The 72,089-nt window shown below is 43.7% G+C and overlaps 1 protein-coding gene across 1 annotated transcript; it reads right to left on the reverse strand.

The window, feature by feature from the left end:
• Positions 1-22,818: 22,818 nt before the first annotated feature.
• LOC8052416 (hemicentin-2) lies at positions 22,819-50,024 on the reverse strand. The gene is made up of 9 exons (XM_040222549.2): positions 49,890-50,024; positions 49,213-49,387; positions 47,034-47,144; positions 33,655-33,858; positions 30,692-30,988; positions 29,907-30,191; positions 26,165-26,452; positions 23,816-23,944; positions 22,819-22,976 (listed from the first exon to the last, which is right to left on the reverse strand). Exons 1-9 carry the CDS (start codon positions 50,022-50,024, stop codon positions 22,819-22,821), a joined length of 1,782 nt encoding a protein of 593 aa, XP_040078483.2.
• Positions 50,025-72,089: the final 22,065 nt, after the last annotated feature.

Below are 72,089 nucleotides of genomic sequence, written 5' to 3' on the forward strand. Positions count from 1 at the left end.
TAAGTTGCGTGGAGTCACTGTGCAACGTGACTTGCCATGACAGTGCCACGTCACAACGTGTCAGATGACGCCAGGCGACAAGTGACGTGATGCGCGGCGTGACGTCAAAGTCGTGACGAGCGGCGTGACGTTAATATGCAATGTTTTGGCGGAGCGCCCAAAAATGGCCCGCGTCGGTACGGAGCGAAGTCGCCGGCCCGAAACCCGCGAAATGTCCCACCAACTGCTATCGCAGTAAAATTGAAACCGGAACAAAAATTTCAGCACCTCTGTTGGGCTAATGCAGCGCACGGTCAGCATACTGGACAGGCATTTCTTTTATCGTAGGCAAATATATTTTTAGACGCTTACAGCTTCGCTTATGTACGTAGCCCCAATCTTTTCTTATAAAAACATTTTTCGCTTTACGAATCAAGTTCTTCAAGGTTGTAACCTTCAGAGCGGTTCCCATAAAACTTGTCCTCGTCAGTGCTCTAGAAAGCGGAAACACAAACCCCTTTATTTGATAAAGACGTTTTTCGCTACTAAACAGACTAAAGACATGCCTCATCTGGCCTTTTTTAACCCTATGTCGTCGACCGAAACTTGTCAAAGTTTCAATGGGATTACCGCCTTACAGAAGACAGGGCAGGCAGCCTCTGGCTTGTGTCTAAGAGAACTGCCAGCTTCCGGCGGTAGAGGTGCCTCTTAGCTCGATTACTTCCGAGGCTCTTCTTTTGCCCCGTCCGCGAATGGGTGATTCCAATCTTCACTTGTAATTGTGTTACTCTGAGTCTGGTACACGTCCCAAGGAAACGTCAGAACACCTACTCGGGAAGACGGCTCTATACCAGGTATGAAAGGTGTTCGCTGCTTCTTTGCTGCTCCTGCGAAACGATTGAGTTTAATCTGGTTGAGTGTTTCATCTGCGTTGCATTGGCACGCGAAAGCGCTCGAAACAATGCATAGTACTTGAAGATGGAAAAACGCCTGGCGAAATCTTCGTAGAGTTCCGCCCTCTCCTTAAACACACACACAAACACACATCTTTTTTATGAATAGGTCTGCAGCTGATTGGGCGCATCGTTGAAGGAATCATCTTATCATGTCGCCTTGTAAAATCAAGCAAACTTGATTTTACAAGGCGTATTCACGTCGTATTCAAGTCGAATACTTAGAAAATGACATGAAGATTTGTGTGTGCGTTCGTTCGTGTGTGTGCGTGCGGGCGTGTACGTGTGTAAGTGCGCGCGCGTGTCATCGTGCGTGCACGTGTCGTGCTCTTGCGAAGCGCGCACGTGCCCGCGTTGAGGGTACAAGTTGCAGTGCTTTGACGTTAAGGTGAACTAAGGTGAACTAAAAGTAAGATCTTTGACATTGGACAATTCTTGATTTTGTCAGCTAGCGTTCATAAGAACGACAGGGAAAAAACGCACCCATCTTACATATTTTTTGTCGGAAATAGAGCTTCTAATTACATATCCGTGGCCGGTCTGCTCATGTCGCGCTATGCAAACGAGTCGTGCGATTCAACCTGAATGTAACTTCAATGTCTGTTTATAAAGAATGTTGAAATGTCTCCGGTATCTTCCGATTAAATAGTTTGAATAAAGACTCTATGGAACATGATGCCTTGAAAAAAAAACACGATACAGCAATATGAGAACAAATATATTTATGTTCCAATAGCAATATTTTGTAAGCGAAGGATAGTGAAAACAGGTTCATTTTTATAAATTTTTATTATTGTTTGTGAACTGCCCACGACGCGCAGTCCACAAACGACGAAACCCTAATGCTATCGCACACAAGTAGCTCTAAAATGGTGGCGAATTGAAAACGATACATCATTCCCAGCGTGATTTCAAAATGTCCTTCTTCAAACGTTCCGATCAATTCTGGCGTATATATACTTCCGTTTGGCCAGGAGTACCCGCTTCTCTGAAACGCCGCGTAAGTGGATTTTGCGGCGGTCAAAGGAAAACTTTCGGATTCATTGAAGCCGCGGAGGATGCGGTAGCGCGCATCAATCTATGGCATCCGCGTTTTGAAAATCAGAAAGGGCTCGCTCACCGTTCGAGCGATGTTTCCGACCACTTACAAATCATGTCCTTGTTATATTTTTTTTTCTCCAACAGATACTTTCGTTTCAACCACAAACCTCGTCTAAACTGGTTTATTTACTTCTATTTGCGGGCAAGTTTTTTTTTTTTCTGTACTACATAAAAATTTATTTTTGTCAACAAACTTTTATCGACAACATTGCAACAACAAATACTCGTTGGTCCCGCCGAGCGGGCTGACTACCATGGAAGTTTATTATTGAGAAGAAAGATTGTCTGCTCATTCAACAATTTAGTGTATGACACGAAACTGTTTCGAATAATGTTACACATTGCGGAATCTGAAGATTGTTTGTGCCGTCAAAATAGTGAAATAAATTGGGGTTTTGCTAGTCGTTTTGGTATGAACGTCACTGGCGTTTTGGTATGAGCGGCCGAGATGACGTCGGTCAACTACCATGTTACCACTACCGTGCTGATCGTTCAGCAGTGCTTCGTAATGTGTTTGTTTTCTCATTTACCATAAAATGCGGCCATTAACGTTTTTCTTTTCTTTTTCTTCTGCCCATGAGAACGTGCTCTATTACCCTCTGTTAAAATATTCGCACGATTTGCAGACCACCGCCTGCTATACGTTCTAGTACAATGGCATCGCTCTTCAGAGCTTATTTATCGACATCAACTGAAACAAATATTAGGTTGTTGTTGTATTTGTTGTTTTCAACTACAATATATGATCCCTCTTCGGCCTTACCTTTGAGAAGTCATACAGCACGCTGACAAGGCGCCGAGCAAACAGCACAGAAAACTCAAGTAACTGCTGATAAATGTTTACTCTATCATAATTTAGCATGGTCTAAAAACAATTACCGCATCTCCACGTGGTGATTGATGTTGATTGGTGGGTGGTGCTGATGATACTGATTTTGGCCATAGGTAGTGCTGATGTTGCCGTTTTCATTCATATCAGTAGGAGAATGTGTGGGTTTCTTTTTTTTTTTTTTTTTAGAAGACAGATGGGATGGCAACTGAGAACCCCCTATTCTTTCTTTTTTTTTTTTGTCTTTTTCTTGACACTGATTTTGGTCATGGGTAGTGCTGATGGTGCCGTTTTCATTTATGTCAGTAGAAAAGTGTGTGGTTTTCTTCTTTTTCTTTTTTTAAGAAGACGGATGGGATGGCAACTCAGAACCCCCTACTCTTTTTTTTTTTTTTTCTTGATACTGATTTTGGTCATAGATAGTACTGATGGTGCCGTTTTCATTCATGTCAGTAGAAGAATGTGTGGTTTTCTTCTTTTTCTTTTTTAAGAAGACAAATGGGATGGCATTTCAGAGCCCCCTATTTTTGTTTTTCTTCTTTTTCTTTTTTTTCATCTTTTTTTTTCTTTTTTTTTTTCTTGCTCTCGTTGCTGAACTCACGAGCAGGAGCTCGTGAGCTCCTGCTCGTGAACTCACGAGCAAGGGCACGCCGGACGGCGGACGGACATTCGGACATGGCTAGCCCCTAAGGAGCTTCGCCCCTAAAAATTACTCGCTGTTGACTCGAAACAGCTAGTTTTCGACATAAGGCTTGAAAAAGCACTATATTGATTTTTTTTTTCAGTCTTTTCGTACTCAGTAGGCTGGGTAGAGTACGCCGTTCTCAAGTATAACTCTGATCTCACTGTCTCTTTCATCTTTTCTCTTTGTCCTGTTTCAGACATCAGCTCTAAAAGGAACGAAAACAAAAATCCGTTTCCGACGACAAACTCTCACTTCCCGTGCACATGGACGGACTCCCCCTGTCGTTCGGGCCTTCGTGTTTCAAAACTTCCGGAACTCCTGCAAACCTCATGCTCCGTCTTCCCTTAACTTGGCAGACAGCGAAGGCTACGGTCCTAGCGAGCCAATCAGTGCGTCGGACGAGAGACACGTGACTGCACTCTATTTCAATCGAACGCGCAGCACTGTCAAAGCCACCGACTTGACAGCACTGCTTGAAGAATTTTGAGTGAGGGGCTAATCTTCTAGGGGGTCAAAAGCTGGGTCTGGCATACACAAAAGAGAGTCCGGGAAACGGGGGAGTTCCTCCTTCTCCTCTTCTTTAACTGCTTGGGTTAAGCTCTCGAACCTTTACCTTTGGTAAAGGCCATCACGTGCTTGGCCTCGGTCGCTTTGATTGACTCGAAAAGGGCGTACTCTTTACTCTTTGCCAATTTACGGTGAAACTATGTGCTGCAGCAGCTCACCGTAAACTCTGCAAGGAGGAAAAAACAAAGGAGGAAAAACAGTCGCGGCGGAGAGTTCCTGTTGGAAATCGCATCTATATTTCATAGCATCGGGCACGATGAACATCAGACCACTGAGAAAGAAAATGAAAAAAAAAATGCCCTGAAAGCAAAACTTGAGGGGGAAGGTAAAAGTTTGTTTGACCTGCGACGGCAAACACAATCGCAGAAGGACAATCGACTGTTTGCTCTCGATTCGAATCTTCGTTCTTCTCTTAATCTTAATCTTTCATCTTTTTTTTTGTACTTTGCCGTTTGCTTTGGGCATGAAAGGCCTTTTCTAGTGTGTATTTGTTATCCACAATGTTGCGTCGTAATTCTGCTTTTGTTACTTCTTTTGTTTTATAAGTAGAACCGCCGCCGTCGCCACCGCCGCCGCCATTGCCGATGACGACGACGACGTCGGGCCTCCTGCTTCTTGATACCTGCACTCGGTAAACAAAAGCCGCACTAACTTTCGTAGCTGGTCTCTATATTTGCTGTTGCTATTTTGATATAAGTATTTTTTTTCTCCGTGTGTGTGCTTCCGCGGCGCCGTCAGTTTTACTTTAGGCTCGAGAAATAGGGGGCACCATAGTCCGAGCACGCTGGGGAATTCCCAATGGCTGTTGGGGGTTGGTGGTGACGAACGCTCGGTTGCTGATTTTTATAAAACAGTTTTTCTTTCTGAAATATTTTTTTTTGTTTATGTAGATTTTTAGTTACTTTTACGACGCATTGTTTTAGCCGCTGTGTCTTTTGGCAGTGTTGTTATCGTGAAGTTGTTATTTTCGCAGACCCGTAGTTATTTTTTAGAAGACCTAAGAAGAACTCGGAAGGGAAAATTCGGCGAAGTAGGCAACTCGGTGCAAAGAGAAGATGAGCAGTGAACAGTTTAAAGGGAATTTCCTTTGATTCTCAAGTCCTTCCGCGACTTTCTTCTGTACCGGTGTATTTTTTTTTTTCCCTCGAGTAAATTAAAATTGGCCTCGTTGAGTTTGAAAGTTGTTTACACTCTCTAGAAGTCTCGTTTTGCTGCAGTTTTTGAAAACAGGCGAGGCGAGAAAAGAGTGGTCTTCACCTAGAGGGTTGGAGGGAGGTAGAGGTGTGTACTTTCGTAGACTCAGTATTTCTGCAAGATGGTAAGAATTTAAATTTTTTTTGTAAGTATATGTTGTCTCGTTGGTATTATTCGAGTTAGAATAAACTGGTTAATCTTAATAACCCCTGTAAAAATGAAACAAATGTTTATTCTTGTTTGTCGCTTTGTACGCAATGGGTGTTTAACCTTAGGAGCAGTTCACGGGCGTTAAATAAACTATATCGGCCTATAGTTCAAAGACATACACAAAATTACTTCAATTGTTGAGACTACCATCCACGGGACAAAAGATTCAAAAAGTAAATGTGAACGTTGTTTCATAACATGTCTATTAAACTCAAAGTCACCAAATATCTATGCTACGCCGTGTAATGAAAGGTACGATTTTTTGACTTCAAAGTTATAAAAATTGTATTCATAGACAGTTTACGAACTACAATTGCACCACGGTAAAGTAACAAGACCATGTGAAAGCGTCCCACTTCACCACCAGACATTCATCGGCAGGAACGTTAAACAAAATGCGGTACTACTAGGAGTATGTTTTGCACGCATATTAGCAAGAATTTCAAATATTTTGCTGGCTTTCTTTTTTGTTACAGTTTTTCACAATATGAAAGACCCAATCACCAAGGCTGTTTGTGTGGAGTTGCTAAATAAGCTCTAGCCAGATGCACTTTATGTTTAGAAAAGTAATAGAACAAATGTTCATTTATTTACTCACCCCAAGCAATGCTATTGCAGTTCATACAAGATTCAGTCTGTCCTCATAAATTTTGTATCTATGGAAGCATTATCATTTCCAGTTCGTAATTCTCGGGGTGTTCGTAGTTCCTGCCAGTTCGTAATTCCAATGGGGCGTCTTGGCTTATGTTTTATTTTGATATGTCTTCTTTCTTTACTTATTCACCTACACACCAATACTTTCACAGACGCACGGCATCTATGCATAAGGATTAATTCTCTGATACCCCGTCATGTAAAACCCTTTAACAAAAATAACTTTCATTGGCCTTTTTGAACTTAACTCAGCTGAACTGGGCATATATCTGACTTGCAAACTACTTGTTTATTCCCATCATTACTTGAAAGAATTCAATCTAATCAAGAGACTAAGCTGACTGGCTTTTGAAAAGAGCCGGTGTTTGTATATTTTGATTCCCAAGTTGAAAGGTTTAGTATTTACATCCATCATAGCTGTGTTCGAGGGTTTTTAAGGACTTCTTGCTCCGTATTAGAGGCGGTCATTCCCTGGTTAAAGATGATGTGGCAGTGATGACGCTCTGTTGACTAACGTTCTCGGGCTACTGTTTCAAACAAAAGAAAATTAATCAGAAATAAGGAACTCGGTTTAAATTACTTATGAATCCTCAGTGTGCCTTAAGCATTTGCAAGTCGGAAGCATTCTAGAAGAAATATTAGTAATTGTGTTGCAGTGCCTTCTTTCAAGCCGAAGCTGTAAACTGCAGTTTGCAGCTCTGACGTGGCCTAAAAACAGCCGAGCAATTTTTTTTTTTTTTTTCAAAAATAAAAATGTGTGTGATTTTGCTTATATGCTCTACTGCACCCCGCGTGTAATGCTCCCGAAATGCTGTTGGGGAGAAAGAAACAGTAACGGCGGCTTTTCCACGATACACCTCTTAATATAACCCAGACACCAGCAATCTCCCCTCCCCCCAAACAAACAAACAAACAAAGAAACAGCACCCGCTCTCCTTTACCGAGTTCCCCAACCACAGGTGTCTAAACGCCCACGCTTCACAACAGCAAAAAGAGACAAACCCCAACGATTCTTCTGAGAACATTAGCTGGCAAAGAGGATGCGTCGGAAAGCGGCCCAAGGAGGCTGCACATCCGCGAAGGGAAACATAAAGTGAGAAAGCCAACAAACACCTCAAGACTCATACTACAAAACAATAATGGTAAATGCGCAAGATTTGGTACGAGGGTTTCTGTCGCCACTAGCAGATACCTTCCCCGGTAGGAATGAGGAACCTAGTGGCGCTAGATTTATTCATAATGGGGGAGGCTAGAGAGCTTTATTCTTGTTCGTCTCGGGGAGAAGGGAGTAGGGAAGGAAAAGAGAACGAGGGCCGAGGCGTGCCAGGAATATCTTACGGCGAGGAAGGGCGTCCCCGAACGTCCCTTCGGCGCCGCTGTCCTTTTTCATGAGGCACCGCAGGCCGGATGACTTATTTTCTGACAGATTCTACGTCGATGTGTTGTGAGCGAAGCTCGCTGGCGAGTGCCAGCAGCGTCATGTCGTGCTTCTATTTATTACAATGGCAATGTTTCTGGTTGTCAAGCGTGGTTAAGAGTGACCAAGTAAAGGGTAAGAAACCGACGGTCTTGAGCGATAACACAGTGATGGCGCAGGCGAACTGGTAGAAGGTGACCATTTTCACCTGAGACTGGGCAAAGAAACTAAAATGAACCAAAATGGAAGAAACAAGCAATATAAATAAACAACGTCACAAACTCAGTTTTAGATGACTTCTTTCTGGGTGTTTCTCCTTGTTTCTTTTACTCTGGTTGCTTCTGGTTTCTTCACCCCAGTCTCCGGTGCTTTAAAAAAATGGGTCCAATTAGACCGTTATCAGAAGTGGTATTTTGTCGCGCCAATTGTGACTCTTCTTATTAGAGCTCATGTAGCCGTAGCGAAAGACAGCATGTAGCGCTTTAAAGGTATGCGCCATAACTTCTCGAACGTAGAGTATATATTTTGAACAAATGCCATTTTGAAGAATTGCTTCATTAGATGTTTTGTATAAGTCAAAGGTTTGCTGAACAGGGTCGTGAAGTAGCTAAAACAAGCGCCGTGTGTCTCGTTGCAATGACTGCGTCCCTTAAATATTGTTTATGATAATATTCCCTCCCCTTAGTGAATTAATTCAGCGGACGAAATTTGGTGAACGCCGCACCGTCCAGGGAGCGATCGGTTATTACGTGAGCGTTGTACGTGACGGGTGCTTCTAGTTTAGTGACCTCAGCATATTTTGTTGGTTAGTTACAAACTGATCCCCCGACAAACCTCCTGTACACCGAAAGTGCGCCCTGTAAGCGTGCATAACGAAACATCCTTTAGTCACCACGCTGAGCACACTTTGGCAAAAAAATAAAAAAAAGCTTAACAACGTTAGCACGAAGCTAACGGTTTCAACAACAATAACAAAAAAGAAACGACTACGTCGGACGTTGTTAAGACGAGAAGGAAGGGCTGTGCGCGAGCCCCTTATTTTGTGCGTGCGTCAGTTTGCCTCGTTCACTTTGGCCTCTCTTTCTCCCACAACGCGTGCCGCCGCGCGTCTCAAATGAAGTTTTCAGCGCTAGACGGTGTTAACGAAGCGCAAAGTTCGATCGGTGAAGGGACGCTCGGAGAGACTGCCTCTGCCCTTATCTGACAGGGGCATCCTCCCACTCCTCCATCTGCTCTTAATTAAGAAACAATTAGACGTTCCCGACGCCCTCCCTCTTCCTCCTCCTTGCCCTTCTCTCCTCCCTCCGCTCCTTATGCGGCGCAGAACCTGGCCAGAAAAGGAAAGGGAAGGCGCCCCCTTTAAATTAAAAATAAAGCGCCGTTTTGAGTAAGCGCTCTCGGATGAAGAGTGCACCTCTATAGTTTCGTTGTTGAGCGAAACCGGCTGGTCTTTGTTCTTGGTGAAAAAAGGGGGGGAAAGGGAAGGGGGGGTGTTAAGAAAGGCCCTACAGTAACTATTGAAAATAAACGCCACAAGGCTCAAAGAGTCAACAGATGGTCAACGACCTAGACCTGTGCACTGTGTGAGGTCAATCCATACTTCGTCGTGATCTTCCTGAAGTTTTTTTCGCGTGCATAGTCCAAAAAGAGTTTATGTTAGGTTTGTACATATACCCTGACAAAATATCTGCCTTTTGGCTTTCGCTTTTAGATGGGATTGTGAACACATCGCGTTGTGTAAGGCGAACAAATGCAATGCGATGATTATCACGTGGTGTGTCATATTTATCTTTCTTGGTAAACTAGATTGGTATATCCCATGCTTTGCTGCTTCAGATGGAATATACTGAGAGAGAAGTTGATGCCAAACGCAAAGCAAAAACGTGTGGCGAAGCTGAGAGGGTGCACTATATTTCCCTGGGAAACTTATTTTGCTTTGTTCAAAAAAATTGTCGGAGTCTGGACAAAATTCTGAGTTTTCATTACCTTTAACACGAAGTTGTGGTCGGTGCTACCCTTAAACACCAGACTTTCTTCTTATATAATCCTCCGGGGAATATTTTACGTTTATAAGCAACGTGAAAGATTGGGGAAGGGCTTCCACATGTTTGCAGATCTCTTAAACGAAGTTGCCTATAGAGTTCCTTTCTGAATTGCCTCCACTAATGAAACCCCTTAACGCAATAACGCTCAAGGATATTCGCGAGTTCACCCGCTCTTCAAAAAAAATAATAATAATAAACGAAAACCCTATGCATTTACGAGGTAATAAAAAGAGAACGCATTATGCTGTACTCAATCTTTCGGATCGTAAACAATTAGGAGACCGAATTATTCCCCCTTAGCTCGGGGCGGTAAACGTCGTTTTGCACCGTTGCGCTTATCAAAACAACTCTTGTCTTCCTTCGGATGTTCGTCCCTAAAGAATTTTGCTATTCGATTAGGGAAGCGTTAAACGTAATAAAAAATTCAATTTACGAACGCTTTCTAGCTTTTTTTTTTTTTTTGCTTTAATCAATGGCTCTTAAATATGTTTAAAGAATATTTTGGACCCCAGCAAACTAATTTGCACCGGGGGCATTCTGGTAAAGTTCTCGCAACTCTTCACATCTCCTGCTGGCCCCCGTCTTCATAGAACGGAGAAATCCGGAGCTAAGAACTACAGGCTTTGTTGTCAAGATCCCAGTTTGTAGTTACTTGTTTCTTTATAAACTTTCTTCCACGCATTTACATATCAGAAGTCGTCCAATGATATCAAATCAGCATGTAACTTTGGCGAAATTGCGACCACAATCGCCTTTTGACTCCTGGAGAGGTAATATCATCGGTTCAATTACATAAAGCGAAAACTCTTACTGGGCATCATTGAAAGTTAGGCTATTTGGTTATTCGCAGTTCTGATTTACCAATGCCGAAAACTTAAGATACCACGAACTAATACACAAGGGACGAGGGAAGTGTGCAGAAATAGTTAAAACACAAGCAAGTAGGTGGTCTATAATTACTAAAAAAGCTTCCTTGATTTCCGTGTCTCCGAGTTTCTCAGTAAATATAATGAAGGAAGTTGCATTTAGTGCTCCGTCTGAATACCTCTCATTCCTGGTTCATTGTATTTTGGCGTTGTTAACCTTTCTATTACCGATTAACTTCTATGGAAAGAAAAAATCGAAAACGTTATATACGGCGTTGTTTGAGTGCGCCGAAAACAATCCGGCGTGGCAAGTATGATACCGGTGTTTGCACGGCTTTATGTGCTGGTTGCCTAGCTTCCCCATCCGCAAAGCTCACAATTCAGCTTGTTGCTTTCCGTAAGGAACATCATCAATAAGGTTTACTTTTTTTGTATAATAAAACATTTTTTATCTTTTTGTTCCCCGAGTAAAATTAAGCGGTTGTTATGAAATGTCAGTGTATGACAAATATTTTGAGAACATTCTCTGATCTCCTCATTAAACACGAATGTAACGATAATAACCAACAGCTGAAGAAACGCCGGGCGTAGCAAGTCCAGAGCGTCTTATTATTGTTCCGCAGTCAAAAAGATTAGTTTGCCATAAAGAACGCCGAAAAATGAATCACGAAGAACAAAGCATGGCTATGATAAGTCCCCTCCTGTGTGTCTCAAAACTATTGGGAGTTCATTCACTGGCGGCGTAATTCCGCGGAGTGACGCCGGCAGTGAAAGACGCGTCAGACACCGCACCGCAGAAAGGCGTATGTGGCACGTGTAATGCTCGTTTCTATGCAAAGCAACAATACTTTATCTGTTTCGCTGGTTGCAACAGAAAGTTTCACTGCAAATGTTTGAACATCGGCCTTAAAGGGTATAACTTCCTCATAAAATCTGAGACAAGTTCCTTCAAGTGCACGGATTGTACCCGACGCGAGAACGTATACCACCGAATCCGGCCAATGACATGGCTGATGCTCACATTGACAACTCGGCAAGTACTTCGTTCGCTGCTTCAACTGCGGCATAGGAGAGTCCCTACGTTCCCGCCGGTCTACTGCACATGATTGACAACATGGCGAGAAGACTGGAGGTATTTGCGGCCGAGTTGAAGTACCTGAGGGTGGAAAACCGAAGCCTTCGGCTTGGAGTCCTGCAATTGCGCAGGACTGTTCTGGACCGAATCCTTTGCCCGCCTTCACCCCCGCAGCTTTAAGCCACCGTCGCGGCCTCAACGTCCCGGCCGTGTCCCGTGGCATCCGCACCTCTTTTCGTGTCTCCCGCCCTCGAACATCAGAGGAGCCTCCCTGTGTCACGCCAGAACTCGGTCGATCTCGTGGTACGGGGTCCCGCTCCGTCAGCAACGGGATTTTGTGCTGGTGACGAGGCAACCTCGGCGAACTTGATGGACGACGGCTTCACCATGGTCAGGCCTCGGCGTCGAGCCAAGGCTTCTACCGGTACCGTAAAGATGGACAACGTGAACGCTGCCGCTAGGCGTAAACTTCGTATGGCGCAATTTGTATCGAGGCTTGGACCCAATACGTCCGTCGCCGATGTCCAGGCCCTTCTTGAGCAGTTTTTGGAAGGAAAGCCAATTTTGTGCTCAAAGATGATGACTCGTTTTCCATATTCTTCATTCTATTTGTCTGGAGATCAAGTCGGGCTTGACGCCATCAAAAAACCTGGAGTTTGGCGGGAGGGCAGTATTTTTCATCAGTTCTATGATCAACTTAACCACGCTCGTGTCCAAACAGTTGCAACAACACCGAATGTAGGTGACGGAGGCACTTAAAAGTTTTTTTACCAAAATGTGAGGAAACTGCGTACAAAACCTGACGAATTCATGTAAAATCTTATAACAACCAACTTTGATATTATTTGCTTGTCAGAATAGTGGATTTTACACCAAAATATAACGTCTTTCGCCGCGACAGGGATTGTAACATCCCTGGGCTTAAACTAGGAGGAGGCGTTCTGATTGCGCTTGACTCTTCGCTTATGCCACATCGCAGGTTCGACTTGGAGTCGTATTTTGAATGTTTATGGGAAGCAGTTAGAACCAGCGGGCGCCGTTAATTTTCTTGTAGCCAATTACTATTTTCTGCCGATATTCAGTGAAACAATTTTTATCAAGCATCTCGAGTCATTTGAACAACAAACCGACTTCGATAATTAGAGAGTTCAAATAGACGGAGATTTTTAACCTTCCAGTAATAAATTGGCCATTACGAGTTATAAATAGCCGCGATTCCATGACGTCACCTAAGGCATCTCGGTTGCATTGGGTTATGCCCTTTTGTGGGTGAATCAGCCAAACAAATTTGAGAACAGCGTAGGTAATATTCTTGATCTTGTTCTTTCCAACATTTCGATTGATGACATTACAACAGTTTCATTTCCTTTAATAAGGATGGATGTGTTCCATCCTTCTTTTGTGGTTAATATTTGTTTTTCACGCAAGCTGTTCGCGTCGCAGACACCCAATTTTTATTGTCACGCTAAAGGCGATTATTTTGGAATGTATAAGCACTTCCACAACTACTGCTGGAACAAGGTTTTAACAATGGATGATGCCGATATGGCAACAAAGGCGTTTACTGCAGTTGTTAACGACGCCATGGATATTTTTGTTCCGAAACGCATTTCTCGGATTTCTATTTAACGTGATTGGTTTTCGAAAGATTTGAAGAATTGCCTAAGAAATAAAGATTATTTTCTTAAACGCTTTCGGAAAACTGAATGTAATCTCTGGTATAGATAATTTAGTATTTATCGTGGTCTTGCTACAAAAAATTTATTCGCGCGATAAACAACTACACAACAATGGTGTGGAAAGTAGTTTCAATCATGACCCTAAAACCTTTTGGAAGATCGCAAAGCAACAAACTCGTTACGGTGCACAGGGCATTGTACTGCGAAATTGTACAGATCGATTTGCTGGTTATAATTTTTCCTTTGCAGAAGTCGCAAATGTTTTTGCTGACTACTTCACGAATTGCTACACGATAGGTCCGCAGGTCGCACAGCCCGGTGACGCTCATATTAACTGCGGGAGCACATTTTTTTTGGTTTTAAAGTAGATAACGAAGAAACCTTAGAGGCTATCAGGCAACTTAAGACAAATGTATTTACTGGAGCTGATCTCATCCTAAATTTTATTATCAAGAGTGGTGGTGACCTGGTTACACCAATTTTGAAGCATATTTTTAATCTATCGTTGGGTTCTGGTGTATTCCCACTGTTATGGACGAAGGCGGTTGTAGTTCCAACTTTTAAAGGGGGGGGGGGGGGGGGGGGGGAGGTGATGGTTCAGTTGTCTGTAATTATCGCCCTGCTTGATTCTTGTGCGGGTTTTTGAAGCTGTTTGCAAAGCTGATGCATAAATGTGCCATGCTTTATTTTCGTCAGAAATTAACCGCCGTGCAGCATGGGTTCATGAAAGGTGGGTCGGTTGAGACCAACTTGTGTTCCTTTTTAAATTACTCTGTACCTGTTGTTGTGAACAAGGTTCAGGTAAATGCTATTTACTTCGACATGTCCAAAGCATTCGATAAATTTGACCATGGGCTGCTACTGAACAAGCTTTCTTTATATGGTTGTTGTTTGGTATTATGTATCTGGTTTAAAAGCTATTTGTCACATCGTACGAATAGTGTTCGCATTTCTGGCACCCACTCGAAAATATTTCGTTCAACTACAGCTGTCCCCAAGGGGTCTATACTTGGGCCGCTTCTGTTCTTGATATTTGTTAGCGATATAACATGATATGTCAAAAAGGCTAAAATACTACTGTTCGCATATGACATCAAGATTTAATTGAGTGTCAAAACTCTGGCTGATTGCAACTTCAAAGCGACGTGAATTTCATGCTGCGCAGTTTTTGAGAGAATAGCTTTCTTCTAAATCCTCTTAAGACTAAGACTCTTTCTTTGTGCATGCGCTATGATGTTATATTTTTCACCTACGTTTTAGGGGCAACGCAAATCGAACGCGTGACTGTTGTTAAGGGTCTCGGTCTGTATGGGGATAGCGTGCTTTCATTCAATGCTCATGTGTCTTTTATTGTCGGAAACGCAACGAAAATGCTGGGCATAAGTTAACCGTATGAGTTAGCAGTTCAGAAACCCTGCATGTTTTATTCGTTTATTTTATGCGTTGGTACGATCTAGGCTTGAATTCAGTTCAGTTATTTTGAATTCGCTATCTCGCACGTAGTCGTTCAGCATTGAATCCGTGCAAAGAAGGCTGATACGCATTCTATATGATAAGCACATTCAACGTCGCTTTTATTACAATTATGAACTTCTTTTTAATAGAGTTTCACTTTTACCAATTGTCAAGCAGAGGGCTGGAGCGTGACCTAGTTTTATTTTACAACGTTGAAAAGGGGGTGTTCGACACTGACTTGCTATTGGGCAGTGTTAATTTTCATGTTCCTCGCTGTATTACTATACATTTTTCTATTTTTATGTTAATTCAATTTGTAGTGTGTTGCCAATGTCTCGTTTGCAGACTCCGTTCAATAGAAGCGCGTTGTCCAGCCTGGGTACATTCAGTGACATTTCAGTTTTCCATAAACAGTTAAGATACCACACGGCAACCCTTTAGCGTGCGTACTTACCGTGCGTTTCTTCCACTGGTCAATTTCATGTCATCTCGTTCTTTGATCGGCCATGTTAATTCGCTTGGATTTTACTTTTTTATTGTGTGCACCTAAGTGAAGACCACTGTGGTTGTTCCTGAACACATTAAATAAAGATTTACTTTTATTATTATTATAAGTGACTATAGTAGAACCCGATCAAGGATGGATGTTGGTAATCAGGTGTCAAACCCCGGTATGCTCATGGCCAACCCTTCATCTTTTTCTCTAGTGATCCCCGGTTTTTTTCTTAAAGGACATGTTCCAGTCACCCTTTCACACCATTTCATCTCAAACTGTCAGTGTCCACTCCCGTATAATTTTGTGTTTCCTATCGCCCTCATTTCTTACTTCCCAGCCCCACACGTTGCTTTAATGCAACTCACTCTTCTAATCACAATAATTTCTTTGTTTCGTTTTTTTTTTTTTTTATTCCCACTCTTTATGTGTTTTCATATTTGGGTTCCCTTTTGTCTATTATGACTGAGATAACAAAGTGGTTTTACATCTCGCTCAAGCTGAGTGAAGGGTTCGTTTGTTCTTTCGTCTTATCCCCTATCTTCTGGGGAGATTATTATTCATACCCCGAAGTGCATATGGAATGGGGTGCGGAGTGGTGGAGGAGAAACTTCATTTGCATTTCTTAACGAGTACTGTTCTGGGTGTTTTTTTTAAGGGAAGACGGGCAGAAATCATTGTCCCAACGGGACGGCGCCAAAATTCACGTGTGCTATGCCGCGGCGTTCGGCTTATTCTTCGGATTTTTTGCCTAATCCACTTGGTGCGTAATTAGTGCGAGTTGTGGGAGAACTCCGAGGCGAGCGGGGAAAACGACTCTACGTGGTCATCGCACGAAAAAAAATATATCGCGGAGGATCCGCGCTGCTAATTTGGTTAATCTAAATACGATAAAATTGGCACCAAAACACCGCACTCCGCTGAATATTACGCGCGCGGGACCAAGGATTACACTTCCATGGAGGGGTTCAAAGTTTTTGCTGCTATTTCTTTTTCTTTTTTTTTAAGCCGAGTTTTTTAACGGTTTAGTGGCTCTGCCGGGTGGCTTATGGAAATGGGAATGAATGCGCGAGATCATGGTTAACATTTAGCTTTTTTACTTGTTTATTTTATGCTGGTCTTGCCTTTGTACAGGAGGATTGTTGGACGGAATACGATGTGCTGATTGTATGGGCGGTAAGGGAGGTGCGGGACGGAGGGAAGAGGGGGGGGGGGAGTCGAGTCGTGCTACTAAACGATGTCATTTCAATGCAAATTCCCTTTGTTGTCGTTGTCCTCCGGGCCAGTGTGTTTCTGGATTGAGAGAAGTTTTGCATGTACGGTTAAGGAAGAAATACGTCCTCTCGTGTTAGGGTTAGCTGTGATTGAGTGACGTGCAAGGATTTTGTTAGGTTTTACATTGACTGTAGATTGTATAGTTCTTGTTTTTTCGAGACAACTGCAGTGTCTCGTGCATTGTCCTTCTTAGACATAAATTTTTAAAGTCGCTTTCTTAATGGTCTCATTTCTCTCGTTTCACAAGGCAGCCTAACAACAAACAAGTCAACTCGATATGCTCTAACAGAAAAGCACACATGTGACGTTGCAATGCTTAGAAGCCGCCTGCTCCTAGTCTCAGCTGAGCGCCCAGTTCCTATCAGAGGCTTCGCGCATGTTTTGGATCGTGTGGCTGTCACTCTCTATCACTAAATTTTAAGGACGTCAGAAGTGCCTCTCAGGTATTTTGATATGCTTCTATCAAAACAACTGAAATACGTTCCTGTCTGCTTCATTGCCTTATGTAAAAGTATGTTAAAATGTAAGATTTGCAGATATGTCTTCAACCACAAGAAGGAATGTTCCGCCGACATAGTAGAAGACTTAGTGTGGCAGTGCTCACCTTCTGGCAACCTACAAGTTGGTAGAGGGTGCTGATCACGATCGACCTGACAACTCCGCAAAATATTTAATGTATTTTTGTGCAATGGTATATAGTCATAAAAGCTCACGTTCAGCAGCTTCCCATTTTGTGTCGTCAGGGTAATAGTGTGTTTCTATTAATTAGACCATCGTACGCTTCGTCATTCGAAAGCCATCTGCGCGTGCGGACGGTCGCCTGCTACCGCAGTCTACTGTGAGTCACACTAAGTACAGCTGCTTTACCCACAATCCAGGGTCCTGGGCCGTGGTAAAGCTTGATAAATCTTGTTAATTATAATTGCTCGTAACTAAATATAACCGATTCCGAAGTCAGATAAATTAATTTCATTTTCATTTGAATATGACGCAGCATACACAGGAGTGTCTTCTATCTGTGCCTTTTATGCATTGCCTGCTAGGTGCTATGTATGTTTTACGTTGAGTTACCATGCCTATGGCTGCGCTTTTGTTACTCCCTAGAGTAACGCTGTTCACATAAAGTTCACATTTGAAACATAATTTGTGGTAAAGATTAGCATGCCACAACATAACCTGATGTCATCACCTTCAGATGTGAGTACATTAAAAAACACTAGGCATGGAGGCGACCTTTCCTCATCAGGATTTAATGAGCCCATGGGGGGAGAGGGTGGGGAGGGGGTGGGTACTTTAGCTTAGAGCAACTAAATTATACGCTTCCGAGCAACTACACTTGAGCAAACTTGTCGCTTAAGATCATTGTTTCCGGATATCTAAAGCTTTACTTTGAATCGAAGAAAATGCTTTTCCGTCCTAGAGAGCGTTCAAGAGATACTTCAACAGAATTTGGAATATACCCGCCGTGATCCACAGTATCAGTAAATGACAATCGCAAGTTTGTATTTTGAGCCTGACAGCTATATTTTTCGTTATAAACGGCCTACTCTGGCAAACACTCGGAGAGCAGCCAGCGGAGAGCACGTGACATCCGGCGCCATCGTGACGTAGATTGTCTCGGGACAAGCAAAGCTGCGGCGAGGGTGTCGTGGACAAGACATCCTAGCCGTTCCAGCCTCCGAAGCGATCGATGCACGCCAGCGATTGGGCCACCACGACTAACTGTAAAGCTGCTTTTGTACGAATGTTGAGCGACGCGTGTAAATCTAGAGGGGAGTTTTTCCTTCCCCTCTACTCTTGTGGTGGCCGGAGAGCTGGCGGGGTGAAGATCATCACTATCTATCAAGGTGCCGATACGGGCATTACAAATGAGGCTTTAGCGACATCCACCAGGTGCCCTCTGCTGAACGTCTCATTCGTTTCAAAATTCCTGTTCTTGTCTTTTTTCAACAAGGGATTCGTGTGTTCAATGTGGTACTGCTCCCTTGAACACTCATAGGCCAAGAAATGGCTCCTGAATTTTGTTGTAGTATCCCTTTAAAGCGGTACTCCGACCATTTTTTTAGTTGTCCAGAAAAGTTTTATTTTCTGAATACCCGAACTCTAGTCTTCATTGTTTGTGATTTATTGTCTCGAAATTCAAAATAGCAAGTGAGAAAATTGAAAATAAGCATGATGTCAAAACCAACATTTAAATTTCTGCGCGCTCTCTACTGGTGTGATGTCACAAATGGTACGCAGGTTGTCTTAAACTGAGTATGTCGGGATTCTCAGTGAATGAGCTTCCAAGCAATCTTTTGGTATCATCAAACGTCTTGTATTCAGTTGGGAACGTGGTTTTGCTGTCCACTTTCTACCATTTCTGTCGTAACACTTCAGTGTTGACAGTCCCTACTGTCTTTTAAGAAACCCGGTGAGAATGAAATTCGAAAATTTAATAACTTCATAAAACTTTTCCTTTTATACACAATACTTGGGTAATTGGTACAGCCTTGTCTATCAGTATGTTGAGCCAATTTTGAGGCAAATCAGCGACCATAAAAAAATGAAAGACGTTTACAATTCCGTGTAATGCCGAATTAAAGCGCAGTTCTTGAGGAGGAGGAGGAGGGGAGGGTACGGAGAGGAGGGCATCCTCTCCTCCTCCTCCCTCTTCTTCTCCTCCACCTCATTCTCTCCCTCCTTCCTCCTCTTCCTCCCCTCCTCCTCTCCTTTTCCTCCCTTTCTCCTCCTCTTCCCCCTTCCTCCCTTTTCCATTGTGACGTCACTCGTGACCCTCCTGACGTCACTCGTGACCTTCTTTGAGGCCTTCACGAGTGACCTTCGTGACGTCACGGTGACGTCACGAAAGTCACTCGTGAAGGCCTCAACGAAGGTCACTGTGAGGGTCGTGACCTTCCTCATGACCTTCACGAGTGACCTTCGTGACGTCACTCATGACCCTAGTGACCCCCATGACGTCACTCGCCACCCTCGGGACGTTACACGTGACATCAAGAGTGACGTCATTATAGGAAACATCACATAATCAAACGCGCGGTTACACCGACGGCCATGCCGCTCAAGCCGGAAACGGGCGCCTAAGAGGTGCGCTCTAAAAAGCAAAACGATATTGCTTGAGCTTCTTGACACAATATTTAGGGGCGTTTTTTAATTGTAACTATCACCAAATGAGCCCTCCCGACGCCGACGCCGACGCCGCTCAAGCCGGAAACGGGCGCCTAAGAGCTGCGCTCTAAAAATATATTTAAAAAGACAACCGCCGTATAGCTATACAGCCCCTAGCCTGTTTTCTTCCTCAGTAAGCTGCAAAAGATAGTAACCACGTGGGCAGTGGGCCAGGGACCAGGTGCCAACTTGTGACGTTTTAATAACCTTGGACATCTTTAGGCATCTTGATGGCGCTGTTCGGTGCCTTGTATCATTATTACCTAATTCTTGCATTCTGTGGAGTCACCTTTTTCTGGGGGATGGTAGGGAAACAGAAGACAATTTCGATCGTGTTTTTGCTTGGTGTATTTTATAGGTCTGAGCAATAATTGGAACACTAAAATACGCCTTAATTTTTTTACAAGTCTTTTTATTGGTGTTTATATTATTGATGTAAACACAATTTTGAATGCAAAAGTGTAAAAAAGGTCATTTGTCTTTATTTTAATGCTTGTAGTGTGATCTTAAAACAATCCCTAGACTGTGACAACATTTCCGTGCAATTGCTCTATGTAGTTCATTGCCAGTGGGGAGCGTCAACTAGAACGTGTATTCAGCATCAGCGTTATTCAGGTTATTTGAAAAAAAAAAGATGGCGACGACGTATTTTCAAAATCGACCATTGCGCCGACATATTTATTGGCGCAGAAAGGATAAAACACCTCCATGAGAAAGAGTAAACGTGGGTTCTAATGAGGGTCTATACGATAGGTTGGCGACCGCTCAATCCTTCATTTTCAGCTTCTTGAGCTTGTGACCCAGCGCTTTCTTTTTTCATTCCTGAATAATAATAATGATACCTCACTAAAAAGACATTTAAGAAGCTACTTAATCACCTAAACGCGGCAATCGTCACTTAGATATGTTTTCTTCTGATTCTTAATATCAAAGGATTTTCTCTTGACTTCGGTTATAAGTGTTTGTTGAAGCGAAATAAACTGTGGTAGAGCTCCTCTCATGCCATCGTGCAGATTCCGTCGAAAAAGAACACACACGACACCAGCTATATGGCTTTGTTTAAACATAATTTATTGTCTCCGTATGTACACACTGGTATAAAAAAATAACGCGAGTCTATTGGTTACATAACAGCAGAGCCCGAATGCCCAAGAGAGATGAACCCCATAACATTAACCCTATACATGTGCGGCCAAAACATCCAAATAACAAACTTCGCACTCTCTCTTTGGAAATTTGGAACATGACCTTTCTTACCGAACAAATTATCTTTCAATGTATACACGTGATCGCTACAACAGCACGCCTAAAATAAAGTACGTGTAATCTCACCCAATCTTAGAAATTCATCATTATAGATGATTAGCTTGTGATGTTTTGTACGGATCACTTTAAGTTTTCACCAGAAACGAAAAATATTCCCAAAGAAAAAATATTCAAAATTTACAACTACAACAAATCGACGTGAACGCCCGACCCTGAGATATAAAATGGCCATAGCAGTGAAGCCATCCTGTAAAGCTGCAGCAGTAATATCCAGAAACGTTTGCGGAATTATAAAGTCCGTAAATTGTACTTAATGGTCTCACAAAAATTGATGCGATGTCCCCGGGATTATCACTAACTCAAAATCCTTAAATTTAGACAATTTCACCGTGTATTAGTGTGTGTGTTTTTCTTTTATTCGTTTATTCAAATAGCAAAAAAAAACTTGAATTACGCTTAAGCCTTGCCTTTAAGAAGAGAGCGCGGTTGCGTTACCGGACCCCGCTCGCATGGCCCTCTCATACCCTGCACAATCATGCCTTGCGGGGCGTAGTCATTAGCGTGTCTGGCTCTCAACCGGAGGGTCTTGGGATCGGATCCTGCCCAAAATTCTTCGAATTTGTTCTTTAAGAGAAATAAATTAACTTATAAAGTAAAATCATTTGAAACATGCGGCAACCTTTAATTCGCATTACATCGCATGTTTTAATCACTTTCATTCCAAGCCTGAAAACATGGTTCTCGTGAGCGATTTTTTGAATTCCCGTTTGAGGTCATGTGGCTTTAACGTCATGACCCTACCGACCAATCAGGATTTTCCCATCAAGCCACCGACATCGGCTCCTCTGCGACACAAGCTCCTTAACGCTCTTTCGTTAAAATACCAAGGCGCTAGATGTACTGATCAAGGGTGCCTGCACCTTCTCATTATTGTTTTATTGTGTCAAATTTTTGTGCTAAAATGTCTAATTCCGGGCAGTGTCGAAACTTTTGGATACCAGCCGGTTAAGCAAATATCTAGTTGACAGATTTCCTGGGAAAGCTGCTTTGTGCTCAATATGTCTTCTGTTTCAAAAACACCAGTCGACAACATTTGTGCTCCAGCATAGAGTGCGAAAGAGTGCTTTCAATACTCCTGCACAGGAATCTCAAGTCTTCATTCCTAAGGCCTTTTCAAATCGTCAAATCTGCTCGCGATGCCTGACTCTGCATGTGCGCCCTGGCATGTGAAAGTTTGCTGATTTTAGAAAGGACTTTGGAATAAAGGGATTTGCAGCGCCCACGAAGCAGAAATTATAAGCCTGTTTGCTTTCGTTCTCCGTCTTAAATGTAAGTAGTCATAGTATCACGAAATACTCAAGGTGCAGTTCAAAACTTGGTGGCTATTGTTGAAATGTTAAAACCCTTCTCGTGCTATGACCGACGGCATGTTTTGATTCTCGACATCATTTTTTTTTCATATTTACAAATAAATTGCTATCTTACCAGACCTCTTGCATTCTCGCATGCAGCGTCCGAAAATAAAAACATACCTGACTTTTGGTTTTCTAACTAGACCATCTGCCTGCGGCATTTCTCAAGCGTCGTACACACAGAACATTCATTCATACATATACTCGCACAGGCATCATTGAACGTTTCTGTTTGCGCCAGTTCAAATACAAAAATGGCGCTTTTTCTTTCTTTTTTTTTAAGATCGAACATAGCGATATTATTTATTCCTTTCACTTTTTCTTTGACTTCCCCACGGGCTGCTCATTTAGCTTTGAGATGTTTTAGTCGCCAGCCAGTCCACCACCGAGTAGCTGTCCGTTTCAGCACCAACAACGGCCAAAATGAACATAGTTTTTTCATTGGATTTCTTTCCGTTTGATGGAACATGGCTTTCGCAGCCGAAGTGACGCGCACTACGTGTTGCGGCTGCAGGCCGCGACGTAACTTCCGTTGCCGACGTTCGTGATGTTCCCGTTGGCGGTTCTCGCCGACGGCAGCGAATGAAAGTTGCTGACGGACACAGGGCCGCTGTTGGCGCACGTCGCTTGAACTTCTTGCTTGTTTCTTTGTTCTGAAACAGAAATTCAATAACAAGTTTAAAACTCGAGAAGGCAGGCACATCGACGTTGTGCGCAACAAGTATCAGTTGGACGCAACGGGTTCTAATATTGAAAGGACCTCCTATATTTGCGTTAATGGCTTGTGATTTTGTGAACGTTAACGCCTATCCAGTTTAACCAAGAGGAACTACCTGTTTCATTGAGCTTTGCAATAATATATCAGTAACTACCAAAGTAGTTTACCGAGATGACAACGTACAAAAATATGACAAACGCAATGTCATCTCTTCTGTAGAACCTTAGCTAGACTTTGAGAATATTACTGGTTGTTCCCACAATGGGCTCTATTAACAAGTGCTACTAAAGTAGTTGACGAGGATGACAAGATATATTAAGGTTTATATCTTGAATTTTATCTGTTCTGTTCAAGCTTTAGTAGACTTAAGGAATAATAATAATATCACTAAAGTGCATCGCCAAGATATATACGGGTCTATGAGCAGGCTTATGCAGAATGCTGAATGTTCACACTAAAATGCCACTTCTTGTTTTGCCAAGTTATGGCCTCTTTCTATCAATAAGTTAGAAGAAAATTGATTGACTGCCTCAAATGCTCAAATGCCTGTTGATAGAGTCAAATGAAGCTTCCAAAGAGTAATGACGACATCTATTCTTTCAATCGCCGTACCTTTTTCCACAGAACATCGAGCATATATGCAGAGCTTCTGCGTCGCGAAAATGCGTTACCATAAGCCATGATCTAACAGATGGACCCTGAAAATTATTTAGTGGTTGGCACTGTTAAGCGACAACATATTCCTCCCTGCCAGTGAAAAGGATTTAAACTTACCTTCTTTATTTTGTTTCCGCCTCCTTGACTTGATGAAAAGATAAATAAATATGGCCAGGAGTATCAGCACGAAGAGAAGACAAATCAGCATTGTGATCAGAGCTTCGTTTGAAAGAAGCAGCCCTGACCCTGTAAAAATAAAGTTGAGGAGGTGTCGTGAACATTAGAATCATCAAAAATACCAACAGCACATCTCTAAGCGAGCAACAATCGTAATCATAGAAATTGAAGTCATTATTGGTCGGGAACGTAAAAAATGACGACTATAAAGCGAAGACTTAAAATGAAGCCCCTCCTGGCCCGTCGCATTCCTGCCGCAACAACAAAATATTTATTTGAGAAGAATGGATAGTTTCTTGGAATGTCTTGCACGCGGTCAGACTTTCTGTTGTACAGAACAGAAATTTCCAAGAGCTGTGATAGGTAAATTTGTATCTAAACTACTTCGCGTATGATGTAAACAGTTCCCCAATTTTTTTTATTTAAAATCAACTTACTGCTTGCCATTTGCGGCTTGAAACAGTTGTTCGGAACGAAGGCGACGACAACGTTATTATTCCGCATTTCCGCCCTTCAGACAAAAGGGTTATGCAAATTCTCAAAAGTTCAGTCGTGTTCTCATTAGAATGTCGGACCATCAAAACTGCAAATACTTGATGAGGCACACGTTGAACATGTTCGATGCCATATTTCATTCCCAAAAGTCTATCGTCGGTAATCAATAACATGTCAAAATTAATAGTGTTTTTATCCACCGAGTTCATTAAGAACGATCGATGCCGTCATAGGTTTGTCCACTTTTCTCTGAGACTCAGACACCAGGTTCACGTTGAGTAGAAAAATAAGTTCCGCTCCCGAATTCGCAAATCATTATTCATATTTACATTGTTCTTCTAGTATATTTTTCGCTCTATAATGATGACTCTCATTTATTATGACTGACTGGTACTGTTAAACAAGTAACTTAGACCATACGTTTTAGGTGAAGCCAGAAAATTGCACGCTTCATTATAAGAGCACCGACAGAATCTACAAGTGTGGAAATTTGAGAAACGGTATCAGGTCTGCCCTACAATGTTATGAAGGTTATAATGAACGTATCTTGACCACTATTAAAGTTCATTTTACGATTCTTGAAACGAGGCCAGATAACAATAAGAATTGTTAACGAGACAAAAATTACCTTTAAGAAGTATTACTGTTCCGCATACGTTTTTCCTTTCAGTAATGAGTTCACCATTTCCGCACTTTTTAATTAAGCAATTTTATGTCCCTTAGTTGTTCGGGAAAACGTTTAAGCTTTTACAGCATATTTAAATTACATAACTCGAAAAATAATTTTTACGGCGTTGCCCTATTAAGCTAACTACGTGTTTCAGTATGAAAGTAGAATATTTATCAGACAAATATTATCAAATAACCTTTACCCGAAACTTGCAGTTTCAAAACCATATCTTCAAGATAATGTCCAATCTTTTACATGAGGACAACATTGCTTCAATTACCTACGCGTCATTACAGAAGCGTGCATAGTTAGTATGAGCTATTCCCAACTTGATCATAAGTTCACCTTTCTTGCATATTTTACTCTGAAAGAAACATGAAGGACCCGATGGGCTGATCTATCTTCAAGTAATGCCAACAAAACTAAGCATGAAAAGGAATGAAGATGAAGCAAATCAATGGTTTTATATGTAAAGGGGAAACTACACCACAGGCAAAACTTGGCGCCGCTCACTACTTTCTGAGAGAAAGAGAGAAAGAGAAGGAAATGAAATAAAGGTTGTGGAGAGGTTGACAGGCCTCTACCTTTCTAAATTATCACCTTTTAACTATAATTAAGTTTTCGTGAAGGTCTCCCAAAGACAACAAACAGTTATCATTCAGTGGCACATTCTTGCACTATTAGTGCTTTAAGTACTCTTTCCTGATAAGAACAATCGTGGAGTAATTCAGCCTTGACGCCTACCTTTTTTGTTAGAATTAATAACGCAGAGAAGTGCGAAACTGTACTCCTTTATTTGTATTCAAAGGTTTGATATCTCTAGATGGTGTTCCTGTGAGGACTTCGAGGACGCTTATGTTTAACCGGGAAGTCCCTCCAATTGTTTTTTATTTTTTTTATTTCTGGTGATTTGTTAACAGTTCTGTTTTTTTTTTAATTATTATTCTCTTTTATTTCCCGTTTCAAAATGAGTGTCTCTAAGACATCCAAGGGCTACAAGTATTGGAAGTGCATTATTAAAGAATACGCCTTCACCTTCCTGCACTCAAGATAAGCATATTCAACACGCGACTACCGCCAATCAGATTCTCCTCAAAAAATCTGTTCGATGTAGACTGTCGTACCTGCAGGAACTACCATGAAGACGCAGGGATGTTTCTGGTCTCCAACCTGGTTTCTGGCCCAGCAGAGGACGGTGCCGTAGTCTTCGGGGGTCCTGGCCACGTAGCGGGCAACGCTGCGGGTACCTTCCCAGCTGTACGTGTCCAGCCGAGCGCTCTGGCCTGAGTTGTTGAACCGCCATCGAAACGTGACGGCCGGCGGCTGTGCCAGCACCTCGCACGAGATATGTAGAGTCTTGCCGAGCTTGGTTGAATATACCAAGCGTTGGCTTGCTTTGCACACAGGGGCGTCTGTAACAAATGGACAATTCGATAACTGGTCTATCGTTCGCTCAGAAATGCGTGCGCCGATTATCATCTCAAGTATGTTATAGTTCTTAAGTTGGCCGACACTAACGTTAGAGCACAATATTTACGATCATTGAGTGCTTAAAGACCGACGTCCAGTTCGCGCTTTCTACTTTTCCCTCCCTTCCTCCTCTCCGCACTTCTACCCTATCCACGGTTACCTGTTTCCTTCTCCCCCGTGGTGAGGAGGGTTTTCTGCCTTGCAGCATCTCAAGTCTGATCGACGGCCTTTAAGAACTACCCTATATGTAACTAATATTTAAAGCGTTCATCGCCTCACCATTGACTCTTCATTATAACTAACGGGTGACGCTGCAGAATGATAAGCTGCAAAGTAATGGTGGTAGTTCTCATAATAATAATAATAATACGGGTAATTTCTTGACATAGGAGAACCGCGATTCCTCCGAAAGACTCTTGGTTCATACCAAAAATGCAAAGGTATGCAACGTTTCGATAGTTTGATGGATTTGTACAGCTGACTGTGTGTTGCTATTATGACGAGAACGTAACTTCTGAATGAGGGTGGTTTCAATTTGTGGTTGGCTTCAGCGGGTCGGTATCCTTCTGGGGTGCCGTAATAAACAGTGTATCAATCAATAAACCAATAAATCATGTGTTTTATTGTTCCCCCAAACATCTTGTACATTCTTAGAAATAGGGGGTGTATAGAGGTACACCCCTTGTCCTATATTCAACACCCCAAAATTACATTTAGACGGTCAGTTAACTGACGTCGAGCTGGCAATACCAACTTTTGCGAGCGGCTTGATAGCTGTGGGAAATAGCGTACTAAAAAGCTAATGTGACTATCAAAGACTAGAAGAAAAAAAAAACACTGACGGTTTGCAGCAGTGCAAAAAAACCTTGATTGTTTTTTTTTGTTTTTTTTTTTTGTAGTACATTAGCTATTTTAATAAGTTGCATCGGTCGACTATCAAGCCTTTCTTGAAAGTTGGTATCGTCGGTTTGAAGTCGGTTGACTCAACGTCGAATTGCTTAGGGGTTTCACATATGGGACAAAGGGCGTACCCCTATACCCCCCCCCCTTTCTAATAGTGTATGCCTTATGAGGGGTACAAGTACACGAGTCGAAAATCAATACAACTAGAAAAAAACACGTAAGTAGAACACTTTTATTAACTTTTCAAAATGTGTAAAAAACATTTATGTCCTAGTTATTAAACGTGTAAACGGTGCTTCATGATTTGTTCACGTTGGTTATGGCTACACAGGTTTTGCAATCGACAACACAAATATCTGGTCGAAATCGTGCTCTGAAAGAGCTTTAGGTGTGCATATCAAAAACAATATTACGATCAGTTTTGCATTGCAAACGTAGTAGTGTTTACAACTTAAATACAAAGTGGGTCACCAATCCCAAGTTGTGTTTAAGAATAAGGACACTCGCGAGATCATTAAAGCACGCGATATTGTGAAACTCTTCGATTTTACTTACGATAAAGAGCGGCAATTCTGGGATCGACGAGTGCACCCTAGCGACTGTGGTGTAATGAACACGTGATATGCATGTTTTGCGTTTTATCTATGGTTTACTTGGGTGGCATGTATGCTATTTATAATAAATTTCAACATGGATAAACATCAGTTGAGTCAGCGCTGTGTTCTGTCGGTTGTTTTTTAATTTGACCTCGCCTTCTCTCTGTTTCTTTTTTTTTTATTTCTGTATATCAACTAACCAAAACTTCAACTTTAATATCTATAGTTGAAAGTTACTGACAAGAATGCCTTACTCTTTTATCAGCCGATACAAGAACGTGTAAAATTAATAGCTACAAGGTAGATCATATGAAATACTAAAGATGCGCTTTTCAGACCGCGAATGAAAATGGTCACTAAAAGCGTAAGGAAAGTAGGGCGTCGTTAGTAGGTATGATCATTATTCAACCTTGCAAGATGACATCTTCCACAATGACAATTTAATACACCTACCAATGACGGAATATATAATTCGACATGATCGCAAGTATTCACTGTATCAGCAGCTGTGAGACGAGAAGTTACAAACACTGTGTACATTATCGCTGATTTTACGTAAAATTACCCCTGTTCTTCAATAGGATACGCACATGCAGTTTATTTTCAAAAATGCTGATTGGCCCAGCGTTGCGTACGACACACTATTAAATTTTCGCATATCCACTTCTCACAAAGAATGAGGAGAGAAAATCGATATGATCCTTGAACGAAGTTTGGCGAGTAACATCCAAAATAAGTTCTGATCTAATAACGAGCTCGATGTTATGAGCCTAAGACCGATATGATAATGTGAACATGCACATTGCACTCTATTTCCAGCCGACAATGGCAATATATGATTTTACGGTAAAGTAAACACGCGGGCCTTATTCATAAACAATGCATGAACTGTTCGATTGACTTCGGTAGTATATATAATCTGTTGCAGGGTAAGTACGCAAATATAATACACAAGTGTAGTATGGAACTTATTGAGAACGCACTAAATTGACAGGATTGAACGGGTTCAAAGAATAGCAGCAAAGCTTATGTTGTGAAATTACAGAATAACAAACTACATCAGTGAAATTATAAAAATACTTAACCTGGACATCTCGAGGATCGACGAAAAATGGGAACGTAAAAATTTCTTTATGCACTGCATAGAAAGCTTTACAACTTTGACGCTCACCATTGCGTGAAGTCACGAGCAGTACAGTCAGAAGCAGCTATCCAGATCAAATCGCACCTTAAATAACATGCATGCATTTAAATATTCATTCTTTCCACGAACTATAGAGGATTCGAACTCTTTTCCTTGTGACAAAAGGAAAATAGACTATCTAAGCCAATTTGAAACTAATGTGCTCGCCTGCATAGCGTCCTATAGTGTAGGCTATACTTTATGCTGTACGTATTTTTTCCCCCTTTTTTAGATGCCTGAGTGAGCAGAATTTGTGTGATTTATTGTGAGTTGCGAGCAGTGTGGCTGTGCTTGCTTGATTTGTGCGTGTTGAAATTTCTTTTAAGCATAATTGTGGGTCCTAAGCAGTGAAACTGCGTCTAACCTCTTGTGCATGAGGGCAAATCATTGGCCCAAGATGTATATTTTATTTCTTTATGTAGTGCTGAAAAACCACTTTTTTTTGTTCTTCTGGGGTGACAGTATCAATAAACAAGCAAACAAACAAAAACAAAAATAGCAGGGCTAGCCATTTTCACAGAGCTCTATGCTCTCTATCGTTGGAAGTTTCTTTGCCTCAACTCTTCCTCTTCAGCTTTTGCCTTCATGAAGTGAAAAGACTGGAGGGCTTTGTGGGGTGAGCTTCTCCTGATATCTTTAACCTGCAATGTTTTCTTATTTCGGTCACTGCAATTGAGACATTCCAAACCTCGTTCTAGAAGGGTTACTTCTTACGTTTCAGCCTGAGATGAACGACGTTACTCAGGCTGACACCTTCGCGGTTCGCCGCCGAGCAGGTGTAGTTTCCGACGTGTCTCAGTCGGGCGCCTTGAATGGCCAGGGCCTCTTTGTGCAGCGTGACTCCATCTTGTGGGATCAGAGCTCTACCGTTGAGCTGCCACTGGATGTCTCGCACGGGAGGGTTGGCGTCCGTGGAGCAGCCCAGACCGATGTCCATGCCCTCTTGTAACCTTTCAAGACCAACGTTGGGGTCCATCTGCAGCCGTACCTTAGGCTTGTCTGCAGGAATTACGCTTAGTATTAGACGGGCTGTAATAATTCTGACCAAAACAATTAAATTGGAGGTCAAAACAGCGTGGCATCAGCACAAAACCAAGCTGTCCGCAACATCATCTGTTTTCTTTCTCTCGTTATCTTTTAGCACAGGCAATTCAAACTTCATTGAAAAATATGTAGTTTTTAACTCGGTACCATTAGATTATTCTCTTATAAAAGATAGGCCTAACAGGGTCCTTTAAAGTTTTATGATAAACAAAACCTTAAAGAAAAGGCAAGAAAATAATGAACGACCCGAGGTTAGGTTAGGTTAGGTTATTTCCGGCTACATTACGCTTAGATAGTGTATCCTAACCCCCATATATTACCGTATGCTTTACAAGAGCCTCTGGTGACCTGTGGATGACGCTCAGAAGTTAGGAAGATTTCTCTCATTGTGTATGTGGCCTGTTTCTCTGCGTCGTGGTCATGACTCATAACTCGGATCACATGGCGAGGCTTACAGTGAACGCTGAGGTCCCATTGGTCTTCCCTAACGGCACCCGGCATGCGCTTGTTCTCCGCCCTGCAAACGAGCGTCTGTCCGTTGTCGCTGTGCTCGGGCGTGAACTCGACCACGCTCGTGGTCAGGTTTCCGTCCTGGGAGACGTGGACGAAGGCCTGCTTAAGCTGCACGCTGTTCTTCCACCAGGTGATTTCCGGAGACGGCCGGGAGCCCCACACCTCGCAGAGGATTTCAGCGGGAAGACCCGCAGAGATAGGTGCCTCCGTCCTCCGGATCTGGACCGACGTCGGAGACACTGCAACGCATCGGCGACGAGTGAGGTGAGCAAGCAAAGCAGCAAGAGGAGTTTTTTTTTTTTTTTTTTTTTATACAAATACCACTTATTGGCGACCTGCACCGCCAAAAGCGTCGCTGTCATCGGCACTTGAGATGGGCCGCTAAACCATGAAAAGCCCGTCAAATTGACGACGGAACAATAGAACGCCCGGTCGCCGGAAAAGAGAGAGAAGCGGCAGAACAGCGAAAGCAATGGTGTCGCAGATCAGCACCAGGGGACCTAGCGGCCTCTCCCCAAAACAGATTTATATTCCTTTTTGTCTCTTTCGCTTTTTTCTCCTCTCCCAAACACGGTGGCGGCGATCGCGTTGGCGGCGGTATCACGGAAGCAGTAGACGAAACGGAAATGGTGCGGCAACCGTTGCACGGAACAAGAAAAGAAGGATGTAGGCCGATGTCATAATTCTCACAAAAAAAGAAAAAGAAAAAAAAAAACAGCGGTTTGGGATTTGACCGTTCGCAATCTGGTGGCGACACCAAAAGGACGCTTTTGGCATCCTATGCGGAGGGCAAGTTCGTCTGCTTCTTGCGCAGGGGGTAGCGGTGACGTCAGAACGCCGAGCCCTGATTGGCTGATCGCGTCGTCTGCTCCTTTGCAACGTCGTCTGCGTCTGTCTTACCTTTCCTGCGACTTTCGAAAGTGCAGAGGCCAGAGGCCAGGTTCACAAAACGATCTTACGCCAAAAATATGCGTAAGACAAAACTTCAGAACAAATTCGTATTCACGTAACAAAGTTTTCGTAAGTTTTGCGCAGGTTACGAAGGAATCCTACGACAGCTCCGAAGCTGTCTGATGCACTTCTTACGATTAGATCAGCATGGCCGACAGCGTCGCGGTCGCGACAACCCACGGACGTTTATTTTTCTACGTGCGCTTCTGACGCGTCCCGACTTCAAGCAGCAAGAAAAAAGTAAAAAGTACTTGAAACAGACCACGACGAACAAGAACGCTGCATCCACAAACATCCGGGAAAAGCTCCAACGGCCACGATTCCACCGAACGCGACCAAACGAGCTGAGCAGTTAGGCCTAGCAGGCACTCCGCGACTCGGCGACCGTCTGCCCACGACCGGCTTGCGTGCTGAATGGAAAATGCCCGCGCGACCCTTGTGAACCCTTCCCGTATTATAATTTGATCACTGACCTCAATTTTAGATTAAGAGGTCAATTTCTTCCTCTTGTTCTCTCCTTGTTTCCCGAGGCAACGGTGACTTTCGCCGGTGAAAAAGCGGTGAATCTCCGACAGACGCAGGAAAGGTAAAGCAGCCATCGCTTTGACTAGCAGACGTAAAGCAGACGACGTTAACTGCGCCAACACGCCGACGCCGTTAAAGAGTGAGGGGTCTCGCCGCACACGAATGGAGGGAAAAAGTATTTGGGAGGGAACTTGCGGACACTAACACGCTCACTCTCGGTTCTAAGCAAACAAACCTCGGCGCCCCGGGACACCTCGCCAGTGAGTCCTTTGACTTCCCTCCTTGATGCGCGACTGCTAGTTGTTAGACAAAAACAACGTACCGCTCGAGTTATTTCGTCTGCCCTCCCTTAAAGGCGAAGTCGAGTTCGCTCCGAAAGTCGCAGGAAAGGTAAGAGAGACGCAGACGATGTTGCGAGCAGACGACGTTGCAAAGGAGCAGACGACGCTGAGATAGGGGGTCGCGATCAGCCAATCAGGGCTCGGCGTTCTGATGTCACCACTATTTCCTTTCTCATGCGCAGAAGACGAAAATGAGCCCACTTGCGAGGCGTATTGTCTTTCTCCGCCCCTCCTCTCGCTTTTTTCGTGACGGCGTTTTTTAGGTTCTGACAGGCTTTCTAGCAAAAAGAAGGCTATGGTTAAACGCTCAATATAAGGTCTTTATCTCAGTTAATGTTCCTTTCATCGACAGTCAATGTCGGACTGTCAACTATAGCAATGTTGGTTTAAGAATACAATGAATTCAAGCTTCCATCGTGCTTTCTACACGCACCATCTAGCTTTTAATTCGGAACCGCTGATCAGAAGCCAGGATTACAACTCGTGACGTCACGGCGAGGCAAATCCTGGTCGTGACGTCGCCAACTGAAGTCATATAGAGGGCAGCACCGATACATATTGGCGCTTATAGTCACTGACAGGAGGAGAGTGGCAAGACATCTTTTTAGATGCCCGGCCTCCAGCACGTGCTCATGACCTTTTTTCCTGCTTTGGCTGCACGTGCATGCTCGTACCTCACCAGACACCGAGGTGTTATCAAAAGTAAAAAGCTCGCGCTTGAGGCGGGACAACTGAAGGACATCTTCGTCGTTCTAACCCTGTCGGTGACTATTAAAAACGAGGCACGCGCCGTTTTTGTTTTTTTTTTTTTTTTTTTTCTAATGTCAACCCTATAGTCGTCGGCAGGATCAGAATGACAAGGCACGCGCGGCCAAAGCACGGCGGAAGGCAACATGCGCATGCTGGAGGCTGGGTGTTGGAAAGAGACGACTTGACGTTTTCACGTTGTCAGGGGCCACACGTAGTATTGGTTCTACTCTACCCGGAGACATAAGTGCATCTCGCTCAATGGGTCTTTGAGGAGCTAGGTGTTATGATTCCTCATGAGTGTATCTAGCTTTTCGAGGGTGTTTAAAGAAAAGGCTCACGATTTAGGTCCAGAGTGACCGCCGTCTCTCCCTGTACGGACACGTTGTTGGAAGAGACGCAGGTGTAAACGGCCATCAGATCCTGGCGCCTTAGGTTGTGCAGTGTCAGCGTAGACTTCTTCACGTCTCCCGCAATCGACGTCATGGCGTTCACGTACAGTGGTTCCGCGTCTCGTTTCCAAGTCAGCGCCGGCGCTGGCCTGCCTGCGTGATGGAAAAGGAAACCTTCCTCTCTCCTGTACACTTGCAAAGACCTCTCAAGGGGGTCTAACGACAGCAGCCGACATGAGGGAGGGGTTGCTAGTTGAAGCCACCATATGGCGGCCGCGTCACGAGTTTCCAAGATGACAGCGCCAATGCGACGGCGGGTGGAAAGTTCTATTGAATTTGCTAAAGCATAAAGCCGGTAAATAACATTCTCAAAAACGCAAAGATTTTTTTTCTTTGTTTTTGCAGTGTGACATGTCTGTCTGTGTAAGTCCAATTTTTTTGTTGTTTTTTTGTGTGTAGTGACACACATCAAATTCCTCGAGACGTACTAGGTGTTTTGCTTTCTGAACAACCAATCGCAAACACAATAAATCTTTTTTTTTTCCGTTTTATATTTTATATAATTTATTTCTTCGCCATATTGGCTCAGAATGTTGTTTAGCTATACGCGTTTTTAATCAAACTTGGTCGAGTAACCCGAGGTCTTTTTCCCCCGAGGCGATGAAATATCTCGCGTTTCACCGATTTCCACTCTAGTGAAATGTATTTCAGTGTTAAAAAGTCCTGCCTTTCGCAAGCAATAAAACGCGCCCTTGTGTAATAACGTAATCAAATTCTAATCAATTTCTTTCTTCTACGTTATCACTCCTGTGCTCTTCGACGTTCCGAGCATCGTCAAGCAACAAGAGACGCGACTAAAAATTGTCTGGCGCACCGTCGACGGAATTTTGTATAAAAACAAGCGCCTTTAAGATTACCTTCCCGGGGTCTTGAATAATACTTTTTTTTATGATGCAAACGTTGCGGTTTTTGGTTTCTCGCGGTTCCGAATTTGTCCCCAAAGTTTGAGAGGTTGTTAAAATAAAAGTACTATAAAAAATTAGATTTAAGGACCTAACTTTCATGTACCCTACTCTTACAAACCTCTAGCGAAGGGAAGTGTACAGCTTGTTTCAGTTGAAATATGAGATGGAAGAAAGGAACATTCATCCGACTTTACATAGCTGAGGAAATTACGCGAATAAACAACAGCAAAAAAAATCGCCTTTGTTTTTAGCGAAGCTGTATATGATTTGCAGCTGGCATTGTTTCATGTCCGTCGACAGAAAACCCACGCGCGCGCCTTATCAACGTTCGCGCACGCCTTATCATTTATCATGTGGTTTTGACACTTGTTTCAATAAAAAAAAAACACGAAACATGTGTCGAAACCACGTGATAGATGATAAGGCGCGAGCAAGCTATGATAAGCACGTTGCGCTCTTCGCATGCGTTTCTCGGTAAAGATTGCGGTTGCATAAGCTGCCGCGGCAACGCCAGTGGACGAAGTCTTTCATACATAGAAAAGTTTTTGTACAGTGTATTTACTTTTCTTTCGTCAGTCATTTGGAATAGACCTTTTTGCTGTTCACAGACATGAACTGCCGCTTGCGTCCCAAGCGACTTCCGGTCGCACCGTCCTTGCATGCCTGTTGAGCTTGCTTATGTCACCAGTGCTAGAAAGCATAAATGCTACACGGACAACAACGTTGGGCATTTAACAAGGACCATCGGCAGTACAATGTTACACCTTGAAGGAGGCAACTTGGTTTACAAAAATAGTACTCGATATATTTTAACAGATCTCGCGCTTCTTTGTTCTTTTGACGTTCCTCTAAATAATTTGTGGGTAGAAGTTTCATCTACATTTGAAGCAACGGTGTTAAGGTGGCTTTTCTTCGTTCTTTTTATAAACCGTAAGTTCTCTGGCACGTCAGAGACTGGAGCACCACCTGGTGGCTTTTGCCATAAGAAGAGTCCATAGTGCAGTGAGCAATCGTTGCAGGTGATACCACAGCTTCGCTGTTCAACCACCTTCGCAAAGTAGAATTGGTACTCTAATTATTTTTTCGTGTAACATATTCGGTCCGGTCTACTTTCTCGAACTTAGCTCACTTGCTTGCGTTATCGTTGAACACATACTGAAAGATAGTTTCGAACTAATTTCGCAGGAGAGTAGTTACAAGTAACAAATTACTAGTAATTCATTACTTTTCCTACTAATTTTGTAATGACCACGTCACATTTTCGACAGTAACTGGCAATTTAATTTATTCGTAATTAATTAATTTGTAAATTTTTCTTACGTTTATGAAATAGAAACATTATTCGAGTAAATGATGAGTCAATTCACACCCTAAAAGGTGTCTAGTAAAACAAATATATGAATATATTAGCGAAATACCTATGCGCTAATGTAAAGTGATAACATGCAAGGAATCGAATACACTGTTCTTACAGCATCGGTGTGTGATATTGATTTCCTTATTACAATACCCGTCATATTGGAGCGTATTTAAACAAATAAAATATGTATTTAGCCTTTATTGTGCGTGAGCCATTCAATTAAAAAATATGATTGCAACAGTCTACTCATTAGGCGCACGTGTGAAGTGACCGATAAGAAAGGAGACAAACTAAATCCTGCAATGTACAAGTACAGTAAGCACTAAAAATTAAAAAAAAAGACTAGCACAAATCAGCGATTGCCGGGCCAACAAAAGGATGCCACGTGGCGCTGCAGTCACGTGGCGCCGTTTCGCTGTGCCGTGTTTGTTACTGGCGGGTGGTCTACAGACAAAGAACTTTCCCAAAGCACGTTTTCACAACGCCTCTACTCTGCCTCAGGTTTTCGTCAGCCCTACATATCTACGCACATCCTGCTTACCCATCGAGAGCAGCGATATCATTCACCTGCTTGCCGTCATTGGATGTTTTTATTTTTATTTTAAAACGCTGAAGTGGCAGCGACCAACAAAATACTTACGTTGTACTAAAAAGAGAAAAAGAAATTCATGAAAAGTTTGTTTGCCGAAGCATCCCCGGCGTATTCATTAGAGTTCCTATGTAGGCTCCCTGCGGGAGCCAGAGTTGCGCGTCTGTTTTCCACGTGCCGCCGCGCCGCTATTCGCCGAGATCCGATCACGTGAGGAGCAGGATCAAGTGTCGTGCAGGAAAGTAGACGTTGCACGAGCCCCGGCGTACATTACCCTGCTTTCGAGCGCGGCGCCGCTATTCGCCGAATTCAGTCACGTGAGGAGAAGGAACTACATGCCGTGCAGGAAAGGCGGCCCTACGAGGATACAGGACCTCTAGACTTCACGACAATGAAGCGCCCCCTGTGACGTTTTCGTCGTTTCCGCTTTCAATGACTTGGGCTGATATTTTTTTTAATTATTATTGCCGACTTTACCTACTATTGCGCACACGGCAGCATGCTCATGCCCTCTACCGCAATGGCGCTCTAACATTTGTGTGATATAAGCTCAATGCTTAAACCTTTACCACATATGAAAACCTCCGACTATGGGGCGTTCCTCATGGAACCGCTGCGTCTTGAAAATTTGAAAATAAAAATCCTTCTGCATTGTCACGTTCGAGACATAGAGATACTATAATCTAGAGGGAAAGGCACCATGCCTTTCAGCCGCCTCGAAAGGGCGGCGCATAGACCCGGACATCGCGGGTCCCATTAAACCCAAATTGCTGGCGACGCTTTAGTATACACAGAAAAGCAGAAAAACACCACTTCGAGGGTCTGTATCTATTTTCTTTTTCTGGCTCTGATTTGCACAAAATTACCGGAGTCGAGCATTGTATAACATAAAATACTATTAACAAGCACTCCACCAACTTCAACTCGTCGTCGCGAAACAAACACACCTCATATTTCGTTTTTCTTTTTGCATTGTTTTTACTTTTTTTTTGTTCTTTTTTTGGAATGTCAGTGCCTACGATTTGTCGCGTTCTCCTGGCATCTTCACCTCCCTGCTTCGTGTCCACCTTCACCTCGCCTTGCACTGACATGGTTCTATTTCAAGAAGAGCCTTTTACAATTCCGGCCAGGTCACGGGGCTTTACGATCATGATGTTTACGGCCTAGGCAACAGGGTCAGTCAATAAATATTGTTTTCCATCGCGACGCCCGAGAACAACTCAATAGGATGTTCACACTGTTTGCGGACCGTTGGGATTCTATCTTCTCAGATGCCGTGCTTTACTCGTGCTGGCACTCTACCTTGGCCTGAGGCTCAATGCGGGTATCGGGCGCTTTCCCCAAAGCGCTCCGTCAACATCACCCTGGCCAGACCCCGATTTCGTTCTGCGCGCTCCCTCGTTCTTTTCATTTCTAAGACGGTTTCACGCTCGGCGCTTCTACTCCGGCAACAATGGCAGCCTGGTCTGACTCTTATGATACTAGACACTCTTCGTAGATTGATTTCGACGTCTCGAGGATATAACACGACCAAGCAAAGCACGGTCTTGTCTTGTCATGTTCTCGAGGGTATAACAGATATGCTGCGAATAACCGACGAAGTTCCTAGAGGCGTTCGCTCTTGCCGTGGCGTCAAAAACCTGGCTAGATATTGTTCGCCCGCCGAACACCGCTACGGAAAGTGGCCGAGACGCGGCGAAAGGCGCAAACCAATCAGGACGTAGTACGTGGTTTGGCTTCCGTCTGACCCCGAAGTTCGAATGTTCGAGCGCACTTTGTGATTTTGTCAGTGTAGGCTACGAACTCAGTCACGGCGGATTTCGTCGAATTCGCTTTTCGCTTATTACGCATATGACGTGTTTGAACAAAGCTTTATGAGTGGTTGGTTTCAGCGGATATTTACTTTCTCCCTCGGCAACACTGACGGTCGCGCTGTTCGCGTCGGCGGCGTTCGCAGCTTGTTCGTCTCATGGAGTTCAGTGGTCAACGAGTATTCGGCGGCGCGTCATTGTAGATTTTTGTCGCGAGAATTTCGCCGTGAAGGTTCGTTCTATGGAGTCCATCTTTTATGCGATTTGTGCGGATGAGTTATATGGCCAGGGGGCATGATATAGAAGGTTATTCGTCAGGTTACGCCAGATAATTAACAAAAAGCGTGTCTAACTTTTTTTTTCAATAATAAATATCAATATATAGTGTTATGTTAGAAATTTTCTTAGTCACCGAAAGCCACCGAATCAGTCGATTTCAGATGGACCCGAAGTACGCGGAAAGCGCTGCGGTGCGCCAAATTTACCACTCCTGCAACAGGAGCAAGGCTAGCGGTGCGACAACATGGATGAAAGTCATCATCCGCGCTTACGCACTGATAGCCTTGTGCCTGCTGCACCAGTGGTAACTTTAACGCTCCCCAGCACTTCCCACGGGTTTCGAGCTCATCTGAATTTGACTGATTTAGCGGTTTTTGATGATACTCGGCAAATTCCTAACCGGAACATGCTTATTTTCACCAACTAAACCGTTTATTAACAAGATTTACTTAATTATTTGACGTAACGCGAGGAATAATTAATTCTCTATATTGTGTCCCCCTGGCCGTATATATACCTCACCTGCACAAACCGCACTAGTGCACCTTTCGACGATTTTGTTTTTCTTGTAATAAATAAGTTCGAATTTAAACTTATACGCCCTGTATATTCAGAATAGTTATAAAGCCGCGGATACACGTCTGCAGCCCTCGTGCATCCAATAGAGATATGACGATTATAATTAAGTAGAATAGAAGAAAAGGAGGTCGACAGGGCGCCTGTGATTGGTTCCCTCACAATTCGACGCACTGCCGTCGCATCCATGTAAAAGCAGCCCCTGAGAGAATAAAAAACACGGGGTGTAGTTTTTCTCGTTTCTTGCTTTGTGATTGGTTCTTCAGTGTTCTGATCGGATGATGCTGCAATTTGGTTGGCTCTGGAGCAATAATGAGATGCGTTTCTTAAGCTATCAGAGACTATGCGGAGCGCAAGTTCGTCTGCTTCTTGGACAGGGGTTGCAATGATGTTAGACTGCCGAGCTCTTATTGGCTGATTGAAAAACAAAATAGTGGGCAGACCTCAAGGCATCTAGCATTGAGGTCTACCCACTATCCTTTCAATCAAAGCCAATCAGAGCTCGACGTCATTCTGACGTCACCGTAACTCGTGCGCACGAAGCAGACGACTTGCTCTCCTCATAGAGAGCGTTTCTCTATACCAACCTTACATTTACAGCAGTGGCCAAAGCGCCTGCGCTCTATTTCGTCGTTAGTCATTCAATGCGGGTATGAGGCGTAGGCATTCACGCATACCAGAGCCTCGCAATGGCAGATTTCAATGGAAAGACTTTCTAAACAGGCAATTAAAAACAAATTATTAAGACGTGCCGCATGCTCACTCGTGTTCGTTCAAATGTGGCGAGTTTAATGGTTGCGATGCTGATTATTCCTCACATTGAGACCGAATCGCGAAATCTTTAATGTAGCATAACTGTTCGAAAAAGTCCTGCGTCAAAGTTTGGATTTAATGTACAACTTCGTATCGAAACCATGCAGTTGGAACAACAAGGTGGGGCATTTGAGGCAATTAAGCCCAGTATGGATGGAAAGAAGCTTATGTTCTTCGTTGTGATGTTGGTTTTAAAGTTTGAACCAAACGCTGTGCTAACCTTCCGCGCTACGCATTCGTTTTTGGACTCTAAAGCACAAGCCCACTCGAGCAGCACCGTAGAATGCGCAAGAGATAAATTATCATTCCCCTCAAATGTTAAGCCATTCGTGGCATAAATTTCGAATTTCTTTGCCGGCCATAAGCTCTCCGCAGTTCAAGTTTGTTCAGTTTCGATGATATACCCGGAGAGCTCCAACCGGAATATCAATAAAGTGAAAGCACCACGAAGGACTTTTGGCTAGGCAACTTATAGTATTTGTTCTCGGGTCTTTCAAAGCACTCGAGCCCCTCACATCCTGTTTAACAATTTCGCCGTTGCACACTTTTTGCTTTTAACTTCCGTCATTCGCATTTCAAGTTTACTTACGCAGCTTCATTTCTGTCATTTTAGGCATTCGTTGGAGGCATCATGGGTTTCTAGACCCCTTCCTCTTTTGTTTGTTTGTTGCTTATATATTTATTTATTTTTCACAAAAACTGCACATGCGGTTTAGAGGATACTTTCCAGGAAGCATATTTCGGTACTTCGAAAGAAAAAAAAATTGCCGGAATATTGCGCGTTAATATTTAAGACGACTTCTCAATGCTCCTCTTAGACTGCAAGTACAACTATGCTATCCCAGAATTTCCCATTTACTTTTTTGTTTTATTTTTGTCACAGCTAAACAAATATTATCAATGAGATGCGTTGAAATGTGTATATGTGTAGGAAACCTAAGTAATAAAACGGGTTATTCGGCAGTTAAGTGCATCAGCCATATACTCCAGAAAATAATTGCGCTCGGCGTAGGTATAAATCAGATAGTGTAACAGAAAGAAACAAGTATGTGCCAAAACTCTGGCAAAAATTGGACAAAACTTGGAACCTGCAAAAAAGGTTGCCCGCTATATATTATATTTTACCCGAGAATATATCTTGTAAATGGCTTCCTTAAATGTTTTATGGGCTTCGTTTTTTCATTCTTTATTTAGGTGAGGAGCAATTTTTTTTTAAGTTAAATTTTTGTATTAACATTTGTCCCACCCGTAACACCCATCTAAGTGGCTCGAACTTGCCACCACGTCTTCTGGCGTCGGTATATGCCTTCGATGTTCATCACAATCGGCGGTCGGCGATTCTCTCCAACAACATCGATTGGTCCCGAATACCCGAATCCGAACGTTCGCCGACGCTTTAAGATTACCCGATTGTGTTCAATGTACAACCAACCTTCCGCAGTACCGCTGTGCCGTCGCAGCTAAACGTATAACGGGCAATGGTGCACTATCATTAGTGACTCGGCTGGGCCATTTGACACGGCATTGCTCGAGAAAGAGGGGTATTTGGTGATATTTGAAACGGTGGCTAGGTGGCGCAAGCCTCCGCCCAATTTAAAGCCGCTGAGACGTTGTCTGCCCATTTTTCTTTCAACTTCACGAGTTTCCGTTTTTCAAACCACAGTTTCAGGTTTTCGATCATCATGTATAACTTACAACAGCTCGCCTGCACTTTAACCGTTTTTTTTCATTGGCACCAGTCATGTTTCCCCACTAAATTTGGCTCGAAAATTAATGTCCTGTGAGCTGACGTCGCGTGACCTACACGCCAATTCAATTTTCCCGATAAATTTGGCGGAAAAATTGATGCCACGTGACCTGACGCCGCGTGATATATACACCAATTCAGGTTCCCCACTAAATTTGGCGAGGAGATTATTTGACGTGATGTGACGTCACGCCAACTATCCACAAATTTAGGTGAAAAAGCGCCTCAACAATACGTGGACGCCAGAAAGAGGGAACAGGAAGCACTTGATCCGGTTCCTTCTTTCTCGTGTCCACGTATTTTTGAGACGCTTCTTCACGTCACCGTGTACCAATTACCACTTAGCCATTTTACTACACAATGTTTGTTTCCCCGATATATTTAGCAAGTCATGTGACATCAAGATTTCCGCCAAATGTAGCGGGGAAACTGAATTGATGAATAGTTTACGTGACGTCATGTCACGACCTCTTATGTATCGCCTTTCCCCCCCCCCCCCCCCTTTTTTTCATTTCTTGTGCCAGCCTTACGTAGTTCTACGGACATTTATGCAGCGGAATTCACCTATGCATCGACTAATTTTTTTTAAATTATTTATTTTAGCTTTGACTGCATTTCTTGTTTTCGTTTTTCGCGGCCTTGCCGTTTTTAATGAACACCAGTGCGTCCTGAAATCGGGTTCATCGGCGCGCACAGATCAGGTCTGGAAGAAGCACCCTCGTATCGGCTACGGGCATCTCGAGGCCCTGATTTATGCCGCTGCGTGCTCCATTTAATATTGTCCTCGTCGGGTGCGTCCTACTGTCCTCGCTCTCTGCCGGATCCTCTCCGAGCGCCTCGCGTCTGATGGCCGGTGGACTGCCCGAACCCTTTTGGAGAAGGGCTCGCCCATGGGAGAGGAGGCCCATGTCCGTAGCATAATTAGGCTATCGATTACGAGTTCGGATTATGCGCGCCAGTGTCCCGGTCGGCTCGGTCAATCCGTCATAAGGTTTTGCCGAATTTGCATCTCCTCAAGCGTGCCGCACTCTGCCCAAAGGACAGCTTGCAGCCGGCCGGCGAAGTTCGTTCAGAGCGAGCGAGCGAACTGTCTGAGCCTTTTGTCGACGCTGGGTGAATCACACGACAAACAATGCTGCGATTTTTGCTGTCGGTGCCGAGTGTTTGGAAATGCGCCAGTAGTTAAGAGATGGCTAGTCTCGACTATACACCTTTGCAAGTGGGATCCCTGCTCCCCTCGAACCGCGCGCCCAGGTGAGGCGGACCTACTCTCCAGTTAGGACGTTCGCTGCTTGTCGTACAATGTTGCCAAGCGTCTCTTGCGAAGGACAAGGGTATATTTTAAGAAATACAAGAATAGAAAAACAGAACGAACCTTTATTGTTATTGGAAACGTTTTTACCACGCGCTACGTAACTATTTTCATCCCAGCTAAAATCAACAGGCAAATATAAACTCTTCCAAAGAATGCAAATGGAAGGGACGACCAGAGCCGCATGGCCATTGCATCAAAGATGGCTGTGCTCGAGGCAGCGCTGGCTTCCACCCATCCTACAATATTTGATGCCACGATTGTGTGTAAATACCTCACCTTGCGTTTGAAGCTGTAAGTAAAGTACATAGCTAACGTCGGCCATCGGCGATGCAGGAGACGCCACTATTTTGTTCTCGAACACGTCAACATGGCGAAAACTTTACGTGGCTTCTGGATCACTCACAATGGCAGCGCACAGCAGCCTTTCTTGCAAACGTATATACGTGGCTTGCCCGCGACGTCATCGCACCATACCAGTGGTCGTTCCTACTTCTTCTTGCCCGAGATACAAATCAGGGGGTGGGAGGCGAATTATTGCCGCGCGAGCAGCTGGCCAAGATGGCAGCGCGTGCGTGGCCTAACTGGTATTGTGCCTGCCTTCCACGCGAACAGCCAGGGTTCGATTTCTGGGAGTGACGCGTCTTTTATGTATTATTGGAATTTAGTTTTCTGGTAAATTCGAGAATCCTCTTGGCTTGTTCGCGGCCCGAATGTTCCACGCGCCGAACGTTCTAGGCCGAATGTTCCGGAAAGCCACACGTCTACAAAAGGCGCTCCGCGTGGCAAGCCGAAGTCAGTCTCGCCCCTGCGCTTGATCCTGCGGTTTCGTCGACAGCGACGCCCGCGACGCTCTGCTGTTTTCTTCTGTTCCTTTTTTGGTTTGGGCACAAGTTCGCCCCATTAAACGTTTAGTTTCTTCGGTTATCACCGCCTCATCAATTGTCATTCGTGACAATATATGTTGCGGAAGGTACATTCGCACCAGCAAGGTTCTTCACAATGGCCACTGACGTGACGACAAAGCAAGCTACGTAGAGACCAAGATCCGAAATCCGACCCCCAGCGATAAAAATGAGAAGTAATAATATCAAACGCAGGGCTCTTGTGAAAAGAGTGGCTGCGCATTAAACAAGATGTTTGCTTTTCCCAGCACTCTTGCTACCTGTGTTGTTCTTGGAGCGTCGTGACTAGGCACTTCTGACGTGCGAAGGAAATTAAAAATAAAGTCTTGCAAAAATTGCAACCCTCCTGCTGTGTCATGGCGTCAGCATAAGCAAACATGGCGGCGCCCATAAAACAGAGTAGACACTGGTCTATATGCTGCCCAAAAAATGTACAAGTCCTTTTAAGGTTTTTTTTATAGCAAAAATAAGTACGCGTCTCCGAACGCTCGTTATCCGCCCACAGGTAGAGCTAGCGGTTGAACCGGATGCCAAAGTTTCAGAACTAATCATTATATTACTGCACAATTATGGTTGTCGACGGAGCCCTCGAATACATGGAGCTGAATGGCGCCAGTTACAAAGAACGGGCCCTATTTTCTCATTGAAATTTTTATGAAATCATTTTTAACGTTTGAATAAGATATTGGTTACTTCTAGAACTTTGACATCTGGTTCGGACCGCACTAGGGAACCGCTAGGTGGCGGTCCCGTCGCGCATGTCGAGTTTTATCCGGCCCCTCGGGGGCGACGATATTCATCTTCGCGAAATAATGACCACTGATCAGGACAACAATAAATGTGTGTGCGTACCTTTCGTCAAAATCACCACCGATCAAGACAATAAATGTGTTCGTACATTTGTTCGAAATTCTGTCTCACGTCTGTGTCGTGTGCTATACAGCTTGGACGGTCATCCACCTTAACAGCGAAGAATGGCTCATAATTTCCTTTCTAAGGTTCAGCCTTCGCTCAAATTCAGTTGTATAGATATTAATACCACGAGAGGCTGAATTTACCATAAAATATGCCGCCATCTATTCCCGCTATAAAAAAAAAATTTCGAACTATTCAGTACGTTGGATGTTAATTACCTGGAGTTTCTGGCCCACATTACTCATGGTTGGGTCTATTCAACCAAATTGTTGTGAAGCTTTGCAACGTTAATTTACATGTCACAATCGCTCATACCGCTCACGGATTCGTTGTGTATACCTACCGAGCTTCTCACCAAATTATACGCGCAGAAAGTCACGCCACAATGGAAATTGTTTCTTCGTTTATCGGTGAAGCCGGCTTCGTTGCGCGAGTGCTTAACTCCTCATTTATCAAACGAAAAATCAGTAAATCGATATCTGGGATGCTAGCAGTCAACGCTCACATATTAAGAGGGCATGCTAATACACTGCTTATTAAAGCAAGTGTCTTCAAAGTCTTTTGGGCGCTTTCAAAACTGATTGAATTCTGCTTGTTGGTGAGCGTTTTTTTTTTTTTTTTTTTATTGTCGACTTTCTGAGGGGAGAAGGAAATTCCGCAGGTCGTTTTAGTATAAAATACTATGTACAATAAATATTTTTGTTTGTGTGTCTCCTTGTTCGCAGTTTTCTCATTAATCTGCTAATATGCCGGTCTAGATTGTGCATTCCTTGTGCAGAAATAAATACGTTCTACTTCTTAGCCGCAGCAGCAACTGCGGTAGAGAACCAGTAATACGTTATAATTTGCATTGAAAAACATTCTAACCACTGAAACAACGTAACTCTCCATAATTAAACTATTGCATTCTTTAGTGAGATGAAGACAGTTAAAAACCTAGAAATGACGCTGTAGTCTATATTAACAAAACTAGTTGGAAATCACGCACAGAACAGCATAGCAATATTGAATAAAGGTGACAGCACGATCGAAAGACACTCGTTAAATTAATGCAGAGTTTAATTGCTGAGAAAACTATGCCATTCAACGTAACTTGGCTACCATAGCCAAATATTTGTTAATCATACAGATTTCAAAGAAACCAAAATCGCGACGGTGGCCTTCAAGTTATGTAATACTAAAACGAAGTTTTCCTTACGCCCCAAAAAGAAGTTTGTTCCACAAGCTCGATATTCACTGGGTGCTAGAAAGCAACTATGTGAACTATAAACCACGAAAGACCGGAACTTAATAGAACGTATACTGCTGACGATGGGAGTTGGAACAAGTTCAGAGACTGTATTCCCCCTAGTGACCTCACAGTCTAGTTACAATAGATGGTACACGAATTTGCAGACAACTCTTGGCGAGCGAGACTTGACGTTGGGTTTGTTACATTCATGAGGCTCGTTGCAAAGAGTTCCTGTGTGTCTAATCGTTTTATACCTAAACGTCGTGGGGCAGCTCCAGCGAGGACACTTAGCGAAAATTGCCTTCCAGGCAACAGTCATAACGTACACAAGCTTTAAGGACGTGAATGTTTTATTATCAGAGTGGGTTTTTAATTTGCAAATGTATAAACCTGACCGCCACTCAAGGAGAGAGCGATGCGTAGGGTTGTTCTTAAGCGTAAATTGTTATGAAATCGCCTACGCTTAATCGTAGTCCTTCTTGATTATTAAGAACTTTCGCACGTGGCCAACCAAATTTCTCGACCATCTGGGTGTTATATTCTGCAAAACCCCCAAACTTCAGCCAACATCAAGAACCGCTCACAAAAGGTAACCAGTTAAAATCTTAACTCATGTCTTATATACTACATGCCCTTGTCTTATTCGTTCGTGCTCGTTGAGACTTACCATTAATATGCTATCTCCATCTAACCAAGTATCGGTCATAACGAAACCCTCGCATGTCCAGCGGAACGCTAAGCTGCGAAATTTCGGTCGGCTGTTGACCCGCGATTCTTAAAGAATAAAACGAAAAGCGGGCTTCCGCCGGGGGAAGTTGTATTTACCTCCTTTGACCATGCAGATGAGAGTGAGTCGGCTGCTCTCGTTGTAGGGCCCGATGACTCCCATGAGGATGTTGCCTTGGCCGTCCGTGATCATAGGGGGCTCCGGTGGAACTGCCGGCAAGCCATCCCCCATCCACACCCCACATTAACAGCGGCGAAGGCTCAAATGAGCCGGAAAATAACCTGCTAGCGTAGTCGGCAGTCGCAATTCTCCCTGAGAGTGCGTTCACTGGCCTATTTGGGGCCGTTGGTGAGCCCGTTTTCTATATTTAATTGAATTCGTAAAAGTCTCTCGCACGGTGACCGTCACGCCAGGCAGCTCGACTTATTAGTGGTGACGTTGGTGTGGCAAGAGTAGTGACCGCAAATTGCAGCGGTGGTTGAACTGATGCAACACTAACCACAAACGGGGTCTAAGGCCTTCGCGGTTCCTGATAAATTTCTACCCGTCACATTCATCACTCTCAAGCTCAAGTTCAGCAAAGGGACGTTTAAAGAGGGGATGCAACTATCTTTGTACTTTTCGCGAATACCGCTTAGGACGGATTCCTGACGTTAATGACCTGTGAAACACCCGTTCGCTTTTCACCACACAGAATCGAAATCGCAAAACAAAAAAACATAAAAAAAAAAAAAAAAACGAGCAGCGTTCCCACTCTCAGTTCGCAGCAAGAACAACCGGCCACGTGATCTGGAACCGATTATATGCCGCCAATGTTGATCATAGTCACGCGCTCGAGTTGGCAAGGCACAAGACACGCAGAGAGTTCCAGACATTGATATGGTTCGGCTATTGTCGTCATTGAAGCGATTGGACACGGCAGCCACTACCCGAATGCTTCTCGAGCTATCGATTATCTCGAGCCCAAATCCAGTGCCCACGCAATGCTCATGTCCAATCTATGACCCACATTCAAATATCATCACTGGGCGATACTGCGACCGCCAAGCTACGTCATTAGGTTTTGCGAAGGAGAGATTGAATGAAAACGCTCGCTTTTATCCTTGAAATTACACCGCAACAAAGGAGTTTCTTGGCCAGTGGCGTTGCGGACGAGTATCCTTGAGTCCCTCTAGAGCCAGTAAGCTTGTGTAGAGTACAAAACATTCCAATTAAATATCGTTGCACCACCTCTTTAATTATTTTCATTTCAGAGCGCGTGCTTGCTGATCGCATTAAGAAAATGTAAGAAAAATTCATTTGTGTGCAAAACCTTGCTCGGATTTCCAGAATGTTGTTTCCTCCCTCGCATAGTGCTAATCGAGCATTCTAATCACGATACCACCAACATAGAAACCCTTTTTGTGCCGTAAGACCTGTTTTTGTCCACTAGCAACAGATCATCGAACGCTTTCGAGGTGCCAGAAGTAGCCGCAAGTTCATTACTTGAAGGTACCAGCGTAAGCGACAACTCAAACACTCAGACCACACGCATATCGTCAAAAAGAAACCTCTTTCATCGCGCTGTTTATGACGGTGTGCTGTGATCTGAGTGTGTGAGTCATATTTTGCGCTGGTACCTTTAAGTCATGAATAGCCTAGAATAGCCAACTCGCCCATGCCTCCGCTTAGTAGCCGCGAGTTCCTGTAATAAGAAAATTTACGGAAACCGGATCATGCTGACAAAAACTGGCGAGCACAAATTGTGTTGAGCCCAAACCACATACTGCCACACAGCACTCTCGTCAAACGAGGCACTTTTTTATGGTATACATGTTAAGTAGAGACACCAGTTAGAGGCACCTTTCCACGGAATGTGACTAAAAGCTTGCCCTCCACAAGAGCTGCGCTTCGCGCAGCTGTTCCTCTTGCACCTGCTCTTTACGCAGTCGCTCGTCGAACACCCGCGCCGCTTAGTTCAATTTGTGTAATATCCTGTTAACAATCACTTTATCGCGGGTTCGATTCCTCTGAGGTATTCTTCTTGCGTTCTTTTTAAATGGACTCCATAGGGTTGAGTACTTCCTCTATTACTTTAGACTTGGTGTTGCACTAGAACATAATGAAAGAAGGTTTGGATTTTCTCATTAAAGGTTGGCTAGTAAAACGCATGCTACTTTGATAAGCTTATAAATTGTGAACTTTACTAAATAGCACGAAACTTTCTGCTCTAATCGGGGTTCAACTCAAGTATTTCTGGGAAAGATCAAATCTCCACGTCCCTAAATCTAGACTTACCGACGACTTGTAGAAAGACCGTGCCGTTGCGTTCAGTGCCATCCCTGAAGGACACCGAGCAAATGTAGGTGCCCATATCTCCGTACCGAAGGTTAATGAGCTTGAGCGTGTAAGGGTAGCCCATCAAGGAAAAGTAGGCCCGGCCTTGCCATTCCTGTTTGGACCAACGAACCACCTGGGCAAGAATTGTCGGGAAAAACCCATTACCAGTCACACTCCCCGAAAACCAGAGCGGGCATCCAAATAGTCACTTTACGGTTTATGAAGTGGCCTGCTGGTCTTCTCTTCATGTTTGAAGTTTTGTTGTGCGGCTTTTCAAACATGCTATGCATGCATACGTCAGCCTTACTGCTGTTCCTTATTCAGTGCAAGAAGAAATACGTGTGTGTTTGCATTCCTATAGATTACAATGCAGAGCAGTCAAATGCTCTGGGCAATAAAAGTTCAAAAACTGATCATGTCTGCTGGACTTGAATTCCACGGTGAACGCGTACTCTGCTTGTTCAAATGTTTATATGCACTGAAGGCGTTTCTGATTCGTGCTTACGCACAATGGCCAGATCAGACAGACAACGGATACACAGTATAACATATCAAAGTCTAGAAGTACGAGCTCTTAACTTCGGAAAATGCTTCCACCTTAAAACTCAGGCCGAAAAACTTTCAAGGTATCTGACCTTGCACACGTAGCCCCGAATTTGCTTTAAGCCCGTGGTTTCATTCTCCAACGCTGCAGGCGTGGCAGTACCCTTGCGCGTCCAATAGGTGGTCCGCAGTTTGCCTATTAGAACGAGCTGTAGATAGAGTGACATCTTCACATTCAAGGGTCCTAGAAAAGGCTGTCATGATGCCGCTTCTTCTGCCAGTGAGTTTATAGTGAAGACTCCCTCAAACAAAAGAGCCTGCGTCAGCTGCTTCTGTATACTTGTCAAAAAAAGGGCCATAAAACGATTTTCGAACTTGCCTTAGATTTTTTTTATAAGCAATGGAATTAGGCAAATAAATTTGAGAAATATGAGCATCGTGCATCCCCTCAACCCGGAGCCGGAACAAGTGGCCACGTGGCCTAGGGTGCCTACATGTCTGTCTGTCTCAGGGTGAAGACATCCATTGTTGTCCGGAATGTGCCAGCGCGTGACGCTCTTGCGCACTCGGTGCGTGACTTGGGCGGTAAGATGGCGTCTATGCATCAACCAAAGCTACGCGCTCGAGCTGAGTGACACCGGATTGCGCGCACTTCAAAATGCATAAAAAAACGATTGGGCGGAAAAATGGCTGAGATGTCACCACTCAAGCAAAAGCGCGCGTGTGCATGAAGGCACTCTAACGTGGCCTGGTGCCTATCCTATACCGCCAACGTCAATCATATAGCCACGCGCTGGGGTCGGCAAAGCAGACACCGCGTGCTGAGCTCCAGGCACTGTTAGAGTTTGGCTATTCGGCTCTTTCATGTTATACCACAGTGCTTGGACACGAGCCACTACCCGTGTGTCCGCCGAGGTATTGTCGGTTACGAGCCGAGGTCGAGTCCTCACACAGTTCTCGTGTCCAAACCTGGAGCCGCGCTCGAGGCGCGGTTCATGGAAGAAATAATCCCCTTTTATTCTCGCAATTTCGCCGCAACCAAGGAAATTCTGAATCAGTGGTGGTCCGTGCGAGTATACTTGGGCCAGGCTAAGTCCAGTGCGTTTCTGTAAGGTCATGAACATTCTAACCCGATATCGTTTCATGACGCCTTTAAGGCGTCGCTACTGTGCATGCATTCTTCGTCACTAACCAGCAAAAGACGAGAATGTTTAAAAGCAGCCTGTCCAAAAATGAGTGCAAGGAGGTTTTTTGGTTTGGTTTTGAATCAATAGACACCCTTGTATTAATTCTGTCTCTTTCATTTGTTTTTTTTTTTTTTTTTTTTTACATTTAGGTCGACTTGCACTCCAGCGTGTAGACGAAAAAATAAAGATTGTGTCGCCGCATAATGCTCGCGTCAGCAAATACTGCAGGGGTAAAGCCTGATTCACGTTGTGTGATACTGCTTGCAATTTTTGTTGTAACGTAAAATCACGCGGCTTGCATTTCCGGTTTTTTGTTTCGTGTTTGTCGCACGAACAATGTCGCCATGTGGAAATCACGAGCAACAAAATCGACATGTGAACCAGGCATAAAAGAAAACTCACCTGGTTGAGGTTCGTTCGCTCGTTCGGGTAGGGCGACTGTTGCGCCCCAAAGTCGACCTTGTAGATAGGGTCCCGACCGAGCAGAAAGTGCGGCTCGTGAAACCAGCGCACTTGCTTCACGTTGTGCGTACCGTTGAACAAGGGGTTCCTCGTCACGCACGGCAGCTCCGTCTGGTGACCCTCGTTTACCGAGATGCTCGTCCTCTCCTCTGCGCGCCAAGGCCCCGAGAAGAAAGAAATAAAAATATTAAATCGCTTACATAAAAAAAATATCTTGACACAAGAAAGCCAAAACTCAACATATACAGTGCTCGCTGATGCGCCAAGTTCAACATTTTAACATCCTTATTTTGTCGGCGGTAGCCGCCTGCCTCATTTGTAAGATTCTGCTTCTTTACACATACAGTATATTAGAACAATTATAGCACTTCCATAATTTCGCACTCTAAGAAATGCCTTCGCGTCTACTTACCCTCAAAACACTAGAAAAGCCAATCTTTGCGATCTACCAAATCAACTCAGCGAATGGTGGGGCGGAACATCTGCTGAGATCCAAAACGAAATCTGGGCTGTGGCATTACACTCTAAAAAAAGTATGTGCGTCTACTTTCACGCACAACACTCGGAGAGCCAATCAGCGCAACTTACGGAGGCAGCTCAGCGAATGACGATGCCGAAACATCTGTTTAGACAAAAAACGCAGACTGAGTTGTGACATTAAGCAATGCAAGCGTGACGTTTTGCATTGCTTAATGTCACAACTCAGACTGCGTTTTTTGGTCTAAACATATGTTTCGGCATCGTCATTCGCTGAGCTGCCTCCGTAAGTTGCGCTGATTGGCTCTCCGAGTGTTGTGCGCGAAAGTAGACGCACAGACGTTTTTTAGAATGTACGCAATGCAAGCCTGACGCTTTGCATTGCGCGATGCCACACCACAGACTTCATTCTTAGTTCTAAACGATTGTTCTGCCTTATCCCTCGCTGAGCTGATTTCGTAGATCACAAACATTGGCTCTTTGAGTGTTTTGCGGGTACGTATGCGCGCACGTATTTCTTTGAGAGTAGGCAGCCTAAAAAAGGCAGGTGACGTGGCAAGCATATCATTATAACTCAGCGGCCAATTAGATTGCGGCGTTAGCCGATAAGAACTCCCAAGAGCCAATCACGATGCAAGGAGTGTGAAAGCCGAAGCCCTGCGTTTCTTCAATTGTCATTGACTTTAGTTAGTAAAAATTCCAATTAGAAGGATGAATGGTGAGCTGTCCTAGTTCTAGCCCCCGAGTTTACAAACATGCTGTGTAACGTTTATCGGTTACGACGGAAAACCTTTGCGCGGTTCTGAACATCCAGGGATTTACTGCATACGGCCTGTGCTTCAAACCCCCCCAACCCCCCCCCCCCACCTTTTTATTTTTTTTTTTTTTTTTTTTTTGCCATTCTTTACTATTTTAGCGCGAGTGATTCTAACTCTACGATCCGTACTTTGAATTCAGTTCCGAGCCATGTTGCGATCGCTGCACAGCAAATTAGATTTTTGCATTATCCGATAACGACTCCGAAGAACGACCATCGGAACAAGACGCCCGAGCATAGTCAGAAACGCCCTGCGTGTCTTAGACTCTCAGAGAAAATAAATAATGTTACAGAATATCTTCTTTTTTTTCTTTTTTTTTTAGTTTTTACAATTTGCTTTGCGGACGGGCATCTTGGAACAAATTGCCATAGTCACGAAAGCAGGACTAATCGTGTAAAGAAGAGACTAAAACTGCACAATTTTTGCATTTTTGTTAAAAATACTATAGTCATGGTTCCCATGTTTTTTTTTTAATAGTTCGCTTGAGAGGGCAGTAATGTAGGTACATTATTTTATCTTCAGTTTTATTTTTTAGCTGTGGTAACTCATAAAAGAACCGGAAGATCACGTATGATATAACATGAATCATCATGACCCAAAATACGCACACACATACACGATTTCTTTTCTTCGTCTGGGTAAAGTGGAGCGAAGAATGCGTCTGTCCTTGAGTTTTTTTTCTTTTCCCCAATAGGGACAAAATTACCAATACGAACAAGATAACTAAGAAGAAAATGAAATTCTATCAAGGAAATCAAAGCATGTATGATGTGGATTTAAGAGCGTAAAAAAATAATACCGGGCGTCCGCCAGAAAACCGAACCTTGTTTTAAGCACCGCAGAAATAAACTAGACATCGTGGGGAGCTCAAAATCCGTCAGAACCTAGCCCCAGCCGTCCAAGCAAAATGCCCAAGTTTTAACACCAGCCGTTAAACTATTCAAAAGTTATAAGCGACTTCCTGAAAATTTCAATGGAAAAATGGCATCCGACGGAGCTCTCAAATCCTTGGAACTCTATGGCGCCAAAAACCGAAAACGAGTAAAAATTGGCCTCATTTTCGCGTTGGAAATTTTAGAAAACCGCTTATAACTTTTGAATAAGATTACGGTTAGTGCTGAAACTTTGGCATCTTGCTCGAACGGCCGGGGCTACGTTCTAACGGAGTTTGAGCTCTCCTCGATGTCTGGTCAAATTTCGCAGTGCGACAAAACTGTTCGGTTTTCTTGCGGACGCCCGGTATATGCGTTTGAAGTGATGCTTATTAAAAATACTGATGTTTACAACCCGAGACTGTGGTGATGTAAAAAATCGAAAACTTTGAATTCAAAGAAAAGGACACATGAGAAGACGTCCCAATTTTCCATCACCACATGTAGTCTCGGTTATTTAAACATAATGATTAACTATCACCAGCTGGCCTGCGTACTCACAGACTTTTTACTAAAAATACATTGGCAGTAGCTTCAGCTTTGACAATATCTAGTCTCAACCTTAATCAGTCACTGAAGACACAAGCAACAAATAAAGAAAGTTGTCATACAAAATAAATTATCACTCTAGGTCCTCCCCTTACGAAGATGTTCACATCAATAGTAAAATAAAGTTTTGTTTTACCTCTATTAAACCTTTTTTTGTATGTGATCTTATATAAGTGATAGTAAATCAATAGTAAAATAAAGTTTTGTTTTACCTCTATTAAACGTTGTTTTTTTTTTTTGTATATGGTTTTATATAACTGATAGAACTTATATAACTTTTAGAGCTCATATAACTTAGAGAACTTGCATAATTAATATTACTTATATAACTTATGGAATTTACAGAGCTCATAGAGCTTATAAAACGATGTATTATTTTCTTCTATCCCCATGGCAATAAAAACCAACTCCACAAGGTATGCGAAAATTTATTTAGCCTTATTTAGTGTCTCTCTAATTTCACAACTTTAATCATTAGCTCTGACACTGCATGGTTACTCAGTCAAAATGCCTGACGTCATTCACCAAGATTCCACTTGAAATCTGACCTGGCTACGTGCCGCTAAAGATATTTTTTCCCTTTTTTTTTTTTTTGTTAACCGCAGTTTAATTTTAAATAAAAAAATATTAAGCTCGAAAGGCACAATGAGTAAAGAAATACAGCAAGAAAAAACAAAAACAAAAAAAAAGCGAAAACACAGAGTTTGCAGGACCAAATGCGTAACCCAATTTCTTTTTTTTTTTTTTTCCTTTTTTTCATGACAACAGTTTTGGTTTTGCCGCTTGGCTCGGGTTTATTGAGCGAAAGCCAGTCGCCGATGACGGCCATGGTTCGAAGAAACTTAAGATCTAAATAAGGCTCTCCTCGCTAATGAATATTGAATCAATGGCGGCACAACAGAAAACTGACTCTTCGTCTTCGACATACTCTTCTGTCTTCACTCTAATTTGTTCTTCTCCCCGCCCTCTTCTCTCTTCCCAGCGGTATCGATCATTTTAATTATGAACGCTATCCTATATCGTTTGACGCTGCGGCATGGAGGGTCCTAATTAAAGCTAATCAGCGCGCTTTGCTTCGACCTATTAATTACCGAAGAATCGCGAAGCGTCGCCCCGCAACCCTGAAATTGTAACCGGGGTAAAAAAAATAAGTAATTTGCACCTTTGATATTGAAAACCCGAGAACCTGCAGCGCCATCGTACACGTTGGCGCCTGATTTTTCTCTTTTTTTTTCCCATATAGCGAACGTGCATCGTCTAGACTAATAATGGCACGGTGTATTTGATGATGAAGTGTGTTATGCACTTTTAGGAATCTTCTATCCGCCCGCCAGTCGGTGGCCTGTGTAGTACTCCGAAGTCGATATTTTTGGGGGGTAATAATGCACACGTTGTATTACTAATTCCCTGGCTACAATGTGACTATACTGTAGTAGTTGTAGCGTCACGGCCAAGCTTGTAGAGGACAATCCTAGTAAAACAAACAGCTTAAGAAAACTAGGGCGCGGCTTAATCTGATCGTGTTCTACGTTTTGTAGTTCACTATGATAATTGTGTTTTGGTTTGTTTAATTGTTTTGTTGTAATTGTTTTTGTTTGTTTTTTTAGCAGCGATTGGTTATGTGGCGAGAAGGTATACAAACGCTTTTAGATTTTGAATTAAATCCCCAAACATGGGGATTTAATTACAACGTAGAAAATATGCAGGTATCATTATGAGTTTTGTTTTTTCCCCAAAAACGCAAAATCAAGTTGTATACTTTCCTTGACGTTCCAAGGCGCTGTGCACACCTTTGAGAGAAACCTTGCAGCTATTCAGTCAAGAAATTTATTGCCAGATTCTCTCATTTCCGTGACGGCGTTACCAACCTTTGCACTCTATTGTTAAGTCTTTTGGAAAGTAAAGACATTGAGAGCATTTTGGTGATATTTGCTTTTAATTCGCAGCTGGAAATTGCGAATTTCGTCGTCATTGAAGATTTGAAATTTTACCGAAGTAAGATATGGAACGTCTATCTTTTTCTTTGCTTTTACTTGTCATTTTAAAATAGTTTGTGATACACTGCCCTCTAAGATCTACATTTTATTTAAAAGTATTTCAAACAACCCCGAAATATTATAGTGTGGATAGAAAATTTACTTTCGAGATGATTTTGAATATATTTTCAGTTATTATAGATTACAAGTTTGTAATTCTTACTTTGTAATCCTTAACATATAATGAAGTGTATTACAAGTTGTATTTTTCCACTGAAATGAAAAATAAGCTATTCAAATCCACCGCTCATGTAGTATAACGTACTGCAATGACGGCACTACATTTTGGTAGATTTAAGACAAACGAGACGAGAAAAACTTTTATTTAAAAAAGCTTAATTTCTTTTTTCTTTTTTTTTTGTTCTTGTTTTGCAGTACACAAACCTAATACGGAACTTCAATACCGCCAGTTTCTGCGCGCAAGTCGGGCAAACGTCATCAACGTGTCATAAAAGAATACTTACGACAAGCCATCTGCTTATTTTTGTCTCTATCAAATTCGCCCTGGTCATGGATTGCTTTCCAACACAGATAGATCCTCGCCCCTATAGACGGCATCAAACGTAACAAGGCCATCTCCAACGCTCAATTTTCTCATAAAGCAAGTAGTGTAGACTGACCCCCAACACTCATAGACACAAACAAACCCGCCGATGCAATCGGATCGACAGCAGCAACAACTACAACAACACGCGGGCGGCCACCAACACCATCCAACCAACCGTGGCCACTACATCTTGTCTCAAATCCTTTTTGGTGACCCGACGCGCGGATAACATGGTCAAAAGAATAACTCTCCCAGAGACATTTTCACCCCTTCGTTGTTTCTTTATTTAATTTCTTTCCTTCTTTTTGGTGTTTCTTTCGAAGCAAGCCAGAGATGGACGAAAGGAACGAACAGTAACGCCGGGGCCGCTTGTTCACTTGTTCTTGGGGAACATTTCATTAAGCCGCAGCCATAGATCATTTCGCGAGGCGAGCGCGGGCGCGCGCGGCACAAAAGCTGAGGGATTAGTGGTCCCGTGGAATCTGGCGAACGATCTGTCATATTCGCAGATCGAGCTGTTCAGTTCTTGCGTCTCTCCCTCTTTTACCGGTACGATCGTCGATCCCCGGTTTCCTTTGTTCTCTTTACAACGCTCCTGACGTAAGTTCAGATTCTTTTCTTTCTTTTATTTTGGACATTTTTTAGTGCCATTCGTTTGGTAATGAGAAAAAGAGGCAGGCGAATTGCTTCTTTAGTGACGGTGGTTTCGCCCTAACCTTTGACGTCCGTTTCTTTTTGCACAATTGTTTCCTATATTCGCGACTCTAGCGAATTATAGGGGGCGCGCAGCTCAGGCAAATAGGGAGAAAAAAGGAGGTCGTTTTCGTCGTTCAGCACGCGGACCACCGTACATGTCTTTCACTGCAGCGTAAGATCGGTGTTATATATGAATGCAAAGGGATTTTTCGACGGTAAAAACCTTCCTTTAGTCAGTGCGTAGGACTGACAGGGCGGAAGCACAAAAATAATTACTTGTGTTTGCTTGTTTGTATGCTGCCTACGAGCACTTAGCAGCGATAACAAAGGAGAGAGTCGTCTGTATATGCGTTGTTGCATAAAGTTATGCAGTTATGCGTTGTTCCATAAAGTTATGCAACAACGCATAACTTAATGCGTTGTTCCGATAACAGACGATAGAGTCGAAACGACTCTTGAGCTTCTCGGCGTTGCCGCTACGCGGCGTCGATTTACCTGGAGTCGTCATATGGCGACCTTGAGGTACGTACGCTTCTTTTCATCGTCAAACAAGGACTGCAACGGAACTTCCAGGCGGTTCGGTGGAATTATAAGGTGGACCTTATACTTCCGCCAACCATAGTCATGATACACCCTAGAAAATGCATGTGCTTGCGCTTCTCTGCAGACTACATGAAGGGCCAATCAGAGGGATCGTGTAGATAGCCGACGCGGCGTCTCCGAGGAGTAATAAGCCAAAGGCGGACAGCGCGGAGTCGGTGTGCCTATAATGTAGGCGTTAGCGAAAAAAAAAAGTACCCGTTTCTTGCAAAATAAAGGAACGCGTTGCGGACCTACGTTACCTCAAAAAGGGGCGCATTACCGTTACGGATAAAAAGTAACGCACGTTACTCTTGCGTCACTTTTTATTTAAAAATTAACAGTAACAGTTTTTTTTGTTTTGTTTTGTTGTTTCTTTTTTTTTTTTTTTTGCGACGGTGTTTTTCGACATTGGGACAAAGGGCGCGAGCGTAGGGGTTTTTCTGAAGTGGGACTTTTCTGCGTAGGGAAAAGTCAGGCAAAATATTAAAGGTATGTGGAATGAGTGCAATAATTAATGACTTGGCACCCATACTTCGTTTCAGCTTAAGCCCAGACGCAGACGATGCTACGAGCTAACAAAACCAATCAAGCATATTCAAAGGCGGAAGTCACTGGGTATTTATGATTGGTTCAGCGATGATAGCACAGGCACACAAGCACGACGAACACCACGATGGTGCCTTTTTGAGGCCGTCCGATTGGTCCCATCAGCTCGTAGCGTCCGCTGCGTCTGCACTTAAGGTGAGACGAAGTATGGAAAGACGAAACAATTTGAGTGTACTTTTTTTGCAGGAGGTCTTGGGAAGAAGATGTATAAAGTAGCGTAACTACGCTACCCGTTTCTCGAAATAAGGAAACGTAAGTACGTTAACCGCTACTGTTTTGGAAAAGTAACGAGTTCGTTACAACGTTACCGATAAAGTAACGGGTTACCGGTAACGCCATCACTTGTAACGCGATAACCGCCACCACTGCGTCTTGCAAGCTTATTGTCACTGTGCACATCCCGTTTTAAAAACAATTTTTTTTTAAAGGGGAGGGGGTGTTTTTGGTTGATTGGTACTGTCATTCGCTGGATGTCCTACGATGACGACGATTGGCATTCCGCTGATTTGAAGGTTAATTTGAGAAGCACGTATTTCCACGAGCGTATGTTGATCTACACGCAACTGCCATGTCATTTAATTTCGGTTTGCCTCAATCTGAAGGCGTTCTCAGAGCGCAGTGGCAGCCAGCTTTAGAAATTCAGGGAGTGGTGGACACTTAATCGCACCACTTCATAGCGTTCCGGAGGATCCCACGGCACGTCTGAGCATTAGCCAGTAAGAGACGAAACAAGTCAAGTTCGAGCCCATGATGTAACGAAACTTGTTTGTTCCTTACAGTTTTGTCCAAAGTTTAAGACGAAAAACAAGCTTCGTCTTCTTTGCATTCTTCAAATCTTGTGGAATGAAAAAAAGAGATGTTACCCACGCTCAGATGCAACCAACTACTATATGTTATCGTTCATTTTATATGCATAAATTTGTAAAAAAGAAAGATATTCACACATCTAGACGCCATGATACACGTTGGCAAATCCCTCTACAAATAAATACATATTTTTACAATCTCAGTGAGTGCTAGAGAATAACACTCCCAGTATTAACACCGAAAGCGGATACACACACATAAATACATACACTATATATAAACATGAAAAAATATAATTAACATAAAACGTCATACGTTAACAACAATCAACGTCAAATGAGCATCAACAACGTTGATGCTTTTTTACGAAAAAAATGTCGCCCTTTTGCACGCCTTCACCACTTAATCGATCGTGTGCGAATTCACATTGTCAGTGGCATACAGGCATTAGATGGCTAAGTTAAATGTCACATCAAAATCTTCATTAGTAGACTAAAGTATTCGTTTTCCATGGATTTCTTTATAGCCTCATTTATACAAAGTTTGGAAACTTATAAGAAAAACAGCCAATTTGGACTATTACCCCGGACTAACGTATCTTGTTTTTTTTTTTGTTGTTTTTTTTTCTGTTCATACCATTTTTGTAATATAACTTATCATCGGACAAAGCTTTGATCTCAAAAGCACCAAACTTAAAATATAAAATGTTCGGGTATACTTACGACCTGAAGAGAACGAGTTTATTTTAGACGTACGAAAGGAAAGAAACTTGACAGGAAAAATGTAACACTGACACACACAGACGTATGTACATACACACCAAAACACGCGCATACGCATGCACGCAAGCACTCACCTACCTACATATACAGGCACGTGCACACACACACACATGCATACACATACTCAAAAGAAAACGGATTGACGCATGGCATATGACCTGATCTCAGGGAGATCCGATTTACGAAACGTCTGCCCATCAACGTTTCAACGCGCAGGAGAGAGGAGGGGGGGAGGGGCAGAGGTGGAGGGGAGAGTGGAGGAGACGTTATTGATTCTGAGCGGCAGATACATCAAACGGGAGATGTTTCTAAAGGGACCTCGCTCGAGCAAGTTAAGTGGACATCAGGCGGAGATCTTACATCATCGACTATACGCTCGACAGAGTACGTTGATGACTCAATGATCCCCCGGACCCAGCCGGCATGGCCTCTTTCAACAATTTGTCAAAAGCTCCTAAAAAATTATTTTCTTTTCTTTTTTCCATAAATTGCGTATGCGTTTTGTTTGTCGTGAACGAGAATGTCATTTGCTACTATTGTGTTTTTATACAGCCTCCAGGGCACGAGGTGTTTGTCCCCTTGTTTACTTTCTTTTGCAGTGCTCCCGACGCCAACTACTGAACTTCGGTGGGAGAGAAACTGTAGACTAAGAAATCCGGAGCCTCTATTTTCGTGGAAAATGCTTGGGAGACCCAATCTAGGGAGGGAGCTCGGTGTTCGACGAAGCTGAAAAAGATATGTAGACCCAAAAACAGAAAAAAACATACGTTTCCCTTGCTTACGTCATTCTCAGTGTCATAGTGCAGGTTGTTCTTGTTTTAAGTCTAAACATATCATCACCTTCGTTGTTCGACTATGGTGTATTGATTTTTATATAATTTTGTAATCAAATTGTTAAGTTAGATGAATCTGTATTTCCGAATTCTTTTTTGACGTTTTCGATACTGAGGGATATCCCACTACATAAAAGGCAAATCTGCATCAGTGTCTCTGTCTTTGCTCATGAATACATGTAGCACAAAACTTGTACTTCGGAATGCTTTTTAAAGCAATAGCTTTAGAGGGAAGCTGAAGTGGTTTTGTATTTGAGGAAACACACTAAAATCGGCTTTATTTGCGAAACCCTTCAGTTGCGAGCCGGACACGATACCGGAAAGGCCACGTACACACTTGCACGGCTTGGGCATTAGCGGGGGTTTACGGTTAGCTATCGCGTTCCACTCTTAAAAGGCGAAGCTTCAGCGCCTACCTGTAATTTTTTGCAAGTATATCTGCCCAGCCCTGTTTTCTGGTATCTTAGTGTACGCAGTTGATGCGTGTTGCGGTGCCGTTTCTTTACGCGCCCTTATATTTGCGGCAGTTGCAGCGGGCCTGATGGAAGCGGGCCAGGTTTTATTAGAAGGAGCGCGGCCTGCCGCGGGTCGGTCGGAAGACCTCCGCGGGCCGGACCCGGCTCGCGAGCCGGGGTTTCGACACCCCTGCATTATGGGAAAGTTTATAGTAAGTAGAACATCTAATTTTATAGCTCTCTTAAAGGCTCCCCTCGGGCTTCTAGGAAAAAAAAAAAGACTTTGTCAGGACAGACCATACTCTCTTTTGCCAAAGGTTTGAGCAAAGCCGTTTATACAGACACAAACGCGTGGTCTTGAACCCCGCTTTTTATTGCCCAGGAATGCATGCATAGCAGGCCAACTAAAAATATTGCACTCGCTCTTGTACGTCTTTTTTATGCTTACAATTATGGTGGAACCTGGTCTTCTTGAGCCTGTATTGCTCGAGAAGTGGAGCCCTGACTAAGGCCACACCAAAGATTTCTTTTGTGACACTGTTGTAAGTTTATATGGCAGAAATTGTCTCTCGCACATGCTGTATAGAAATGATGATGCACTGGATTATTTTAGGGAGAAATTTCTGCTTAAAGGCCGACGAGCAGACAAGAGATTCTGCAAGGCAGAGCATCCTCCTCACCTTGGGGGAGGAGGAAACAGGCAACGGTGGACAGGGTAAAAGGGGGAGAGGAGGAAGCGCGGAAAAAGTGGAAAGCGCGAACTGGTCGTCGGTCAGAGGCTATGCGCCGAGCAACTGAGGGAGAGGAGGAGAGAAGAGCGCGCGGACACGTCAGAGCCCCGAGCTCTGGTTGGAATGATTAGTGGGTAGAACTAAGCCAGCTGCCTTTGTCTCCACTCGAGTCTTCGAACGTGTTAGAGCGCAGAACGTCGGTGTCCGGAGTTTGGCTTTCGCATTCGAACGCGTTTGACGAGTGCAGTAAAGACGTAGGCAGCTTAGCTGTAGGTCTCCCCACTAATCATTCGAGCAAGAGCTCCGCGTTCTGACGTGTCCCCGCACCCTCACGTCTCCTTCTCTAGATTAGTTTGTCGTCGCATACTTTAAACGTCTCTAGCCATATTGAAAAAAAAAAAAAAAATCTTTGGGAACGATTTTATAGTGCAAATGATTACTGCGATCGCTAGAAAACTTATTGTGTTTCTTTCAACGAGTAGTGTGAAGACCTGTTTCTCCAACTTGAACTGCCTAAAAAGGCATGCTTCCTTAGGCGACTCCTTTTCACTAATATCGTCATTCTCGGGTCCAAATGCGCGATATACCGGGCGTCCGCGAGAAAATTCGGACACTGTTTTTCGCACCCCAAAAAATAACTGGACATCGCGGAGAGCTCACACTCTGTCAGAACGTAGCCCCAGCCGTTCGAGCAAGATGCCAAAGTTTCAACACCAACCGTTATCTTGTTAAGCAATAATGAGCTATTACACTCTGTGAAGCTGAATGACTAGCGAAGCTGTTTAGCACACGACACGGACCCTCCCCAAGGAGCCGGAGGAAACTAGACACGCGCGACGGGACCACCACCCGGCGGAAAGCAGACACGCGCGACGGGACCGCCACCCCGGGAGAGCGGAAGGAAAGGAACCTAGGCACGCAAGAGCTTGGAACGAAGACAAAGAGAGGCATGGTACGAGCGAAGACATGGCCGACCCGGGTCGCAGAGCGGCAAATATATGAGAAACCTTTATTATCTACCTGGGAGTCCACTGATCTTGGAAATGGTGTCTATTGAAAACTAATTTTCTGAATAGACCTATTGCTAAATTACCCATTCATCACTGAGAATTCACGGAATAGTGTGCCACGCGCCGCACGTGCCGACGTCTGCAGCAGTGACTGTTGTAAAGCAAAAGCCTAAAACGCAAGGCATCTTGCACGTGCTTTCGTCAACGCTTTATTTCGATTATTTATTTCGAATCGTTTATACGGCAAAGGCGTGTGCGTGCGGCGCGTGCGCCGCTGCGAGCGTAAAGTTTTTATTCATTGCACACAAAAAATCTACGGAACCCTAGCCATAAACAGCTTCGCTGTAAAAGTTAGAAACTATCCTTTGAAAGGTTCAATAGGAAAATGGCGGCCGACGGAGTTCTCGAATTCACTGCCAAAAACCGAAAATGGGCGAAAACGGGCCCCATTTTCCCAATGAAAATTTCAGAAACTCACATAACTTTTGAATAAGATAACGTCCCAGGCTGAAACTTTGGGATCTTGCTCGAACGGCTGGAGCAATGTTCTGACGGAGTTTGAGCTCTCCGCTTAACCTAGTTTTTTTTTTTTTTTTTTTTTTTTTTTTGCGGTGCTAAAAACATGGTTCGGTTTTCTCGCGGGCGACCGGTACAAGCACCTCCTGTATAGCAAGGCTGGAGGACTGTTTCTGTGACGTCACCTAAAGGAGGCCGTCGCGGGACGGAGGTGAGATACGATTTCTGTTTTAGCGTTTGGCTGGGAATTGTATATTCACCAATCGAACGTGAGAAGTTTGAGGCAAGCGCTGATGCAGCACTCGTGTTTAATTTGCGCTCCGCGTTTGCCTCATTGGGAGACGCTGAAAATTCGACGGATGGATGGATCGGTGCCAACGGCTGTATCCTTTTATAGCGGGCGGTAGCTCGCTCCACCAAGCCTAGAACGCTACGTCATTTTTATCTTGGAGATGTTATATACACCCGCGGAGTCACAACCATATATGCACAAATACAAAAGTCGCCTGAAGGCCACACAACATGGCCTTTTACGAAACAAATACCTAAGAATACGTTGCGTTCCGCATGTTATTAGCGTCAAGATTCCAGTTGAAACTTACGAAATTAGGATTCTGGTTTGGGATTACTGACGTAAAGTCGAGTGCCGATAACGTTTCCGTAGTATTTACGTAAATGGGGACGGAGGTTTGGGGCGTGTTTCATCCGAAATACTGGGAGGCAAAGGCTATTATTACGAGATTTCCTCTAACGAGCAGAGCACTGCGGAGCTGCTCGATTCGATTGCGAAAGGAATACGAACGAACGACGAGAACGCAATTTTGGGGTTTAAAACGCAGCGCGTTACCGTCCATCATGGAATGGCGCAATGCCGATCGAATTGCGAGTAAATTTTAACTCCGACCTTTCCTTGAAACGTCGAGAGAGCTTGTAGGAACATAATGGTCCTTTTAATTTCTCAGCATGCCGCAAATCCGCCTTCATCGGTTTCGAGCCAAACTGGTGTGATACCTGCAGCGTTATCTCGAAGATTGCTGCCGATATGCATGTTGTAGATAACCAAAGTTTGCGGTCGCACTGTGCTTGACAAACTATACCCACTTTTAGATGCGTACGACGCCTGAAGGGGGCATGCCGCTCCGTCTCAGCAGCGTTTATAGTTAGCAGCGTTACCAACAGCGGCGTGCTGGTACGTCCCTTAGCGGAGAGAAAGTCGGCTGCTTCTTGTGCAGGGGTTCCGGTAACGTTAGGACGACGCCGAGTTCTGACTGGCTTTGATTAAAGGATAGTGGATATACCTCAAAGCAAGCTGCCTTGAGGTCTACCCACTATCCTTCAATCAGAGCCAATCAGAGCTTGGCGGTCTGACGTCCCCACAATCCCTGCAAAAGAAGCAGCGAACTTGCGCTCCGCATAGGATGGCGACGACGCCGCCCTCCTGTTATATGGCGTAAGGAATGCGCCTTGAAACTGGTGTGTTTAGCGGTCTATGCCACCCAATCACCGAGAGCGATCCCGAAGAGACAACAAATGGCGCCACAAAAGCCACAATGAGGCGCTGTCGGATGTCGCAATCCTAACGGTAGGGCGTAGAAGTCATGAAGAAAAAAAAAAGCACGAGAGAACGCGAGTGTCGCTGTCGTCGCGGCGTCCCATCTCTTGGCTGTCGATCGCTTCCCTTGACTATCAAACTGGGGAGCGACCTGCAGCAGAACAGTCGTCTGCCAGCATGACATATCTATGAAGTCATTGAATGAAAATTGAGCAACCGCCCTTCATAACACGGTAAACACACAAATCAAAAGAGCGTTCCAGCAACCATACCTCTGCTGGTGCGACTCTTGCGTTCAGCTTTCCCGCGGTTCTATTCTTGGCCTCACTCGAGGGCAAACCGTGCTCCGGTGTAAGCGCCTCGTACCTTGACAATGGAAAGGCCTCTTAGCGTCCGGCGTTCCTCAATATGCTTCTTAGCGGAATAGACCTGTAGCTCTCAAGTTTTGAACACCGCCCCTGGCGAGAAACATGGGATAGTTTGAGGTCGCGTTTCCACTGTGCGTTGCGTTACGTCATTTCAAACGCTTTGTTAGTGCGCGTGAACCGTGAGCAGACGCCGAGGGAAGCTGACAAGGGACGCTAGTTTACGCCCGTGGAAGGTACGTGATGGGACGTTAGGACGCAGCTTCACGTCAGCATTAGATGGTCGCGTCTCGCAGACGCTAGCGGAGGCGTCTCTTTTGTGGTTGCGTCTCGTGAACGCTACAGCGCCCGCTGGCCTAGAGAAACAGGCCTATTCCACCCCCGCGGGACTGTCTCGGAGTTGGTATTCAATCGCGTCTACACTGAAAAATTGGTAACCACGGTAACACACCCTCATATTTTTGTTTTTCTACTAAAATAGGCTTCTATGAAGTGCTTTTGTCTTGGACGGCCCAGGAATTATTACGCGATGACATTTACCAACGACAGTATACTCATAAAATGGACGTGAGAAGTATGTTGGCTCCTTATTTATATCATGATGTTTGTCTGTGTTCTCAATGTCTTTTTTTTTTTGCAAAAACAATTTAGCGTTGAATGAACGTTTTGCATGGCGCGGTGCCCAGATAAACTTGGACTGGTTAGAAGGTGTCGTCAGCTGATGCACACAACGTGTAGCGAATTGTTCCTGTTAGGGGCCACACTGCGGGGCCACTCTTTCTTCACACGCTTCCCAATACTGGAAGCGTTTATCAGCTTCCCATTTTCAAGATTCGTGTACTCGAAAACAAAACTTCGCCAGCTGCCCACAATTCCCCTGGACGCATGAGGCATTTATGAACGTTTTCAAGTACGGCCTTCGGGCGCCGCCATCTTGCTGCTGATGTGTCTAGATCGCCTGATAGTCAAGCATTGCTGAGGCGTACCAACGGCCTCAGCAATGCTTGACTATATCGGACGATCTAGCCACACCAACAGCAAAATGGCGGCACCCGGAGGCCGTACTTTTAAAAAGTCAGTAGTCACTGACAGCTTGGAAAACGCAGGGCATGGCTTACCATGTCCTGGCGTCCGGCTTCGTGATTGGTTCTTCGGCGCTCTAATCGGCTAATGCCGCAATCTCATGGGCTGCGAGGCAATAATGAGATATTTCGGGTTCACCACGCCCTGCGCTTTTTAACCCGTCATACAGTGACTTCAGCTGAACGTCGTTTTTTAATGACGAAACCTTTCCTACCGTTCTTACTTTAGGCAATGAAATGTTGTGTCGAGTTTCATGTCTGGGAAAAGACAAACATCACGATACCGCGTACCTCTGTAAGAAATATTTCGAAAAACCATTCTTCTTTTTTAACACTGAATTACAAATATTAGACCACAAGAAGCGTGTACCGAGTTGGTGGACAGTAACATTCAGCGGTTAGCCAATTCATTGTTAATAGCGTTTATGGGCTCAGCTAGGCTTCGTCAAGTTATTCTTGCTCGCTGAAGCGTAAGACTTTATCGATATATCACATTTTACTCTTGTATGCACGATCCTGTTTTATACTATATTTGCATCTACCCTGGTTACAAATATATTGTACGCTAATCAAGCGTATCTATAGAAACATTTAATGTTCGAAATGTGATCATTGTTTTAGGAAAAATAGAGTGGTAGAGATAAGACAAGTGCAAATTTCTGCTTGTCCGTCTACTTTTTTTTTGTTGTTGTTGCTATTGTATGTTTGATACTTTCATTTCTTATATATCTACGTCTTCACGCTCAAAATCTCCTCAAAACAATTATGGACTGACTTTGACGTTGACCTTACTGCACTGAAAAACTAAAAAGGATAGACCCCGACATATTGGTACCTCTTTTCACGTTCCCAAGCTCACTTTTCCTCACAAAGTTGAAGGTTTTCAAAATTCAGTATAGCTTGATAGCACGTGGGGCTGAAGTCGAAGGTACAGCTTTGAATATTGCACACCCTGGTCTCTTTTATGGCTGTATGTATATTAACTAAATATCCTTTCTACTTTTTTTAAGATCCTTAAAGGTGTGAAACTGTCTTTTCCGAAACCTTTATAAGGGTGCTGAAAGGGCTTCACCCTTTCAGCACCCTTATTTTGAGTAATACATCCCAGTCTTAATTGCAATATAGGGTGTTGCTGCATGGAACATCCTGCATTCTTGAAGGGTGTGAAAAGGTTTCGGAAAATACGCGCTACGCTGAAGTGAGGCGAACACCCTTTTTGAAAGGTGTTCGCCATTAAAATATTTTTTTTAGTGTGTGCCGGCGAAATTCTTCATTATGAATTTGCAAATTTCCCTGCTGCAGTCAAGTCAGAAATAAATATGCTTTAAGGCAAAACAAGTTTACCGATCTTTAAGCATGCATAATGCCGATATGACCTCAAACACTTCAATTCAAAGCAAGAGTTGGTCATTTTCGCGCTAAAAGGATTGTGGCCGTGGTACAACAGTCATTCCCGAGTCCACTCAACTATTAATAATGTATTGAATTCGTTTGTCTTCTGGAAAAAAAAAACTACAAATATTGCGATCTCGTGACTCAACATCTGGAATACAAAACTACGTCAATGATGAATGCGTAAAGAGACACAACATTAAACTGAAATCGTGCGCAAATGGATTCTCGGACTGAAACAAGCACGCCGAATCGCCGCATGCTGAGTTTTTCTCGTCAGCTTGAACCGTGCTTCCTATTTTCACAGTGGCGAGAGCACGCACCTCCATCCCGCGTATTAATCTTCGCGAAACTTCGATTTATCAAAACAGGGGCACGTGTTTGACAATGAGCTTACTACACGTTTGAACGATAGTCTTTGCAGTTGTTTACGAAATTCTCCGTGACGCCCGTAGCAGGCGAGCCCTAAGCATATAAATCTGCAAAGTTTTCTTTGTTTTGTTTTTAGTTTTAGGGGGAGGGGCCGGGCGCACCAAATGTTTGAAGTGTTTTTTGTTCTGCTTTATGACGCGATCAGGAATAATGGTTGCAATTGTTTCTTTTTTCATCTTCGCCATTTCGCCAGTTTCTTCTCGTAGAACTTTTTTTTTCAATATTCCACAAACAAGAGGTTGTAACGTATACTTCACCATTTGTTCAAAACGCCTACGAGCATTCCTACCACCAGGGGAGGGAAAGAGGTAGGTTAAGACTGTGAAAGCAGGTTGCAAAGCGTGTCTGCACATCAACCAGCTAGCACTGTGAATAATTTACATTAAAACGATATTTTGCATAGTTTGCTTTCTAAGAAGCGGTCCCACTGCGAGCACATTGTACCAAAGAGTCTGGAGACACTACACAGTTTTAGGAAACCGTCCTTGCACATTCGATAAGGTACGATAGACCCTCCGGTGCGAACTGCGCATACGCTCCCGCATAAGGCACGCACATGCGCAGTTCGAACCGGAGGGCCCATCGACCGTATCGGATGGGCAAAAATGGTTCCCTTAAACTCTCGACTGTCTCAGACGCGTTTCTTTCTCGCATGACGATTCTGTGTCATTGGTCGTAGAAAATCTGTCTGCGGAGATGTTCTATACTCCGCGACAACTTTTCTTGGCAATGCAGTGGAAGGTACAGGCCCGCGTCCCCTCTCCCATTTTGAGTGTACGCGGGCTCTCCTCCTCTCCCCGGAAATGGGGGAAGAGGAGAGCCTGCGTACACTCAAAATGGGAGAGGGGACGCGGGCCTGTACCTTCCACTGCATTGCCAAGAAAAGTTGTCGCGGAGTTATAGCATGCGCATGTATGAAGCAAACGTGATTCGAACGTACTTGAAACGCGCGTACGCAGATGATTCCGTCACCGTGTCTGGAACGCGGCGTTTTGGATGCTACGTGAATGCTGACGAACGCAAAACAATCTCTTGCTGCAACTGTATGCTGGAAGTTTATAGTAAAAGTGTATCGTATCTCAGAGGCCCAATTAATTAGATCCAATTAGAGTGCAGCTATTGGAGTGCCTTACATGAGGAGTGATCAGATTGTACGGTTCAGTCTATGAATTTTAATAAACTAATTCACCTAGTCGTGCGCGTCCTTGAAATGTTAAAGGACGCGCACGACTTTCAAGGACGCGCACTTGACGCACATCTTCGAAAAAAAAGTTTTTTTTTTTTATTTATTTTATTTAGCGAGGTATCAGAAGAATAAAGAATGATCACTCAAGCAGATTTAGAAAAAGCAACATGCCGACTCGCAAAAGCACTAAAATGGTATCTTACGGGTAAAAGACAAAAAATGGAACTCCAAAATGCACGTTCGAGCGAAAAACAAACTTCGTTCGCATTTTTAAAGGCTTTTCATTAGCCTTAATCTTCAGCAACCGTGTACTTTATTAGTTGTGTGTTCAGTAGCTACGCCTCAAACACAAGAACGCTTATCCGGGAGACTATATTTACTGCGGACTGCCCATTACAAGATCCGTAGCTAACAAAGCTGAGCCCCATATGAGGAGATCGACAATCCTTATGGTCAGGAAATACAAGCAAACACGAGATACTGCACTAACGAACTACGCAAGCACCACTTAGGGCCGGTTGCACCAACGTCGCTTAGCGCAAAGCGGAGCTTAGCCGGGAACTTAAGCTTAGTTTCGGTTTCGTTCGGTTGCACCAAACTCGCTTATCGCTAAACCTAGCTCTAAACTACGCTTAACTTAAGCGCCCAACATTGGGCGCTTTGCTTCTGGTTGTTTCTTAATCCTGGATTAAAAACATGGCGGCTGGTTTGTCACGGTCGACGCGGTGGACGAAATTGGTTGTGCAAAGTGTTTTAGGCTACATCAGCGTGAAAGTCTCGACAAAATGACTTTCGATTGTGACAAGGATGCAAAATATTGTCGCGTGAAGTGTTTATCGACCCCTGTTTTCAAGTTGGCTCTCCACTTTCAGGGCGTGTTAGCCCTAACCGAGAAACGTACGGAGCTGTGGGGCTCACGTCTGTATTCCCGTTGGTTCTTCTGTCAATGAGCTTATTCGTATGTACTTACTAGTTTTCGCATAGCTGTAACGTATTGTTATTTACCACCTTGTTTATTTACACTTGCAGCGCGTATCCTTCAATCTGATCAGCGCGTTGAATAGTGGCAGTACATGATCTCGGCGATCAGCTGATTGTCGACACCTCTGCCGTTTGCATTAGATTGCGGCGCTTTTAAGTAATAAAACAGTGAAAATTCAATTTCTTTCGTTTTCTGAGTTTTGAGACAATCTTCAGTGAATTTTCCTTATCTCGCGAGTAGAATCTTGGCTTCAGAAAACTGTATCGTTCCATATCTGTAACTTTTTTGGTGATCGCATTTTTTTGTTCTGTTTTATATACTTTGCTTTATATCTTTCATTCGTTTCCCGAGAACGAGATACTGTTGTTTCCGAGTTGTGCTCTGTGATGGTGTTTTCCCTTTACTTTTGTCGTTTGTTGTCATTGTGACGATGGTTGAGACTATATGCCAGAACACGTTTTCAATAAAATTCAGTTGAAAGTTGCGCCTTGTTGTGTCCTCCGTAACTTTTTTGGTGATCGCGATTTTTTAGGAATATTTTGCTTTATATCTTTCATTCGTGGCGACGACAAATCGTAACGACTACTATGTTAGATTCGTGCATTGCTGTAACGGGGCGGGCTGGGGCAGGTGATGCGAAGAGACGACCGTTCTTATCGGCGCGATGTGATGTACTAGTGGGAGTTTTTTTTTTTTTTTTCTGAACTCGACAGTGTGAAACTGAAGTCCGTTTGAGGCTGCAGCGGATGTTCAACGACGGTACAGTGCAGTTCTGTCACCTTGCTGATAGCAACGAGTACCGTCGATGCAAGGTCTCGTGACCTGACCTCTCGACGACTTCTATTCGACGATTTCCGGGCATTTTCGCAGCTGCCGTGGCGAGTTCGTCACTGTTTTGAACTTCATCGGTCTCAGGCTTGACTTGGTTTTAGTAGTCATCTTACCTGCCTACTTATATCCATGATGTTTTGTCTTCAGCGATGTAGTGAGTAGAGTGTCCTTCTCGCGTTCGGTGAGTTTTGGGGCCCCCGATGGCTCCTTCGCCTCAAAATGTGAGCACGAAAACTACTACCACTGTCAAAATATCCTGTTATTAACCGATATTAAACACACAATCACAGATGTAAAGAGCATTCGTGTTTATTTGAAGCTTTGACTTCTGTTATTGCAAGTTAAACGAAAAAATGATTGAATTTGGAGACCTTTAATTTGTTACTCACCGAAGAAATACAGCCAAAAGCAGACGCCGACGACGACTACTACGGCAGTTTTTCT

The sequence above is a fragment of the Ixodes scapularis genome, unplaced genomic scaffold, assembly GCF_016920785.2.
Source record: "Ixodes scapularis isolate PalLabHiFi unplaced genomic scaffold, ASM1692078v2 PGA_scaffold5__190_contigs__length_132052651, whole genome shotgun sequence".
In the NCBI taxonomy this organism is placed as follows: Eukaryota; Metazoa; Arthropoda; class Arachnida; order Ixodida; family Ixodidae; genus Ixodes; species Ixodes scapularis.

Coding starts and splice junctions, on each gene's coding strand:
- LOC8052416 (XM_040222549.2), bottom strand. CDS start 50,024: ATGTCACTCTATCTACAGCTCGTTCTAATAGGCAAACTGCGGACCACC. Junction 49,388..49,889: donor TTCGGGGCTACGTGTGCAAG/GTCAGATACCTT, acceptor ATTCTTGCCCAG/GTGGTTCGTTGGTCCAAACA. Junction 26,453..29,906: donor CGTTCATCTCAGGCTGAAAC/GTAAGAAGTAAC, acceptor CATTTGTTACAG/ACGCCCCTGTGTGCAAAGCA.